Below are 69117 nucleotides of genomic sequence, written 5' to 3' on the forward strand. Positions count from 1 at the left end.
TGAATATAGAAGATGGTTGCTAAATATACGAGGATTACTAATTTACAGTGAATTACCCATTATCTTGAATCAAATGGATTGAATACAAATTTCCAGTCTAAGTTCATGGGCATGCAACTACCGAACTTAATTGTGACAATATGCAAGATTTTTTTTTCCTTTTTTTTTTTGAGTAATGATATTATTTTGAAACTTGATGCATATAACTTTTTGTAACAGTTTTAACTTCACATATTATCATATCCTGGAACATTAAATTTATTAGCTCAGCAAAGAGACGCAAAAACAAGAAGTGGATGATTTAGGGGATGGATTTATTGAATTTTCTTATGATCGAAATTGCATCGAGTGAGTTGAATAAGGCTGACTGGCTGTATAGCTATGAATTTGTAAGAAGTTATGCTGCAAAAACAATGGACCTGTAAAGCTATTTTTAAGTTCTTAGTCAACTAGCAGTATATCCAAATAAAATTGTGGTTGGAGTGATGTGGCTTTTCTTTCAATGACAAGATCAGTTTGACTGATTTTAACAGGAAGCTGGAATAGAAGTCAATCCTTTTGGGGACTTAAGTACGGAGGCAGAGAAAAAATTGGGTCAGCTTGTTCGTGAGAAGTGAGTTTATAATATTGCTATTAACTTTTTCATTCTCCTTTCTTACAAGAGCTGTTGACTAAGCTCATGATCTTCTTACATGCCAACACAGATATGACACTGATTTTTATATTCTTTATCGGTATCCTTTGGCCGTGAGACCATTCTACACCATGCCCTGTTATGATGATCCAGCATATAGTAATTCATTTGATGTCTTCATTCGAGGTGAGAAGTAAATTCTTTTTGTTGATTACTGAAAATTATTGATGGTAGTTTATAGTCTCAGTGATTTTTTATGGTGACAAGCTAATGAAAATTGTATACTCTGATAACATTTTAAGTTCTAGTGGTACCATATACATATGATGAATTTCTTCAAATTACAAAGTCTTCTTTTATGTGACATGCATGCCTTTTTTCCTGCCTAAAATGAGGTCAACCAGGCATGTGATTACAAGTATTGTTGTAATTCAATTTTTGGACATTATATAGAAAATCATGCAACTCTTCCATGCTCTGATTCGATAACGTGAGTCAAAAGTGTTAATTAAATTGCACATGGATTTTATGTTGTCTGTAGTGTTCTTTGCCATTAAATATGTAGTCTGACACACGGTTGTTGGATGGTATGAAGAGCATGTATTCGACTAGTCATAGGGTACAGCGCGACCTGTGCAAAGCTAATTATAAGTGTATGATATATTGCAGGCTTACATGGGTTCTTTATTTAGTCAGATTGTACATATGTATGACCAGATCTACTTGTGTTTAATATTGTAATCTAATGATTTTAGTGTCTTAATTTGTTCCTTCCAAACTGCTATAATTTTTTTTGGGCTTCTTCGTACATATTTTTAAGACCTACATATGAGAAGCAAGAAAGACATGTCTTAGTATATTTTTCATGAAAAAAATTGGTTTAGGTTGGTCAAGAATCACGTTTGAACGATCAGAGCATGCCTACCATCCACTAGAAAGCAATTAAGAGTAGCCTACTCATAGAAAGCTAAAATGAAGGTTCTACTGTATCTTCACCGGCTTTTTTATCAGTCCTTATTGGTGTATATCCAATGCAGGTGTATTGCCGTACATATGCAACGTTAGCCAAGCGTGTTCTAGCCATTTGCCTGCACATCAGCAGCATGTTATTTCTTATTTTTGCTGTGATGATGTTGAAATGCCATACCTTGTCAGTGCCAATTCTATATTTCAAAATTCTCCTTAGGAATCTTGACATAATTTTCATTTTTTCCTTTTATGTTTTTTTGACCTTAGTCTAGTCTATTCATCGTCAACTATGGAGCAGGCAAATTTATAATGCATTTAAATTGGTATCTAAGAACAGTTTTAATGATAATTCCTATGTTTATCCTTTAATCGTAATTCTTTTGGCAAAGGATGGTCACATTCAGGAGTTAGAGCTGAGAATGAGTCAATCTTCTCCTCAGACAAGGCTTCTCTAATCTATATATAGTTTCTGATTCTGAGGTTTTATCAGGTGCTTAGTTCCGATAAATTTTGTAAGTTAGTAGCTTTTTGCATCCCTTAAACTTTGCTGATTAGTGGCTTGTATATGTTGGAGAACAACATATTCAAATGTAGCAAATGCCCTTGGCAGGACTGAACGCCATTAATTGGTTAATATTTTAAGTCAAGTCAAAAATACCATGTTTACATGGCTTCCTAAAGCTCTCTGTTTTCAGATTAGGCCATGTACAATCAGAACAAATAATATCTGAATAAATAATAACACATAAATGTTGTACATCCATTAGTATCATACTTTTTCTGGAATATACAAGAACCATGCTCTTCGGTTTCCTACCATCATATCTGGACTATATATGATGATTATAGAATCTGAGAATTTGCTAAAAGAAAATGACATTACCACTTATATTTGAAAAAATATAATTTATTCAAGAGATGCTGTGCCAAGTATTAGATGCCCATCCATGTCTGAGTCCTGTTACTTTAGTTGTCATGATTTTGAGTCACATAGGATAGTTTAGAACTTGGGTATGTGTAGAAAGTTGATTCCAATAACATTGTAAAATATGCTGGAAATATACAATTTCTACTGTGCTCTAATCGGTTTTGACATTTCTTCCAGGCGAGGAGATAATTTCAGGGGCTCAAAGAATACACTTACCTGAGTTATTGACTAAACGTGCAGAGGCATGTGGAATTGATGTCAAGACTATATCAACGTATATTGACTCTTTCCGGTATGAAGTCACATTTTTTATTTATTTTTCTTCCACATTTTTGTGCATTTTCTTTTCTTTTCGTGTTTTTCCAGTAAAAGTGACAGTTTTTTTTGTGAATATGCATGCATCAATATGAAAAGCTGAAACCCTGTGTTGTCTGTGGTGCTCGTGTCAGAGGAATGGTTTGGTAGCTGAAGCTTCATAATTGTTAACCCATGTAAACTTGTACTAAAATTGGTTAGAAATGGTAAAATGTTGTCAGATTTAGAAATTTTAATGATTGGCTTCCAATTAGGTGTTATAATTTCTCACCTTCACCATAGAAAACCTAAAAACAGGCTGGCTCTCTCATGCTTTATCTTTCTCGTCTCATGCATCGTTTGGTTGCCATATTGATAGCTGCATCCCAACGGACTAATAGGGTCTGTTTGTTCCAGTTGCATGCGTGTAGGATCTTTCTTAGTTGTCAGCAGAAGACCTGTATTAATACCCAGGATGCCAATTTCTCCCAATTTGCAACTTGAAGGTCATAGCCAATGTGCATCTTGTAATCTATTCTTCTGTGGGTTTTTCATCTGTGGTCCACCTGGTCATGTATGACTGTAGCACTTTTGATAATTTATTTAACTAGCTTATTCATTGTAAAAATCAGGAAAAACAGGGGAGAAAAAAAAAAAGAAGAAAGAAAAGCAATTTTACGGGAATGAAGTGTTAGTGCCTTAAAGTTGCTTATTTCTGAAGTTGTCAGTGTTGATTAGCACAGCTCCTCCTTGGTCCTTGCACTGTATCGAGAGGAATGGTGTCGTAAATGATCATTTTTATGCCATGCTTGATTTTAAAATGGATGCTTGGTTCATATGTGAATCATGAATTTTGCTTTATGGTGATCTGCTTCACTTTATTGCAGGTATGGTGCACCTCCGCATGGTGGGTTTGGTGTGGGCCTGGAGCGAGTTGTTATGCTTTTCTGTGCGCTCAACAACATACGCAAAACATCACTGTTCCCTCGTGATCCACAGCGGCTGGTTCCGTGACAGTATTGTTCTTCAATAATTCCACTTTAATAAAGTATTATTGGCTATGTTGACGCAAAATCACACAAGCTTTTTGACATATCCAACAAATGGAATGCATTCTGTTGACATCTATGTTAATTGAATTAAAAGCATAACATTTTGGCCTTTTGATTGTTAAGTTACCTGGCCTTTATTTCCTTGTGCACCTGTTGGAGGGGATTTTTTTTCCTTTGTTATGCTTCCGATGGGCTTTCTATGACAACACTAAAAATCCATGGTGTTTTTTCCTGCTGTTCAACTATGTTGAATCTCATCCTGTGCAGCAGACAATTTAGAGACATCTTCTTTGCTGGAAGAATTGTCATCATTTTATGAAGTAATAATTCAGGAAACCATATATCAAGGTGGAAGGAAACCATAAATTGGGAGCCGAAGGTGACAAAAATGCTTCTCTCATCTATTTGGGTTCTGCTTCACAGATTCGTGTGTCCTACATTTTCTTTCAGCATTTGCTTCGCAGGTTTGTATTTTGCACATATTCTGTTGGTGCCTGCAACTTGGATTTCTTATGCTGCATTCTGTTGTTATCCATTGTTGGTTTTCTGCTTGAGGTGGAGTAATGAGTCCATTGTTTTTCTGGTTCTCTTCGAGCAAAGGAAAGGAAATCATCGTTTTTCATTTTGTACCTTGCGTTCTCAATTTCTCGTGCTGGTTCGTTGCTTGCACTTTAGGATAGATGCATGGTTAACCAAACCAGGTTGACCATAATCGTCCATGGAAGGGGGGCTGTGACATGTTATGCTACTGCTACCCTGCTAGCGTACAAGTGATTAGATGTTGAATAAAGCTTCAGTAAGTACTAAATTTGGAGACACACAGCAGGGGGACCTGAAAGCATACACTCTGTGTCTCATCAGGCTGTGGAGAGTCGTGAAAGCATACAGGTATCAAACCAGACGAGACATGAAATGGAAGACTGGATGCTGTCAAACCAGGGGAGAAGAGAAAAAAAGAATTAGCATTTGAAAATGTCACGATTTTTGATTCAAACGTGTATCATATATGATACATGGGGAACTTTGCTTTTTGGAGTTATAGCGAAGAAGACCTACAAAATTATCATAACACATACAAAGTCCCATGCAACCACTGGAGCCCTGCTTGCTACCTCCCTCCCATTGACCTACCGTTTTTGCAGGCTACGCCTACAGCCACAGGGAGGCCAAACCGGTGAGTACCATCATGGTTCACCCTCAATGACCAACTCGTGCTTGTTTGGTTATGCCAGGGGATAGGGTAAACATAGGACGATATAACCTTGATCTACCAAGAGTTTAGAAGACGGAAGAAGTCGCTATCTTACGTCCTCGCTGTTTAAACTGGTGGAACAACGATGCTTTTGGCTTTGGAGGAATGGTAACAACAGAAGCATTTTGCAAAATGCCAACTACAAGATGCAAACACTTTGGACTCCTCTTTCACCTAGCATAGATAAGGAAAACCAGCTCGAAGAGAGGACTAATGCTCTAGAAATGATCGAGATACAATGTGGGTTGTTACCGGCAGAAATTTTGGAGAAAATGTGAATGGCAAAAATTCTGGAGAAAATGTGAAAGGCAAAAAAAAAAAAAAAATCTTATACTCTGCGTTTTTAATTCTTCCATACCCAGTAAACAAATTACAAATCTATTTTGAATAATGAAGAGAAGTGGGATAATGTGACTCCACATGCAGAGGATATATTCTGAAATGGAACGTTAGATGAGTTGTTTGAGCCTAGCAAAATGCGGCTGCCGCAAAAGAATTGTGCTAAAGTTTGACGGAAAATATATCAAAGGATGCAACGAGTAAGTTCCTTATTAGGAAATTTAATACTTTGGCTGTTGATAAATCTGTTATAGAACACCTGCATGAGATGATATGTATTTTTAATAGTTATAAACTACACAACATGTATATGAATGAAACCAAAATTATATCCTTTACTATTGATAAACTTGCTCGATCATGGAAAGATTTTAAAAGCTTGAAACATGAGATGATATTCCTTTTAAGGATTCGATTAACCTTTTCATATTAAGGAGCAATACTGTTGGGGATACCCACCGACCGACCGACCGTCTGTCGGAGGGCCCGACCGTCTGGCAGCCCGACCGACCGCTGTCGGAGGGCCCGACCTGGCAGCCCGGCCGACTAACCGACGACCCGACGGACGACTCTGCCTGGCCGATCATAAGTCGGGCGACAGGCCGACGGACGCCATCAGCGGCTAACTGCGGCCATTCCACGGTCCATTCCCGACCGACTAAACCCAGAGGTCCGTTAGCCGACCCACATGAAGCTCGCCGACCGACGGAGGAGTCCGACGCCACTCTGCTGGCCACCGACCCTGGGTCGGCCGACTCCACCAACCGCCGTACGGCCGCCAGACGTTGTCAGCTCTGACACGGACATGCGGCACGGTCACCTAGGGGCGTTGTCCCGCCGAGACCGGGTCAACCCTGGTGATTAGACGGCTACACGGCGACGTGACAGCCTACAGTGAGTTGACAGTTCCTCACTTGTCCGCGCCATTAATGATGGCGCCATACCGTGCTCCACTATATATACCGGGGAAGGCAACAGTGCAAGGGATCGATCCGCCCTCTCTCCCACATACGCAGGCTCGCCCCTCTCTCTCTCTCTCTCTCTCCCTCTCAGAGCTCTCTGTCTGCATTTCACTGTTGCCCAGTCACCTCTCTGACTTGACCGTCGGAGGGTCCCCACCGGAGCCGCCTCCGGTCAGTGCGGACTTCCTTTTGCAGGTGCACGCTTCCCGGCGATCGGGCGACGAGGCGATTGGCCGCAACAGATTGGCGCGCCAGGTAGGGGACAGCAATGACAAAGACAAGAGCTCAACGATCGAGAATCACTGGGTCGGCAAGGCGTTCTTCCCGCCGGGAAGAAGCCTCCCCGCCCCCACTGGCGGCGGAGCCTAGCTCTCCGCACCCCGCAGTAACCACGGAGGCCCAGATTGCGGCCATCGTGCGGCAGATACCGTGCTGACCGACGCAGTCAAAAGCCTCCAGCAACAACCGGCGGCCCGACCTATGCCTTCCAGGAGTAGCCGCCGACGGTCGCGCCGACCCCCTGCCGCCTCCAGGCGAGCACTTCCAACAGCGCTCCCACGGGGAGGAGGAGGGTCGACCTCGGCGGCGACGAACCGACGGTCCCAGCGGCCCTCTCCTTCCCCGTTGGAACGGGCGAGGAAGGAAAAGCGGCCGCGCACACCGTCGGCCTCTCCTTCAGAGTCTTCCGGAGGCTCCACACCTGGGGTCTCCCAGCATCGACGAGCGGACGACTACGAGCGACGGTTCGAGGAGATCGACCGCCGACTCGCCAATTGCAGATGGACGGCCAGAAGTCTTCGAATGACGTCGACTTCCAGACCGCCCAACCTCTCTCCCGACTGGTCCTCGACGAGCCGATTCCCAGTCGGTTCAAGATGCCGCACGTGGAGCCCTACGACGGCTCCACCGACCCAGTCGACCACCTCGAGAGCTATAAAGCTCTCATGACAATTCAAGGGGCAACCGACGCTCTTTTTGCATCGGTTTCCCCGCCACACTTCGCAAGCTGCCAGGGCTTGGTACTCCGGTCTTCGATCGGGCAGTATCCATTCCTTCGCGCAGCTCGAGCACTCGTTCGTGGCCCATTTCAGCACCAGCCGAAAGCCGCCGCGAACGTCGGATAGCCTTTTCTCCCTCAAGCAGGGGGAAAACGAGACGCTCCGACACTTCGTGGCGCGATTCAACGCTGCCACGCTCGAGGTCCGGGACCTCAACGAAGACATGGCGGTTTCAGCCATGAAGAGGGGCCTGAGGTCGTCCCGATTTACCTATTCTCTGGACAAGACCCTCCCCCGAACATACGCCGAGCTATTGGAGCGCGCATACAAGTATATGCGCGCGGACGAAGGAGCGTCCGACCGACGCTTGGTCGAGCCCAGGGGTCCGAAGGAGAAACGAAGAAAAGGTCGGGAGCCCGCCGAACCAAGCCGGCCCCCGGCCGGTAGTCGGCTTTCTCCACCCCGACAGATCCAAAAATCACCCCGCCGACAGACTCCAAGGTCGGTGCGTCCCAGGTATGACTCCTACACTCCTCTCTCCGCTCCCCGTGCGCAGATCTTGATGGAGATCGAGGGGAAGGAATACCTGCGACGGCCTCCGCCTCTGAAGGCAAAGGGCCTCGACCATCGGAAGTACTGCCGGTTCCATCGGAGCCACGGCCACGACACCGAGCGATGCATCCAGTTGAAGGACGAGATCGAAAATCTCATCCGCCGAGGGTATCTCGGCAAGTTTCGAAAGGGTCCGCCGACCCGACCGACTGCCGATCGATGCCCCAGCCGACTGAAGAGGCACCGACTAACCAGCCGACGGCCGGAGTCATCAACATGATTTCCAAGCGGCTGGGATCGGGGACGTCTACAGGGGGGAGCCGACCAAAAAGCCACGACCGAACGACGTAATCACCTTCGCGGAAGACGACGTTCGGGGCATCCAGACTCCCCACGACGATGCTGTTGTTGTGTCGGCGACAATAGCCAATTACGATGTAAAACGAATTTTTGTTGATAATGGAAGTTCGACAAATGTTTTGTTTTACTCGACCTTCTCCCGAATGCGACTGCCGACGGATCGACTTAGTGGGGTCTCCACGCCCTTGATCGGCTTTGCCGGAGACACCGTCACGACAGAAGGAGAAATCACCCTGCCCGTGACGGTCGGTACCGAACCACGGCAAAGCACGGTCTCCCTCATCTTCGCGGTCGTCCAAGTCCCTTCGGCCTACAATGCCATACTCGGGCGACCCGGACTGAACGCTCTCAGGGCGATCGTCTCGACGTACCATCTCCTTGTTCGATTCCCGACCAGAAACGGAGTCGGGGAGATGCGCGGAGATCAACAGCTCGCCCGACGATGCTTTCAAATCTCCGCCCAAAGCAACGAGACAAAGGATCCCCTGACAATCGACAAACTGGATCAACGGGAGGAGGAAGAGCGGGGTTCGCCGGCCGAGCAGCTCGAGGCGATCCCGATAGGAGAAAATCCCGACAGAAAAGTTTGGGTCGGGTCTCAATTGCCCGACGCCGAACGCCACCGACTGGCGGAGCTCCTGACGGCCAACGCCGACATATTCGCATGGTCGGCAGCTGATATGTCGGGCATCCCTCCGGAAACAATGACTCACCGACTCAACATCGATCCGACGATGAAACCGGTGAGGCAGAAGAAAAGGTCCTTCGCCCCAGAAAGGCAGAAGGCCATCGACGAGGAAGTGGACAAGCTGCTCGAAGCGGGCTTCATTCGCGAATCCACGTATCCCGATTGGCTCGCCAATGTCGTCATGGTCAAGAAAGCCAACGGGAAGTGGAGGATCTGTATCGACTACACCGACCTCAACCGAGCATGCCCGAAGGATAGCTTTCCACTCCCAAAGATCGACCAGCTGGTGGATGCGACGTCCGGATTTCGACTGCTCAGCTTCATGGACGCCTTCGCCGGGTACAATCAGATCCGGATGGCGCCTGAAGACGAGGAGCACACCGCGTTCGTGACCCCCAAGGGCCTCTACTGCTACAGGGTGATGCCCTTCGGATTGAAGAACGCCGGTGCCACCTACCAGCGACTCGTCAATAAGGTCTTCAAAGACCAGATCGGCCGCAACATGGAAGTGTATGTGGACGACATGCTGGTGAAGAGCACGCAGATCCCGGACCATGTTCAGGATCTCGACGAGACCTTCCGCACCCTTCGACGACACCGAATGAAGCTCAACCCGACCAAATGTGCCTTCGGGGTGACCTCGGGGAAGTTCCTCGGATTCCTCGTTTCTCAGAGAGGGATCGAGGCCAACCCTGAGAAGATAAAGGCGATCCTCGACATGCGTCATCCGAACACCAAGAAGGAGGTCCAGCAGCTGAACGGGAGAATCGTCGCTCTTAGCCGATTCATTTCCCGATCAGCTGAAAGGTGCCTCCCGTTCTTCAAGACCCTGCGCCAGGCGAACGGTTTTTCTTGGTCGGATGAGTGCGAACAGGCCTTTGAAGACCTGAAGAGGTACTTGGCTTCCCCGCCGCTGCTCGTAAAGCCGCAGATCGGGGAGACCTTGTATCTCTACTTGGCTACATCTTCTGAGGCGATCAGTTCGGTGCTCGTTCGGGAAAACGAATGCCGAACCCATCAGCCCATCTACTACATCAGCAAAGTGCTCCACGGCGCCGAAGCCAGATACTCGGAGACGGAAAAGATGGTCTTCGCCCTGACCGTCTCCGCGCAACGGCTCCGCCCATACTTCCAGGCCCACGCCATCGTGGTACTCACCAACCAGCCCCTGAGGGCCGTACTGCGCCGACCCGACACATCCGGACGACTCGCTAAGTGGGCAATGAAGCTCAGCGAGTTCGACATTCAGTACCGACCGAGGCCTGCCTTGAAGGCTCAGGTCTTGGCCGACTTCATCGCCGAATGCCCGACGACCGACAAAAGGTCGGGAGCGGAAGGCCCGGGACGAGATTCGGTCTCTGAGCGGGACCCGATCTCCACCTGGGTACTTCACATCGACGGAGCCTCCAACGCTCAGGGAAGCGGGGCCGGGCTCCTGCTCACGAACTCGGACGGGGTAGTCACCGAATACGCCCTCCGGTTCGACTTCAAGGCCTCCAACAATCAAGCCGAATACGAGGCACTCCTCGCGGGCTTGAGGATGGCGAAGGAATTGGGCGTCGACAGCCTCCGGGCATTCTCCGACTCTCAGCTGATCGTGGGGCAGGTCAAGGGCGACTTCGAGGCGCGAGATCCGACCATGATCCAGTATCTTCAGAAGGTAAAGGATCTCGTGGCCCGCCTCGGGTATTTCGAGATCTCCCACATCCCCAGGACGGAGAACGCTCGTGCCGATGCTCTCTCCAGATTGGCAACGTCGGCCTATGATTCTTTAGGTCGGACGTTTGGCGAAAACCTCCAACAGCCGAGCATTGATCGGGTCGAAGAAGTGCAGCAGCTAACGTCCGAACCAAGTTGGATGGACCCGATCGTCCGGTACTTGTCCGACGGGACCAGTCCCAAAGATCCCGCGGAGGCCAAGCGACTCCGATGGTCGGCGTCACAATATGTGATCATGGACGGCCGACTCTCAAGAGGTCGTTCTCCCTCCCTCTGCTCAGGTGTTTGGGACCGACCGACGCCGACTACGCTCTCCGAGAGGTTCACGAAGGAATTTGTGAGAATCACTTGGGGGGCAAGTCCTTAGCCTTCAAGGTCTTGCGACGGGGCTACTACTGGCCGACCATGCGAAAGGATGCGGCAGAGTTGGTCCGAAGGTGCGAGCCATGCCAGAAGTATGCCAATATTCAGCGCCAACCGGCCAGCCAAATCGCTCCCCTTGTCGCTCCGTGGCCCTTCGCTCAGTGGGGAGTCGATATTCTCGGCCCCTTCCCACCGGCGTCGGGCCAAAGGAAGTTCATCGTTGTCGCCATCGACTACTTCACGAAGTGGGTCGAGGCTGAGCCCTTGGCGCAGATCACCGAGCGGAAGATGGAGGACTTCGTCCAAAAGTCCATCATCTTCAGGTTCGGATTGCCGCACACCATCATCACCGACAACGGGCGGCAATTCGACAACCAAGACTTCAAGGACTTTTGCGCCAGGTTCCACATCCATCATCGACTAACTTCAGTCGGGCACCCACAGTCCAATGGCGAGGTCGAGGTGACGAACCGAACCTTGCTCCATGGACTCAAGACCCGACTGAACGAAGCCAAAGGTCTCTGGGTCGACGAGCTGGGCTCCGTCCTATGGGCTTACCGAACGACCCCCCGTATCCCGACCGGGGAGTCGCCGTTCAGTTTGGCCTACGGGACAGAAGCTATGATCCCGTTCGAGATTGGCCTGCCATCTTCAAGGGTCGAGCAGTACCGCGAGCCGGACAACTCCGAAAGCCGGAGGGCCGACCTAGACCTCCTCCCGAACTGCGAGATGAGGCTCAAATCCGAATGGCCTCATACCGACAGAGGGTCGTCCGGTACTACAACGCCAAGGTCAGACCAAAGCTCTTTAAACCTGGCGACCTAGTCTTGAGGAAGGCGGAGGTGTCGAAGCCCTTGGACCAAGGGAAGATGGCTCCCAACTGGGAAGGACCCTACAAGGTTGCTGACACCTTCGGGCCGAGAGCCTATCGGCTGGAAACCCTTGAGGGAAAAACCATTCCCCGGACTTGGAACGCCGACAACTTGAAGCTGTATTACCAGTGAATTCTGTAATTCAATCATCGGAATACAAGTTCAGTTTGAAAAATCGGAGTTCTAACTCTTCGACTACTGATCGGCGCTCAGCCCCGACGCATCGACGCGGACCTGGAACCGACGACACATCGGCCCCTTACTCGGACCGATGCATCTACGATGACGGGAGTTTGTACTCCTTCTACGGTCGAATTTTCGGGCAGAATCCATCGGCCGACTGATCGATCGGGCCCCGACCGAAGAAAGGCTAAAAGCCCACGCGGCTGTTGCCGCGACATTCCGACCGGACTACGGCCGGTCGAGGGATATTCGGCTTACCACCGTCTATCACATGACACGACCTGCGGCCGGCTGAACGACACTCGGTCCGCCACCGTCTGTCGAAGGACATGAGAACCCGACGCAAGTGCTTGGGGATCCGACTTACTATCGCTCCCCCGACACTGCGCCGGTCGATGTTCGAGTGAACGCATCTACGGAAGTCCGACTACCGAACCTTACCAGGTTCGATCGGATCCCGACTTAACAGATGCGCCCGAATAGCGACTACAATTATTGAAAACCGACCTAAAGTCGGGACACAAGCTACTTCGGAGCTGTGCAAGCCGGTTGAGTCCTACCGACTTACCCGAGTTGGCGACTTCTCTAAGTTGGCGACTAGGGTTCGACATTACAGCGATAAGAAACATTACAAACAAGAAGCAAAAGAGAATACAATTTCATTCATTGATTAAAAGAAATTACAAAGTCGGGCCGAAGCCGATTACATGTGTTCTCAAAAAGAAACAAAAGGAAGACAGTCGGCTGGACCGATCATTCGTCCTGGATAATCTCTTCGACCGACGGAGGATCGGGAAGAATCGGCGTCTCGACCATAAGCGGCGCTGGGTCGGCGGCGGAAGGATGTCCTTCAGTCGGCAAGGGACCTCCGGTCGGCTCCTGCTCCGGGACGGCTTCCTCCGTTGGGATGATGTCTCCCGACTGATGGTCGGCCTCCTCTTCGGTTCCGTCCTCTTCGGCGAGTAGCGGCGCGACTCGGCTGACGTCCACCTCCGGGTACAAGGCATGGACGGCATCCCGACCATCTTCGAACCCGACCCGGTAGGAGGCGAAGCCCGATTCGAGCATCTCCTCCTTGAACCGGTCGGAGGCCCGGAAGTCCTCAACCGCACGATCAGCCGACTCCCTCGCCGACCGTGCCTCGTCCTCAACGTGGGCCAGCTCCTCCTTCGCCAACTCCGCCTCGGCCCTGGCAATTTCGGCGTCGATTTGGGCGATGGACAAGTCCTCTTCGGTTTCCGCGAGCTTCCCCAGGCTGACCCGAAGTTGCTCGCGTTCCCCTTGGAGTTCGGAGGTGGCACTGTCCCGTTCGCGTCGAAGACGACGCACGACCCGACCTTTGTGCTTGGCCTCCTTCTTGGCCGACTTCAGTTCGGCCATAAGCCGGGAGACCTCGTCCGTCAACTTGGCCTCCCGGTCGACCGACTCCTGTAGCTGGTCGACTAGCATCGTTCTTTCGGCCTCGGCCGCCGCCGACCTTTCCTTGAAGGCTGCCCGAACGTCGCCGAACCTTCGGTATCCGGCCTCCAACTCGGACATGGTGAAGATCAGCTGCCGACGGAAAAAAGCTTTGTCAGAATTATGTGGCAAGCAAAAATTTTTAAGGGAAAAGGGGACGCGAAGCTTACCTCCACCATCGACGGGTAGAACCGCGACAGCATCTCGGTCACCTGCCGAGATCGCAACGACTGAACGTCGGTAGGGAGGAGGATCCCCTGGCACAACCTCCTCGCAAGGTTGTGATCGGCCAAGGCCGATGCACCCTCGGGGTAGTATGCGCTTTGGGGCATTGATCTCTCCTCCTCCGAGGGCTCCATCGGGGCTTTCCCCCGATCAGCTGCCCCGACCGACGGGGCTGGCAGCGATGGGACGCTGGAGTTCGACCCGGCGCCCCCCGTTGCGCCAGCGGACGCCTCCGGACGATGTTCGGCTTCCCGAACGACATCCGGCTCCACCCGCGGCGGCGAAACCGCCGACACCCCTTCGGCCACTCCCTCGGTCGGCCTCTCCTCGACTCGGACGGTCGGAGCCGCAAGGGCTATGATTGGCTCCGACCCCTCGGTCGCCGACGCTTCCACGGTTGGCGGGACTGGGGCTGGTCTCTTGGAAGAACGCGAAGGGCCTGCCCCCGACGCTGGCCTCTTCCTCGCGGTGGCAAACTGACGAATTTCGGCGTCGGTCGGCCTCATCCTCGACGGTGTCCCTGCAAAACCGACCACTGTTAAAAACCGGACCGGAACTACCCTAAAGCCGAACAAAAAGAAAAATCTGGGGAATCGGACGATACCTATTCGGGGGACCAGACTCAGGCCGGCATCATAGAGAGCTTGCTCGGTAACAAGCTCCCTCTGCTTCGGGACCAACATGTCTTTGAGTCGGTGGAAGTCCTCCCGGTCGTCCACGTCGACCCGACTGTTGTCGTTGGCCTCAGTTCGGGGTACACCCCAGCGAGAAGGAAAGCCCCAAGAGGAGGAAGAGGAAACAAAGAAAAACTGGTTCTTCCATCCATGAATGGACGATGGAAGACCGGTTATGAAGGCAAGACCCTTCCGGGGGTTGAAGAGCCACCACCCTCGGGCCTTAGGGTGGGGTCGGAGCACGAAGAAGGCCCGGAAGAGGGAAACGCGGGGGTTGGTCGGCAAGAGCTGACACAACAGCGCGAAAGAAATGATTAGCCGGACAGAGTTCGGCGCCAGTTGCGCCGGACAGAGTCCGTAGTAATCAAGCAGATTCCGGACGAACTCCGGAATCGGAAGTCGAAGACCCGCACGAAGGTCCTCAACGTACAGCCCCAGGTCGCCGGGCGGAGGGTTGTTGACCCGACCGCCGGCCCCTGGAGCATAGAGCCGAAACTGCTCCGGGATGCGATAGTGCTCCCGAAGCTGATCGACGTTCGGCCCCGAAAGCGAGGAGGCCTCATCTTCCGGAGCCGATCGGGTGTCGTCGGTCGGGTTCCCCGACCGAGCTCCCTGAGTCGGTTTCCTGGTCATTGTGCAGGAACCGAAAGAAAGGAAAGGAGGGAAGAAAGCAAGAAGGGGAAGGAGGACCACGAACCCGATGGACCCTCCGGAAGTAGAGAAGAGCTCTGCCCGCGACGACCGAAAAATCGCCCGGACAGAGTTTCCCCAGCAAATGGCAAATGTGGGTCAGGGTCCGGGAGGTCCTATATATATAGGGCCGACCGACGGCCGAGATGCTCCCGCGCCGACCAAGGTCCCCCAGATGCGCGACGCGTGGCGCCCGCCGGTTGGCTAAGGATTCGGCGCGCTTCGCCCCGGGACGCCCGCACCGCCTGCATTAAATGCCGGAGCGGGCGCCGGCCAACCACCTTGACACGCGGCGCGCGGGGGTTGGCTCCGCCGTCGGCCGCCCGCGCCGGTCCGCGTTCCCGATGGGACGCCTCATCCACGATCGGCGTCGAATATCCGATCGGCTGATGCGGTATCGTCCGGCACCCGATCTTCTGGCACCGACGTGACGGCTGACAACGACAAGACGTGGCGTCTGACACCTGACGCCGGCGCGACTTCCGGCATCGACTAGACGTTCGGATCACTGGGATTCGTGAGATGTCTGACAACGGATCAGCCGGCGGTACGGTCGGATCTGCACATGCGACAAATCCACTCCCAGTCGTCCGGCCTTGCTACCCGAATGAAGGCATCGACCAGCTCTCCACCCGACTTGGGAGTGAAGGGGGGCAACTGTTGGGAGATACCCACCGACCGACCGACCGTCTGTCGGAGGGCCCGACCGTCTGGCAGCCCGACCGACCGACTATCGGAGGGCCCGACCTGGCAGCCCGGCCGACTAACCGACGACCCGACGGACGACTCTGCCTGGCCGATCATAAGTCGGGCGACAGGCCGACGGACGCCATCGACGGCTAACTGCGGCCATTCCACGGTCCATTCCCGACCGACTAAACCCAGAGGTCCGTTAGCCGACCCACATGAAGCTCGCCGACCGACGGAGGAGTCCGACGCCACTCTGCTGGCCACCGACCCTGGGTCGGCCGACTCCACCAACCGCCGTACGGCCGCCAGACGTTGTCAGCTCTGACACGGACATGCGGCACGGTCACCTAGGGGCGTTGTCCCGCCGAGAACTGGGTCAACCCTGGTGATTAGACGGCTACACGGCGACGTGACATTTTCACGGCGGCTCTGACAGTCTACAGTGAGTTGACAGTTCCTCACTTGTCCGCGCCATTAATGATGGCGCCATACCGTGCTCCACTATATATACCGGGGAAGGCAACAGTGCAAGGGATCGATCCGCCCGTCTCTCCCACATACGCAGACTCGCCCCTCTCTCTCTCTCTCTCTCCCTCTCAGAGCTCTCTGTCTGCATTTCACTGTTGCCCAGTCACCTCTCTGACTTGACCGTCGGAGGGTCCCCACCGGAGCCGCCTCCGGTCAGTGCGGACTTCCTTTTGCAGGTGCACGCTTCCCGGCGATCGGGCGACGAGGCGATTGGCCGCAACACATATATATATATATATATATATATATATATATATATATATATATATATATATATATATATATATATATATATATATATATATATATATATATATATATATATATATATATAGATTTTAATTTATATAGTTCAGCATCGATCTAGTCAAGGTATAAATTAGCGTACGCACCAGGATATATTCATATTTTTTTTCACTTGCCGTCCAAACGCGTACCTAGCCATATTTTCGCCGTGATCATGATGAGACTCGGAAATTCCCGGGCCCCTGCGGGCAATCGAAGTTTAAATTGGGACATGGTGGTGCGAGGCAAGGACCCCGGGTTCCCGGTCACCGGCACTGGCTGCCGCACGTAAACCGCGTGGCGAGGGCCGTCAGCGACTGAGAGGTGTGCGTTGGTGGAGTTGGACCGGGTTGCCGACACGGACCGACAGGGTTCACATGCGTGTCCTTCTGGGGACCAACAAACCCCCGTCCTGGAAAGTTGACCTCTTCCGCACGCATCGCAGACACCTGGGCCCCATCCACCCTCGTTTCTTTTCCCTCCTCCACCCCGCCTTCCCCTTCCTCCGGCAAACCAGTAACCACCGGCTGGCTGCCATTATCATCAAGGCCAGAAACACGTTCTCCTCTCGTAGACGTCTCCTCGAACCATTCGCCGAAGGACGGCTCTTGCGCTATTTTGATTTCTAGAGAAAGGACACTGTGAACATTGTCAGCACGCTTAACCACATAGCGACAATAATAAGGTATTCTCCATGTTTCCTCTACGCACATAAATTATATAAACGATAACACAAGTGACAAATTATTTGCCCCATGGCTATCGTGCAACAATATACAACAGACATCGCATTTGTCCTTTTTCCATATATACACATAATATATTATTTTTATACCATGTAAAGCATGTGTTTTCTTTTGGTGTAATAATATGTAAGGTCGGTACTCGGGTTTGGCTGGTTGGAATCCATACTCTTCAATTTCTTAACTCAAAGATCTTCTATCTATTATTTATTTCTTATTATATATATATATATATATATATATATATATATATATATATATATATATCTTTTAATGTCAGATAAGAAAGGATTAGGATGCTATCTAAATTATTCATCTCTGGTTGAGAATCATTGCATGTCACTTTTTTTTTTATATGTATATCCTATTTGAAATAAATTTTATTTTTAATATCATCCTATTTAATTAAAATTTGTATTTTAATAAATTTTATTTTTTAATTTATGTAAACGTTAAACTCCCACCCATATAATCATTAGCATCTTCTTTAGAATATAGAAAGAAAGAGAGAAGAGAGATTATTTATGTATGTAGAGATTTTTTTGTGAAGTATTTTTATGAGATTTTGATCTTTATTTTTTTAAAATAAATTATTTTTTTTCTTAATTTTTTTTCATAATTTTTTTGATTCTCTACAAATATTTTTTTGTTTAAATTTTTTTTAACATCTTGGACCAATATAATAGATCTACTATATATAGCATATAAAAATCATTACGTGTCCAACTATAATTTTTTTTTTTTATATATATATATATATTATATAATATATAAAATATAATATATATATATATGTTGGGTATAAAATACTCGGCGAAGTTCGTGAAAGGCCGATCCTTCCAGGCTCTTCCAGCTCCCGATCTTATGTGTGGCATCTCTCCGAACCCCCTCGATGTCCGGACTTCTCCGACAATGAACTTCTGCACTCATCCACTGGGCCACCCCAAAGGCCCTCCGGCCCCACTATTAGCCGACCTTCTACAGCAACCAATTATTTTTCGAATTTCTTCCGGACTTCGTTTGCATCCGAGCTTCCCGACAGCAAGATTTCTACGGTAACCAGACTCCATCCAAGTTTCCACGGCGGTCGACCGCCTTCCGGATTCCAATCGAGCTCCCGCGAGAGCCGAATTTCTACTACGAACGGTCTACTCCGAACTCCCACAGCAGGCTGTTTATCCCAGACATCTACTATAAGTAAATTCATTCAAGCCTCTACTGTAAACGAATCTCCTCCGAACTTCTATTACAAGTAGACTTCAGTTGAGCTACTTCGCGGATGGATTCCAGACGAGCTCCAGCAACTGGGTCCCTGCGATGCCAATTGCCTCCAAGTTTGCCGAGCCTCCCAGCGCTATCGAAGTCCATCGCCGGCCGACCTCCTACCAGGCTTCCCATAAAATCGAACTTCCCCGCGGACGATCTTCGGATGAGCTTCCACATCAGATAAATTCCAGACGGACTTCTATAGCGATCGAACTTTTTCGGACTTCGCCAACAGAAAATCTCCGAGCTCCTACAGCAGGTAACTCCCGCCTGAGATGTCAGCACCCGAAGTGTCCGACAACATAGATTCGTCAGCGACCTTGAACATCCGAGCCTCTCCTAGAACGATGATGTAAAGGACGTTCTGCTCCATCAGGCATCCCAGCCGAGCTTCAGCCGACGGATCCAAGCTCTCTGGCAAGCACAACAAGGGCCACTACCTTGCTCCACTCGCTGCAACGGATTCCATGCGGCTCCACACTCTCTGACAAGCCACGACAAGAACCGCCATCCTGCTCACTCTCTGCAACGATTTCACGCAGCTCCACACTCTCTGGTAAGTCACGACAACGGACACCACTCCACTCTCCGCAACAAGCTCCACGTGCCCTGAATGACCTCTGACGCCACTACTCTCCGTAACAAACTCCGCACGGCTCTGAACGGCCCACTTTCAGACGGTTACAGACGTCACTGTCAGTCAGTTACGCTTCCTCTATAAATAAGGATCTCCAGATACGTTCTTTTCTAAGCTCAAAAAACTATATCTCGAAACTCTACAAAATTTTCGCTCGAGTACTTATTTCTGTTGAAGCAGATACTGACTTAAGCGTCGGAGGGTCTTGCCGGAGCACCCCCAACTTCGATTTAGACTTCCCTTGCAGGTCTCACGGTGGCCACGATCTTCTCGACTCCAGCAACTCCGGCCTCATGGAATTCTGCACCAACAATATATATATATGATATTTAAAATATGATTTTATCTTTAGTATTACTTTATTTACTAAGAGTTTATATTTTAACAGATTTTATTTTCTAAGTTCAGATAAAAATTAAACTCCCATCTATATAACGTATATTTAAAGAGACTTTGACATCGCCATTATGTTGTGTATGAAGAAAGAAAGATAAGAAATTATTATGCATGTGAAGATTCTTTCGAGATATCTTTGTAAAATTTGGATTTCTATTCTTCTTTGAATAAATATTTTTTTTAATTTTTATTTTTTTATAATTTTTTCATGATTGTTTATATATATTTTTTTATTTAATATTTATTTTAGATCTTGCATCGATCGAGTTAATTTATTATGTGTAGTATGTCATTCTCATCTCTCTTGCTGGTTAGAGCATATGGCATTAACCAAGAGATGGAAGATTCAAATCCAATCCTTGATCTAGCTTTTCTTATTATTTACTTAAATATTTTTTTATTTAAAAATAAATATTATATATATTGTATAAATTATGTTTTAATATCATACAATAGAAGAAATCATTCGCATGAAAGACATAGTGTAGAAAATGAAAATCTCAGCTCTTGAAAACTTTTACTTGAGAATGTATGTTTTTTGGCCTTGTACCGGCAATCTTAATTCTAATAAATCTATTCATTTATATTAGTGTTTTGGAAGAAAAACAGATACATGAATTTAAATGGTAGCACATATATAATAAATTTATTTTAAACAATATTGATTGATTTGGATAGCAAATGCTTTCATTTCTTTAAATACACCCTCTCTAAGCAAGAAACTTAAAAAAAAAAAAAAAAAAACGAAGCATGCATTTTTTAAAATCATAATGCATTCGGCGATGCGCATGCCATAAATTATGTCATGTATGGTGACATTGATATATTTTAAATGATAATACCTATGGATATTCAAAATTTTATATGGATTGTTTGAGAAAGTTGTCGCTTGATTTAGAGTACGTTCGTTATTTAGAAATCTAAGAAAAGAAAATGATTTGTTTTACATAATCGAAGCTTAAAGTATCCTTGTATTCAAACATTTACATCATGAGCATAAAATATTTTTTTTCTGAAAAAAATAGTTTCCATGGCTTTGCTTGCCACGCTTCCTTGCATTCGTTTGCACGGGAATTTGCGCGTCTCAAATCCAAAACTCAGCCGTGAAATTCCCGTGTCTTAAGTACGGATCACAGCATTGCAGTTTTTTGCCGATGATCAGACGGTCAAGAAACACTGCAGCCGCAGAAACCTCCTTTCGCGCTGCTGTACAGGGTGGAAATCGAATGAGTCCGAGAGAGCCAAGCCGGGGAGCCGAAGGGACGGGGGAACAGCTCGACCGACAGGGGCGGGCCCACAGGCAATTAAAGCCCGTCCAGATTCCCCTGGGCGCACGCTCCTTCTGTCTGCTTCCTTTCCCTTCTTCTGCCCCACGTGTCGCCATCTCCCTGACCGTCGCCCCATTTTCCATTCGTCCTCATCCATCCATCTATAAGGGATCGGAAGAACCAGGCAAAGGAGAGAAAGGAAGACACGGCCATATACATCGGAAGGAAAGAAGGAAGGAAGAAAAGACCCTAACCCACTTAGAGATTGGAGACGAAACCCTTCACCCGTCGGCGGTGGTGGAGATGTCGACGGACACGGGAAAGAGCTCGACGGAGTCGGAAGTTTCGGGGCTAGATTACGAGGAGACGAAGCTGAAGCTGGGCCTGCCCGGGCGTTGCAGGAGCGGCGGATCGGAGCCGGAGAGGAAGCGGGGTTTCGCGGAGACCGTGGATCTCAGACTCGGGGGCGAACCGTGCGCCAGAGATCTCGGCGATCGCTCCACTGACTCCTCCGATGGCCCCGTCTCCGGCGCCGGCCGGCCCCCAGCTGCCAAGTAAGTATTTAACGGCCTCTCTTTTTTCTCCTTTTTTTTTTTTTTTTTTTTTTGGGATAAGGTATGACCTTCTCCCTTCGGCTAAAAATTTTTGCTCCGTTGTAAATATCTTTGTTTCCCAAAAATGCCTGAGTTCCATCGGCAGCACAAAAAAAAAAAAAAATGGTGGAAGACCGCAGAAGCATCCCCTTCTGACGTTTTTACCCCTGACTGAAATGGAACTCCAATGCGCAACAGTTCAACACCACTGTCCATGTGTTATTTGTGAAGGGTAATTTCGTCAATTAGCGGTGCAACGTCTATGAAGTGACGAGAATACCCTTCCTTTTTGAGATGGGTTGGCATAAACAATAACTAGTTACCTGGTCGCAAGGGTGATATTGGTCATTTTGCATGAAATCTAATTTTTTGCAAATTTTTCTCAACTGCCAAAAAAAAAAAAAATGAAAACAGAGCCCGGGTGGTGGGGTGGCCGCCGGTGAGGTCGTTCCGGAAGAACGCGTTGAAGAGCTGCACATACGTGAAGGTGGCCGTCGACGGCGCTCCCTATCTTCGGAAGGTTGACCTCGAGATGTACGGAGGCTACCACCAGCTCTTGATCGCCCTCGAGGAGATGTTCTCATGCTTCACCGTCCGTACGTCCCCTCTTCCTCCTCCCATCTCTGTCGATCTATGCTTCCTTCATGGCCGAATCCTGCCCTTTTCTTTCCTTGTTTGGACGAATCTTCCCCTGGTGCGCTCGTTTTCTGACGAGGGTAGCTTGGTCATTTTCGATGGCAGGTAACGAGAGGCTAGTGGATCCCGTGAACGGGACGGAGTACGTGCCAACCTACGAGGACAAGGACGGCGACTGGATGCTCGTGGGGGACGTCCCCTGGAAGTAAGCGCTCACACCTCTTTTGCTCGAATCTGCTTTATAGTAATAGTGAGATGGACAATAATGTTCTGAGTGGCCACTTGCCCTTTTCTGCTGCCCAACGTCTTTAAATTGTTAGAAAAAGTTGATCAGAAAGAGACATGATTTCTGGATGCAAGAACCAGGGCGATGCTATCGACTTGCAATCTCGAATTAATTGATACTTAAATGATCTAAAATATCAAGAAATAAAATAATTATCACCAGTGCACAGCACGTGATCATCAAAATATCCAATCTGTTGTGATTGTTTTTTGCTTCTGTAGCTTATGATTGTTCAGAAGTTTTAGAATTTGGTCGGCCGAGAAAAAAAAAGTACGTACATGGAATCCTACTGTAGTAGAGGATGAGTCCGAATCCAGTTGAGGGACTGGTGATTCTTGGAATGAATTGCTCTTATTGGTACTTTAGATCCATATTACACGAGAGTGCCACCTCGACATAGAGAGTTCAAGCAGGGGAGGTGAAATGGACATGCTTCTCTTAGAATCTAGAATATCTTTGTATTATTTGTAGGACTACAGCTTGTAAAAGATTATCTGAAACTTATGTGATCCAACTCCATGCCAAGGGACAAGATTCTTGGATGGAAAGTAGGGTCAATAAGTGTAACTTGAGCACAACGTAGATGTTTTAGCATAAATATGCAAGGCTTCTGGAGAAAGCCTCTTGGGTCCTGTGGATTTTCAACAAATCAAACTGGTATATGATCCAAAGTGAGCCTTGCAGGTAGATTGAAGGGTTATTTCAAGGATGTCATACAAATTGATTTGGTGACACAATTTTGAGGGCTTGGATGAGAACCAGTAACAGACTAGGACTTGTAAACCTACCTCAGGCGGATAGGATAAGGGTTTTTGACTTGTCTTTATCAGTGGTTATGTGCTGACTTGAAGTTCTTTCTTTTTTGAGTTACTATCACCTTGGTAGTCAACTTACCAGAGCAGAAGGGTCTTGGTGTTGATCCATCTTTTCCAACTAGAGTTTTTCAGCGACATGGTAGGATTGTTTCCCTAGATCGGTCGTTCATATAAATGATGTAATAATTCAATAAATCATCACCATCTACACGGCTAGACCGCCTCAACTTACCACTTATATTTTGCTTTTTGAAGCTGCACCTGTTTAATTTCCTTGTTTCAAGATTTTAAACTGTCATAGACCTCTTTTAAACAATACGATGGGTTTCTGATTGGATGTTTAAATGCCAGAATTTAGTGGAATTCTCTTATTCAACACCTGATTCATTGGCCAATATTGACATTGTAGACGATATATGGTGATATGCAAATATGTTATCTGATTATTGCATGCAATTTATGTATTTAAGGTGATACATGGCTGTTTTATGAGTTGCTCTAGGAGATGAATCATATATGGCTGTCTATCTATGTACCTCTGGTTAAAAAATTTTTAGAGGATATAGTAGATTAAATAAATATAGAGAACATGGTAGAGCATGAATGATTTTGGATTCCAGTTCTCGTAAACTCTTGTTGCATGAACAAATGTGAAAAACAACACAATACTGTTGATCCTACCTGGTTTTAACAATCATCTATATGTGAGGCTTTCACAGTTGAACTGTGCAAGTCGCAGCCCTTTTTTTGGTTTATCTGAAATCTAAAATGTTTCTTGAAATAATAAAGGTATATGTTGCACAAAAATTGTGAATGCATCCTTCGCTGATCTTTAGGTAATGTAGTTTCTAGAGTTCAGCTTGGATGTAAAGGCCACTCTTTTCAAAAGAAACAAAGTGCTCTCAGCGACTAGTATGCATAAAGTTATTAACTTCAAAGCATCATGGTCTGTTAGGGTGTTAATGTTGCATAGTTGAGGATTCTGACTCATGTTTCTTAATTACAGAATGTTTGTTGCATCATGCAAGCGTCTTCGGTTGATGAGAAGCTCGGAAGCTGTTGATTTAGGTAATGCTGTTGTTCTGTTAAATCCATACTTTTTCTGTGCTTTCTCGTTTAAAATCTTCATTGTTGTAAAATTGCTGGTTAGCTTGTCTCTTTTGAACTTAGATTTTATGTTTGTTTTGCAGCAAGTAGTCCATATTACTATCAATTTATTGTTATTGACTACAATGCCAGGAACACAAATTCTCTTTGATGCAGTTTTACGATAATCTTGGTTTCCTTGTATTAAACACATTGTAGTGAGATGTGATTTCATAATTTGGCCGTGTACTTAGTTCATTGATTTGCTTGTGACGAATGCAGCTCCAGGGACGCCTCAGGGATCCACAAACACTAGGTGAATGGGAGCTGTAGCATCTTCTGATGGTATGATGTGTACAGGGATTGTTTATTGTCCTCTTGTTTTTTCTCAAGTCCTGTGTCATGGGGAGTAGAAATAAGAGCTGCTGTACGTTCTGTAATTTTTTTTGGCTTTAAGAAAATACGAATATATACGTTACAATTTGCTTCGTGATCAATAAGAGCAAACTTTATGAATGTGGTCCAGCCAGGTCTTTCCTTCTGCAATTCTTAATACTGGAGAATTTTGTAATATATTCCTAGGGATGAATCCATATACAATGTTAATGCTCCGGGAACTGTTATCGAACCAATCTTGAGGTCTCGCTTGAGGACTGTTATTTGGTTTCGGTGGCTTAATACCGTTCGGAGCTCTCTGCAATCCTGAACAAAATGAGTGCCTGAATTACTTACAAATGTGAGCTGTAACTTGCCTTATTGCTCAAGTGTTTTGGTGATCGCAAACTAGTGTTTGACATCCCTCGTCAATTGCATGGAGTGGCTTCCACTTGTTTCCATCATAAAGGTTAAGGATGTTTTGTGAATTTAATTTGTTCTGGGGCTCTATGATCTCCCAGATCTTAATCATTGTATGCATGGTGTCGGCAAGCAATAATTACAAGGCCTTTTTTGGGGGACCCTGCGCACAGCCCTCTGTCGAACCACATGGGCAGGACCCCTTGTGTTTTTTCGAGTAAGAGTGGAAAACTCCAACGCAAGATGGCAGGACACCGTGTCAGGGAAGGCAATTGGGTTGGAGAAGGATACTGCGTTTGGAGAAATAAGATTCCTGTGATTCTTATGTCAGGCGGTCGGTTTTAAGACAATAATGTTTAGAAATATTAGATGTTGATGAGACGTGAGTTGCCAAGGAAACAGTGTTAACAATCATGGTTATTGTAAGTTAAGCAACTATTCCACAATCATGCATCAAGCACAAGCATACCAGGCTGCCAATCTAAGCGAGCAACCTCTCAACAACTTTCGGATATTGTTTATTCTTTCTAAAAGTCCAAAACTCTAAATGATTTTTACCTTTCTTTTCGAAACATGCATTCAGGTACGAGTCCTCCAACTTTAATTTACTTTGGATCTTTGAAGTGAAAAGATGCTTGTATGTTTACCAACACACAAGGATTTGCCAACTCATTAATTTGGTTGGATATTAATATTTCGTTTCCAAACTTCTTTTGATAGGTCTATCTCTATTCCAAGTTTTTCAAAGTGGGATTTGATTTTCCTAGATCCATATGGGAACTCCTAAAAGCTCTGGTCTTAATTTGTGGCTACTAGGTTCTATTATTTATACGTCAAAGTTTGACTTCTGGATGATATTTTCGATCATTATATTTTTAAACATCCAAAACCTCAACTTCGTGCATATTGCCATAGTTATTATACATTGTTTTAGAATTGTTCTCTGGTAAAATATATTGTTATTAAAAAAAAAAAAAAAAAAAAAAGGACACAAAGCAACTCAAACAAAATATTCGGTTGTTCTTTTTGGGTTAATATTGGCAGAGGTTCCATCATCCATGGATTCACCAAATTAGTTTGTTTTTAATATCAAAAAAATATTAAAAATTTTTTACACGTATATTCTTCTGAATATTTAAATTTATGTAAATATTCTTTCAAAATTAATATTTACATATATACCCTTATAAAATACTTATTTTGCATATATGTCCTTCTTTTTCTTTATTTTTTTGCATATATACCCACATTATCTAACGTCATAAAAAAATTAATGATTTAAAATTTAAAGTACTGAAATATCCTTACAAGTAGATGTACAATATATATATATATATATATATATATATATATATATATATATATACAAATAATAATTTTTGAAGATATTCATGCAAATTTGAATATTTAAAAAGATATATATATTGTTGGTGCGAAAATCTGCTTGCGCCGGAGAAGCTGGAGTCGGGGAAGCCGCGGTCGCCGTCGGGACCTGCAAAGGAAGTCTAAACCGGAGGTGGGGTTGCTCCGGCAAGACCCTCCGACGCTCAAGTCAGTTCTCTGCCTCAACAAGAATGGAGTGCTCGAACGGAGAATTTAGCAGAGTTTTGAGATAAGAAATGAACTTAGAGAATAACGTATCTGGATCCCCTTTTTATAGGCGGAGGAGGTAACGGATTGATGGCGACGTCTGTAACCGTCTGGTCGTGGGCCGCCCATAGTCAGGGAGAATTTATTGCGAAGGGTAGTGGAGCGGAATCGTGGCTAACACCGCAGCTCGCCACGTGGAATCAGTTGCGAGGAGTGGAGCAGCGTCCGTTGTCGTGACTTGCCAGCGGATAGAAGAATCGTCCAGTATCCGTCGCAGGAGGTGGAGCAGGTTCGTGACCGTTATTGTGGCCTGCCAGGGGGTAGTGGAGCTGTGCGGAATCCGCCACAGGAAGTGGAGCAGAGCTGCGATGGTTACTGCGGCCTGTCAGGGAATGATGGAGCTGCGCGGAATCCGCCACAGAAAGTGGAGCAGGATCGTGGCCGTTATGGTGGCCTGCCAGGGGGTGCAGATCCATCGGCTGAAGTTCGGCAGCGGTCGGAGTCCGGCCCCCGTAGGAGTCCGGGCGTGGTCTTCCTGTAATTAAAGTTAAAGGCGAAATCCGGCTCCCGTAGGAGTCCGGACGGGGCTTACCAGCAGTCGTTGATGAGGACGGAGCCCGGCTCCCGTAGGAGTCCGGGCGGAGTCTGCTTGCGGCTGCAGTTGTTGGCGTCGAGGATGAAGCCCGGCTCCCATAAGAGTACGGGCGAAGTCTCCCTGCAATTAAAGTCAAAGGCGAAGTCCGGCTCCCGTAGGAGTCCGGACGAGACTTACCAGCGATCGACGCTGAGGACGGAGCCCGGCTCCCGTAGGAGTCCGGGCGGAGCTGTCCTGTTGTCGATGTCGGCGGCGGAGCCCGGCTCCCGTAGGAGTCCGGACGGAGCTGTCCTGCTCGTAACCGTTGGAGTTGTCGGTGACGGAGCCCGGCTCCCGTAGGAGTCCGGGCGGAGCTATTCTGTAGTCGATGTCGGCGGCGGAGCCCGGCTCCCGTGGGAGTCTGGGCGGAGCTGTCCTGCTCATAACTGTTGGAGTTGTCGGTGACGGAGCCCGACTCCCGTAGGAGTCCGGACGGAGCCGTCCTATAGTCGATGTCGGCGGCGGAGCCCGGCTCCCGTAGGAGTCCGGGCGGAGCCGTCCTGTTGTCGATGTCGGCGGCGGAGCCCGGCTCCCGTAGGAGTCCGGGCGGAGCCGTCCTGTTGTCGATGTCGGCGGTGGAGCCCGGCTCCCGTAGGAGTCCGGGCGGAGCCGTCCTGTTGTCGATGTCGGCGGCGGAGCCCGGCTCCCGTAGGAGTCCGGGCGGAGCTGTCCTGCTCGTAACTGTTGGAGTTGTCGGTGACGGAGCCCGGCTCCCGTAGGAGTCCGGGCGGAGCTGTCCTGTAATCGATTCCGCTGAGGGTTTCGGCTGTGGGTATTTTATACCCAACACCAGTCTCCCTACTTCCGAGTTTGGATTTCAAACGAAGAAAGTACAGAGAGAGATGGGCACAGCCGGAACCGTCCCTTCGAATCCTGCGCACTGCCGCCTCCAGATATTTTGGCATTAAATGAGTGCGTGCCGGAGTCTTTTCGAATTGGAGCGGTACGAGGGGACGCTTCGAAAATCCCGCAGGTACTCTGGCCTAGGTACGGCGCAATTATGATCCTGCCAACCGTCGGTCGCTTTTAGCCGTCTGCCAGGGGGAGTGGGACACGTGTTGGATGCGGACTGGCCTGGGGGATTCGCGATCATTATGGCGCCGGATCCCAGGATCTATTTAAACCCGTCCTCCCTCCTTTAGGTGTCCTACTCCATTCCTGAGTTTTCGCTGGTGTCTGTCTTCTCTTCGAGAGCCCTGCTTTAGTGAGCATCTTCTCGAGCCGTAGGCGCCTCCTGTTTCTCGTCCCCCAGGTCCCTCAGAGTAATATAGGTTAGTGCCAACCTTCCTCTCACCGCCTAGGGGCTTCTCCTCTCACCATTACTTTTGTGCCTCCCTCCGAGTTAGCCTTCGGCCTCTCGTTCCCCTTTCGGTCCGTCTTTTTAGGGTCCTTTAGATCCTCCCTTCGAAACTACTCAGAATGTCCTCTGGCTCTTCTGCTCCCGGCAGTTCCGAGAGTTCTTCTGCTTCAAACCCCCAGGTCCATGTCTCTGCGGACGAACCCGCATCCGGGGCTGGGCCTCGTCCGATTTTTGCACCGGACGTTATTCCATGTTCGACGACTTCGGAGGAACTCCTTCTGATAAGGGTTCGGTATGGGGTTCCTCCGGAGTACGATCTGGAGCTACCTGGCCCCTCTGACCGGGCCAGCACTCCTCCTCCCGGTCGCTTCTGGTTGTATCAGGAAGCGTTCCGTGCCGGACTCCGGCTTCCGCTTCCTGCCTTTGTCGCTGCCTTCTTCCGCTTCTTGGACATCTCTCTCGCTTCCGTGGCCCCGAACTCCTTTAGGTTTCTGATAGAGTTTCTCTCCCTCTGCCACATAGTCGAGGTTCAGCCGTCCCTCTCCTTGTTTAGGCATTTTTATACCTTCAAACGCCATCCTTCGGCGAAGGACTGGTGGTACTTCTCCCCCCAGTTCGGTAAGAAGGGGTTGCTGAAGGGCGCCCCTTCTTCGATTCACAATTGGAAGGAGAAATACCTCTTCGTCCACTGCCCGACCTTGGAACTGGGCCTGCCCCCTTGGGGTTCTCTGAGGGATTCCGTCCGTCGGGCTCCCAGCCTGGGGGAGGACGACCTCCAGGCCGCCCAGAAGCTTCTAACTTATCCCGCTCCTTCCCTTCCTAATCTTCTAAGGGAGCAGCTTCTTTTCAACATCGGCCTGAACCCTCAGGATCCAGCGAGTATTCATCTTATCTTTTCTTTTCTTGCCTTCCTCTTCTTCTTCTTTTACCTCTTTTTCCTTCCCACTCTCTTCTTTTTCTTTCTTTCTTCTTTTTTTTTTTTGACTCTTGATTGATCGGTGTTGCTTCTTTTTCCCTTTTTTCTTCTTCCTTCTCCTTTTTTCTTTTCTCATCATTTTTTTTTTTTTAGCAATGGACGCCGAAGCAACGCGGATGCTTGCCAGGGGCATGAGAGCTCAGAAGAGAAAGGGCGCGGTGGCCTCCGGATCGATGAAGAGGGCCAGGGCGGAGGAGACGAGCTTGGCTGCGCCCGTCCAGGCAGCCCCGGCCATCGACATTCCTTCAGATGCCGAGCCAGTGGCTCCCCGGGCTTCCTCGAGGAGCCCGCCGACTGGGGCCCCCGCTCCGGGGGTTCGCCCCACGGAGGCGCCCGCCGCGGAGAGGAGGAGAAAATCGGTGGCTCGCAGGGCGAGTAGCCACCGAGCTGCTGCAGACGAGTCCGTCTGCTCCGAGGAGGGATCGGAGAACCCCTTCAACGATAGGGACTTGATCAGGCGGCTGCTCGACGGCTGCATCCTGTCCGACGTCGTGGAGAGGATCGACCGCGCCGATCCTGAGCAGCGGGCTTGGGACTCTTTGGGGTCCTTCCTCGAGGTAAGCAGATATTTATTTACACGGTCACTCGGCCTTTGTCGTAATTCTCTATCCGTCCTTGCAGATTGGGCACCAGCTCTTCGCCTATGTCGAGGTGACGAGCCGCATGAGGAGGGACCTCCTTCAGGCGGAGGAACGCTGCCAAGCTGAGGTTGCTCGCCTCCAAGCGAAGACGGCCGAAGTAGTCGCCCTCCAGGAGGCCCTGGAAAGAGAAAGGCAAGCCCGGGAAGAGGAGAGACGGATCTTGGAGTCGGCGAGGAAGGCGGAGGCCGAGGTCGCCCATTTGGTCGAGCAAACTCCGATCCTGGTCTCGGAGGCCAGGGCCCTTGCGGTGGAGGAATTCAAGGCCTCCGCGGAGATGAGGGACCTGAATGTCCAGTTCGACCAGGAGGCGTTCACCAAGGGTTCGAGCTCTGCCAAGAGAAGGTGGCCAGCAAATACCCCGAACTCGATCTCGGCTTTCTTGAGGAGTCTGAAGACGAGGCCGGTCCCTCGTCCGTCGCCACCGCGATCGCACCCCCCGTGCCGAGTTCTCCACCTCCTGCCCCTGAGGTCTGAGACCTCTGATCTTGTGCCCTTATTTTGTCGCCATATTTTCTTTCTGTTTGTCTTCAAAATTATTCAATCAATAAAGTCGAATTTCTTGTTGTGGATGGCTTCTCCTTCCCCCTCCTCCTTCTTTCTGCTTTTCTTCTTGTAATGAGTCGATCTTTGATGCTTGCATCTTCCGATGGCAGTGCCCTGCTGAAGCACTCCCCTTGCCCCTGGGGGTCTCGCTGAAATCAACAATCCAGCGGTTGAAAAAGGAGGTCCTTCACCTGACGAAGAAGTTAAAGAAGACGGAAGGCGAGCTCCGCAAATCAAGAGAAGGCCATTCTGAAGCCGCCGCTGAGGCCGCCCACTTTTGGAGTCTCCATGTGAAGGTGATCATGGATTACAGCCGGAGGAAGGCGAACTTCACGAAGGAGCTCGAGAAATGCAAGAAGAGCACCAGCGACCGAATTTGGGCTCAAGAAGCCAGGATCAGCGCCCTTAAGGTGGAACTGTCAACTGCGAAGAGAAAGATCGGCCAGCTGGAAGGAAACTCATCCCGGCCCTTGGCCCGGGTCGATGATGGACAGAAGTGGTCGCAGAAGGTCTCCGACCTTCAAAAGCAGCTCCAAGACGTCGAGATGAGCCACGACGTGCAGCGGGCCAGCTGGCGCCGGCAAGTGGAAGAGTATAAAGGGAGATTCCGGACGGCGGCTGACGAGGTCGTCCGTCTCCAAAGGCAGCTGGCTAATAGGGCGCAGCTTACTTCCGCCCAAGATTCCGAAGAGCTCCAAGCCCTGAGAGGCACTGTTGAAGAGATTTCTGTCTCCCTCGGGGAGAAGACAGCCGAGCTGCAACAAGTGAAGATCCAACTGGCACTTGAGCGGCAGGCCGTCGCAGACGCGGAGGCGGAGTCCGAAGTTTTGCGGAAGTAGCGTCGAGAAGCGGAGGCTGAGAGCCAGCAACTTCGTCGGGCGCTCCAGGATGCGTTGCGGAAGAGGGAAGAACTAGAAGATGCAATAGAGAACCTGAGGCAGTCCTGGTTGAGGGATGGAGTAGATAACCCTAGGTCGGAGGGAGCAGGGCCTCCTTAGAGCTCTTTTGTCTTTATGTCTTATCATGTAGTTACTTCCTTTTTGTCGTTTTGTCCTTCTTTCCTTGGCCGTCCCGGCCTTGTAGTGTGTATATCGAAAATGGAAAGAAAAGCGTTTTGTGTTACCTTGTCCACGCGTCGCACTGATATTGTTGTCTGCTGAACCTTTCTTGTCGTTTGACTTGTTTGATGTAGACGTCGTCGGGGGGTGGGGGCTTTTTCTCTTCATCCGATCTTGTTAGGCGGCCGGGTTTCGCCACCATTAACCCCCGCTGCAGAAGTCGTGGATGGAGCCCGGCTCCCGTAGGAGTCCGGACGAAGTCTTCCTTGTAGGCGAAACCCGGCTCCCGTAGGAGTCCGGGTGGAGTCTTCCTTGTAGGCGGAATCCGGCTCCCGTAGGAGTCCGGGTGAAGTCCTCCTTGTAGGCGGAACCCGGCTCCCGTAGGAGTCCGGGTGAAGTCCTCCTTGTAGGCGGAACCCGGCTCCCGTAGGAGTCCAGGTGAAGTCCTCCTTGTAGGCGGAACCCGGCTCCCGTAGGAGTCTGGGTGAAGTCTTCCTTGTAGGCGGAACCGACTTCCTTGTAGGCGGAACCCGGCTCCCGTAGGAGCCCGGGTGAAGTCTTCCTTGTAGGCGGATCCCGGCTCCCGTAGGAGTCCGGATGAAGTCTTCCTTGTAGGCGGAGCCCGGCTCCCGTAGGAGCCCGGGTGAAGTCTTCCTTGTAGGCGGAGCCCGGCTCCCGTAGGAGTCCGGGTGAAGTCTTCCTTGTAGGCGGAACCCAGCTCCCGTAGGAGTCCGGGTGAAGTCTTCTTTGTAGGCGGAACCCGGCTCCCGTAGGAGTCCGGGTGAAGTCTTCTTTGTAGGCGGAACCCGACTCCCGTAGGAGTCCGGGTGAAGTCTTCCCTGGCGTTGGGACCCGGCTCCCGTAGGAGTACGGATGAAGTCTTCCTTGACGTTGGAACCCGGCTCCCGTAGGAGTCCGGGTGAAGTCTTCCTTGTAGGCGGAACCCGGCTCCCGTAGGAGTCCGGGTGAAGTCTTCTTTATAGGCGGAACCCGGCTCCCGTAGGAGTCCGGGTGAAGTCTTCCCTGGCGTTGGGATCCGGCTCCCGTAGGAGTACGGGTGAAGTCTTGCTTGGCGTTGGGACCCGGCTCCCGTAGGAGTCCGGGTGAAGTCTTCCTTGGCGTCGGAATCCGGCTCCCGTAGGAGTCCGGGCCTTCCATTTTGCTCGAGCCGGCGTGAGGTTCTCCTCTCGTTACCAGCCTGGCTTGTGGGGGCGCGTTAGGGCGCTGTAAGGCCTCTCCCCCATCCGGTCTAAAAGAACCGGGCCTTCGACTTTGCTCATGTCAGGACGAGGCTCTCTTCCTGTTCCTGACATGGCTGTGGGGGCACATTAGGGCGTTGTAAGGCCTCTCCCCCCATCCGGTCTAAAAGAACCGGGCCTTTGACTTTGCTCAAGTTAGGGCGAGGTTTTCCTCCTGTCCCTAACAGGGCTGTGGGGGCACATTAGGGCGTTGTAAGGCCTCTCCCCCCATCCGATCTAAAAGAACCGGGCCTTTGACTTTGCTCAAGTTAGGGCGAGGTTCTCCTCCTGTCCCTAACAGGGCTGTGGGGGCACATTAGGGCGTTGTAAGGCCTCTCCCCCCATCCGGTCTAAAAGAATCGGGCCTTTGACTTCGCTCATGTCAGGACGAGGTTCTCCTCCTGTTCCTGACATGGCTGTGGCTTTTGGAGGGGTCGTATCCAGTCGTAACAAATCCATGTCAGGTGGGAAGAGCACGTTAGGTAGAAAGAAAATTAGATTCAAGGCGAAATCGTAAGTGATACATTTACAGTTTTTTCGCTCCTCCTTGAGGCCCTCCGGTGATGGAGTCGATGGTCCCGATGGGAGGCCGATCCCTGGGTTGCTCCTCCCTTTTCTGCGGTTCAGGCTGTGGGAGGGCTCTTGGCCGGTCTCCTCTACCCTCAGGTCTGCGGCGGATGAATCTGTCGAGTCGACCTCGCCGAATGAGCTCCTCGATCTCGTCCTGGAGCTGGATGCATTCTTCGGTGTCGTGGCCGTGGTCGCAGTGATAGAGGCAGAACTTGTTGGGGTTGCGCTTCCCGGGATGTGTGCGCATCCTCTCCGGCCTAGGGAGCTGCTCCCTGACCTCCATTAATACCTGGGCCTTCGAGGCATTGAGGGGGGCGTAGTTGCGAAATCTCCCTGGTGGGGAGCCCCGCCGAACCCCGCGGTCCGGGCTTCTCTGCCTGCGTGCCCGGGGTGGAGTATGGGCGCGCTTATGCCCAGGAGGGGATCGGGAACGCGGCCGGGCTTCCTTTGGCCTTTTCTCAGCTGCGGGCTTACTCGAATCTCCCGCTTGACGCTCCCTTGCTGTCTCTTCGTCCTTCATTTTGAAGGCTTCTTCCGCTCGGACATATCCTTCAGCCCGAGCCAGTAAATCGACAAAATCCCTGGGGTACTTCTTCTCCAGGGAGTACAAAAGATCATTCTTCTGAAGGCCACCTTTCAGGGCGGCCATGGCAACTGATTGGTCCAAGTTCCGAACCTCCAACGCCGCGATGTTAAAGCGGTTGACGTAGGCCCGTATGGACTCCCCTTCCCTCTGCTTGATGTTGATGAGGGACTCCGAACCCTTCCGGGGACGCCGGCTGCTGACAAAATGGGCCACAAATTGGTGGCTCATTTGATCGAAGGAAAAGATGGTACCCGGCTTCAAAGCCGAGTACCAGTTCCTCGCTGCTCCCTTCAAAGTAGACGAGAAAGCCCGACATAAGATGGCGTCAGGAGCGCCGTGAAGCAGCATCATCGTTCGGAAGGCCTTCAGATGATCAACCGGGTCCGAAGTCCCGTCGTAGCTTTCGAACTGGGGAAGCTTGAAGTTTGGCGGGATCGGTTCCTGCATAATCATTTGGGAGAAGGGAGGGTCAGTGCAAATATCCTCACCATAAGCGGGGGGCGCGTGGTGGAGTTCTTCAATCCGTCGGTTCATCTCCTGGAGCCTCCGGTCCAGGAAATCCTCTCGACTTCGAGTCTCGAGGGTCCTTTGGCAGAACGGGGGCAGGGATCTTCCAGGGGTGGAGTCGTGGTCCGATTGAGGGCTCTCTACCCTCGGATTTATTTTTTCGGGAAGGACGGGGCGGCTGGCCCAGGTGGCCCGCCCCGCCGTCAGGTTCTGGCATTCTGGCGATGCCCTTTCTGGGTGCGCTGACGCCTGCGGTTGCTGCTGCTGCATTGCTTGCACAGCTTCGACGAGGCCTCTGACCTGCTGTGCCAGCAAGTCAAATTGCTCCGCGCCGACCGCCGCCGCCGGAGGGGGAGGAGGAGGAGGCTGAGAAACAGGAGGGGAGGCCGGAGCCTGAGATCTGGCCACGGAGGCCGTGGATCGTCGGGTGGACGCCTTGCGCGGAGGCATCGAGTGTCGATCTCGCGGGGGAAGATTAGGAGTGGGTGACGGAGAGACGGTCGGAGACGGCTCCGTTGAACACTCCTTTAAGAACAAGGGTGCTGCGAAGACACAGCCCTTCCTCTAGCGCCAATCCTGTTGGTGCGAAAATCTGCTTGCGCCGGAGAAGCTGGAGTCGGGGAAGCCGCGGTCACCGCCGGAACCTGCAAAGGAAGTCTAAATCGGAGGTGGGGTTGCTCCGGCAAGACCCTCCGACGCTCAAGTCAGTTCTCTGCCTCAACAAGAATGGAGTGCTCGAACGGAGAATTTAGCAGAGTTTTGAGATAAGAAATGAGCTTAGAGAATAACGTATCTGGATCCCCCTTTTTATAGGCGGAGGAGGTAACGGATTGATGGCGACGTCTGTAACCGTCTGGTCGTGGGCCGCCCATAGTCAGGGGGAATTTATTGCGAAGGGTAGTGGAGCGGAATCGTGGCTAACACCGCAGCTCGCCACGTGGAATCAGTTGCGAGGAGTGGAGCAGCGTCCATTGTCGTGACTTGCCAGCGGATGGGAGAATCGCCCGGTATCCGTCGCAGGAGGTGGAGCAGGTTCGTGGCCGTTATTGTGGCCTGCGAGGGGGTAGTGGAGCTGTGCGGAATCCGCCACAGAAAGTGGAGCAGAGCTGCGATGGTTACTGCGGCCTGTCAGGGAATGATGGAGCTGCGCGGAATCCGCCACAGGAAGTGGAGCAGGATCGTGGCCGTTATGGTGGCCTGCCAGGGGGTGCAGATCCATCGGCTGAAGTTCGGCAGCAGTCGGAGTCCGGCCCCCGTAGGAGTCCGGACGTGGTCTTCCTGTAATTAAAGTTAAAGGCGAAGTCTGGCTCCCGTAGGAGTCCGGACGGGGCTTACTAGCAGTCGTTGTTGAGGATGGAGCCCGGCTCCCGTAGGAGTCCGGGCGGAGTCTGCTTGCGGCTGCAGTTGTTGGCGTCGAGGATGAAGTCCGGCTCCCATAAGAGTACGGGCGAAGTCTCCCTGCAATTAAAGTCAAAGGCGAAGTCCGGCTCCCGTAGGAGTCCGGACGAGACTTACCAGCGGTCGACGCTGAGGACGGAGCCCGGCTCCCGTAGGAGTCCGGGCGGAGCTGTCCTGTTGTCGATGTCGGCGGCGGAGCCCGGCTCTCGTAGGAGTCCGGGCGGAGCTGTCCTGCTCGTAACCGTTGGAGTTGTCGGTGATGGAGCCCGGCTCCCGTAGGAGTCCGGGCGGAGCTGTCCTGTAGTCGATGTCGGCGGCGGAGCCCGGCTCCCGTGGGAGTCCTGGCGGAGCTATCCTGCTCGTAACTGTTGGAGTTGTCGGTGACGGAGCCCGGCTCCCGTAGGAGTCCAGGCGGAGCTGTCCTGTAGTCGATGTCGGCGGCGGAGCCCGACTCCCGTAGGAGTCCGGGCGGAGCCGTCCTGTTGTCGATGTCGGCGGCGGAGCCCGGCTCCCGTAGGAGTCCGGGCGGAGCCGTCCTGTTGTCGATGTCGGCGGCAGAGCCCGGCTCCCGTAGGAGTCCGGGCGGAGCCGTCCTGTTGTCAATGTCGGCGGCGAAGCCCGGCTCCCGTAGGAGTCCGGGCGGAGCCGTCCTGTTGTCGATGTCGGCGGTGGAGCCCGGCTCCCGTAGGAGTCCGGGCGGAGCCATCCTGTTGTCGATGTCGGCGGCGGAGCCCGGCTCTCGTAGGAGTCCGGACGGAGCTGTCCTGCTCGTAACTGTTGGAGTTGTCGGTGACGGAGCCCGGCTCCCGTAGGAGTCCGGGCGGAGCTGTCCTGTAGTCGATTCCGCTGAGGGTTTCGACTGTGGGCATTTTATACCCAACATATATAAAAAATTATAATTTAATTTTTATCTATTTCATATAGATAGATTCGGATCCTCTTACTCTACAATATAATAACATATTACATAATATAACAATATGATAGTGATATTATATAATATTTTATATATTAGAATACTATATTATATTTTATTTTTAGGAAAGATAAGATAATTATGTCTATCTTATAACAACATGATATATCTTATACATTTCACAAAGACATTTTTAATAAAAAATTTTAAAATAAAATATAATAAAATTATAAATTCTTATTGTTATGTCATATCCAAATACACAACTATATTTAATATCCAAGTTATCCATCTAATATTAGGTTTAGACATTTTTCTCAAAAATATATTATTATATATTAGAGAAAATATGGATGGTTACGATCTGTCTATTTTCTAGATAAAATAATTTTGATATATTATTTGATAAAAAAATATTTTATTTATGTAAGTCAATAAATTAAATATATTCATTATTTTAGTTATGCATGTTAATTTTTTTTTTAAAATAAAAAAGAAATTAATAAATCAAAAAAATGTATTATGTACAAAAAATTTTAATTTTAATTTTTTGTATGTTTATTGTTCTAAACATTCAAATTTACATAAATATCCTCATAAAATTACTATTTATATATATACTTATAAATTTTTCTTTTATACATATATCTATAAAGATATTTTAATCATATTAATTTTAAACTGTTAATTTTTAACGGATGCGAATATATATATATATAAAATATTTTATTAAAATATATATAGATATTAATTTTTAAAAAATATTTATATAAATTGAAATATTTGAGAGTGTATATATGTATAATCTTAAATATTATTTTTTAAACCACTTCAGCGGAACCGTCCAATCAAACCAAACAGCATGTTGGTGATCCATCAATCAATCACTAAAAAAAAAAACAAAAGTGTGATTAAAACTCCATTTATTTCCAACCATCCTCTTGAACGGTCTAACACCATCCACCGACTTCACCGTTCCAAGCACCAAAATGCTACGCAACCAATTCATCTTTTGTCGTACTTGCAGCTACATATAACTAAGCGAACACCCCCACCTCCCAAAGCTTCCGGTGGACCCAAATCTCCCGTGTTCGAGATCGACGGTCCAGTTTCTCTCATCCGTAACACCAGATGAACTGCGACGGTACACGCTAGTTAAAACCGTTGGCGTCTGGTAGCAGTATCACGCCCTGATCGTGGACGTCCCAACGGTCCAGATCTTCCACGTCTGCGCCGGCGGGCATTAGAGCCCAGCGTCGCTATCTGAACTTTAATTTGAGATTCGCTGAAAACTATTTCTATTTAGTTTAAGCCAAAATCTGGGCCGCTCTCTTGCTCTCCTCTCTCCATCTTCAAGGAGCCCTCGAGATCTAGTGCCATGGCAGTGGGCGGGAGCGACCGCAACGAGCTCCGATTCCTCGAAACCGCGCCGGAATCCATCGCTGCCTCCTGAATCCGTCGCTGCCGATCGGGATTTCGTTCCCGAATTCTTAAATTTCGAACTCCAAAGCCTCGGTTCCGTCTCTTCCGACGATTTCTAGGGCTTGTGGAGGGTACTTTGAGTTCTCTCGGTTTCCCGCAATAGATCTTGGGTTTCTTTTATTTTTGTCTTCTTGCTTACGCGGCTTGGCATTACAGCCATCGCTGGAATCTAGTGTTTCTTGCGTCGATCCTGGATTCTTGGTTGCAGTTCTTGGGTTTCTGTGGACACTCTTGTTCAAAAGGTAAAAGTTGTTTCGTTTCTCCTCTCTGATCTCGCCACCATTATCAAGATCTTGGCGTTTATTTCTATTTCTATTTTTTACGGTAAAAGTCTCATCTTTTTTCCTTGAATGGAATACTAGACTAGGCTTTTTCCCTCATCGATCTGCCTTCCACTACCGGACTCTAGGTTTCCCCGTTTTTTTTTTTTTTTTTTTTTTTGTGGGGGGGGGGAGGTTTCATTTCCTCAAAATTTCTTCCTCCATCTGAATGTAAGTTCGAGCTTTGTTGTCGCGGTCATTGGCTTTTTTCCTATTATGTCGCCTTATTAAACAGGATCTGGCTGGACCGGAATCTTGGATTCAAGCTCGGTGCTTGCAAGCTTGTACATGCCCGTGAACTGGATCTGAGCGGTCTCCTCCCAATCCTGCCACTATGTGGAAGCAATTCCTTAGTAAATTACCCCGGAGGTCTTCCAAATCTGATTCTGCTTGCGATTCTGCACATAACCACCCCGGCAGCAATGCCTCCCCTTCTGGCAACTCAATCCAGCGGGCGAGCAGTGGGAATGCCGGCCCGGGCCGATCAACCACTGTTAAGCGGATGTCTTCTGCCGTCTTTCCATCTAGTGTCGTTGCCGGGATTGAGCCTCTCCTGTCATTCAAAGATGTCCCAAACGCCGAAAAGCAGAACCTTGTCATCAGTAAGCTGAATCTCTGCTCTGCTGTTTTTGATTTCTCTGATCCAAACAAGAACTCTGCTGAGAAAGATATGAAGCGGCAGACCCTATTAGATCTTGTCTATTTCTTCAATTCTGGGACCCCTCGGTTCACTGAGCCAATGATCTCTGCCAGTTGTAGGATGTTTGCCATTAATTTATTTAGGGTCTTTCCTCCAAATTACCGAACCAACTCCTCGAGTGGTGGGGAGACTGAAGAAGAGGAGCCGATATTCGATCCTGCTTGGTCCCATCTGCAACTTGTGTATGAATTGCTTCTAAAATTCATTGCGTCCTCCTCCCTCGATGCAAAGTTGGGGAAAAAGTATATAGATCATTCGTTTATCTTGAGATTGCTTGAACTCTTTGATTCAGAGGATCCAAGGGAAAGGGATTGCTTGAAAACAATATTGCATAGGATTTATGGCAAATTCATGGTCCATCGTCCTTTCATCCGTAAGGCAGTAAGCAATATATTCTATAGGTTTGTGTTCGAGACAGACCGGCATAATGGGATTGCTGAGTTGCTGGAAGTTTTTGGGAGTGTGATCACTGGATTTGCGTTGCCTCTGAAGGAGGAACACAAAATTTTTCTCTGGAAAGTTCTAATTCCTTTGCACAAACCAAAATCAGTAGGTGTTTATCTTCAACAGTTGACATACTGTGTGACACAGTTCATGGAGAAAGAGCCAAAGCTGGCGAGTTCGGTGATAAGGGGGTTGTTGAAGTATTGGCCTGTGACGAATAGTCAGAAAGAGGTAATGTTTTTGAGCGAGTTGGAAGAGGTTCTGGAAGCAACCAATACGGTGGAATTCCAAAAGTGTATGGTCCCATTGTTCCGGAGGATTGGCTATTGTGTCAACAGTTCGCACTTCCAGGTAATTCTTTTGTCTTCTTTGTTTTTGGTCTTTATGTTGTCTTTCAATATGTAGATGCTCTTAGATGGAAAAGGAAAAGGATGGGCAATTTGAATTTTTAAACATATTTGAACTTTTAAATTTGTTTTTGGGTACTTTCAGTTGCTGGTAATACCTTTTATCACCCCCTGTCATCATGCTGGCTGCCTTTGTAGAACTGCTGTTCTGCTGTGTGCATGGGAATTTGATATTCTGTCCATTATAATCATACTCTAAACTATTGAAGGAGTAGCTATTAGTAAAAGATAACATCTTTATTCTTCCCAAATACCTCCACTTCAAAGATGTCAATTGCATAACTGAATTTGGATTTCCCATTATGGATCCTTTTCTCTCCCTTGAGTAATTTGCTCTGTAATGGTAGTGCTTTTTTTCAAGCATTTCTCTAAGCGATTATGCTTATGGAAATAACTAAATACTGCTTTGCTTGCTATTAGTTTACTGTCATTATGGTTGTTGAACTTGAACAAATTAGATCAGTGGAATTTGGAGATTTTTTTCTTCCCTGAGTTTTTCTTAGTTACATGATTTCTGTATCATAGTTGTATTGGTGCTTTGCTACATTTATATTCTCTATTGTCTGGCTCCTTGTTTTCTATCTGCAGACAGAGGTCTGGACTGACTGTGGCTCTTACATTACGTCTATTTTCTATATGGTGATTATGTAGTTTTTATAATGCACATGATGGAACATATTTTAAACAAAGGATATCTAATTAGCAAGCCTTAAAAATTCCATAGGAAAGAAAAATTCATTGGATATATTTAGTATTTCTCCTTAATGTGAGTCTTGATGCAGTGGTAGGGTTGCTTTAATTGTGACTTGAGTGTCACAAATTTGATATATGAAAGCAGTCTCTCAGCATGCGAGGGTGAGGTTGCATAAATTTGACTCTCCCCATAGCTCATAGTAGCAGGAGCCTAATGCACTGGGCCACCCTTTATGCTTTTAGCATTTTTCCTGGTTGCCTCATGTTCTTTTTTCTTTTCTATGGAAGTGCTTGTGGTTGCTATCAATTGCTATTTGTGATACAAGTAACATGGATGCCTGTCATGTCTATATTTTTTTTGTTATGCAAAAATGATGGGTCTGCAGTTTTTCAGTAGTTATTGTTGAAGAAGGGAAGGTGGCCAAGCAAGATAAAAAAGATGACATAATCAAGATGTCATTTAAATATTTCTATTTGCATATTGCATTTGGTTTGGTTCATGTTGATATAGTACATCACAGTGCAAACTATAGAAACATAAATATTATTTGAGATGGTATGGTCATGACTCATGCATAGTTGGGTTCATATTATTGAGATGGTATGGTCATATTACATATTATACATTGAAGGTTCGAGTTAAACCAAGGTAAATAGATGGTCATAGAAAAAGTTATCAAAGCTATCTGTGTAAATTTGGTTTTATCACTTGCTGCAAGATTGACCGGTTGAGTTGGTAAGGAATAATCTCTGTAATGCTAAATTTAGGAAATGTAGAAACTTCACCATCAAGGGGAAAGTCATGGAGAACCAATTAAAATCTGTACAACTATGGTGGAGTTCTAGAGAGTGGTCTTCATAGTGAGAGAAGCTCAGATTTGGTTTGAAGGTTCAAGAAAGAGGAAGACACTTAACCTTATGCAAAAAAAGTAGAACAAAAATAGAACAAGCAGAAAATGAAATATGGTGTAGGCTGTAACAGGAGCGATTAGCAAAGCAGTTTTCACGAGGCCAACCAAAATAACAAGGATAAGGCTTTTGATGGTTTGCTTATGGCTATGGATGTGGCAGAGCTCCCTATTCCTTTCTAATGAACATGTAGACAATCACAACACATGCACATCCGCACATTTAAGCATTCTCGCTCTCATGCACCAAAAAAATTTTAACAATGAAATCATATTTGTCTAATGTGCGATGCTTCTCAAGCTATTATTTTAGAGTAAACAAAATTTTACCCATTGTGGAATCATTAATAATGAATTGATGATAGCCAGTTGCTGTTCCCATGTAAAGTCCTTGTTTTGATGTTTGAAGAATGTATTGTCAGAACGAGAATAATAATAATGGATTCCTTTTCGCTTGGTGGTCATGGTGTTTCTTTCTTATATTAGGAATTTAAGTTGTTTGCAATATCTTTGATGATTTAAGCTCTTGGAAGAAGTTTTTGACTTGTAATACTCATTTGAAAGCCTGAGAATGTTAGATCTCTATGAAATCTGGGACTAGTAAGATCTGGGCACTGCAGCTTCTTCTCACATGGTAAGAGTTGTATGTTATAGAGCTTTGAGTTCTTATTGTACAAAGCACAGTGCTTCCTGATTATGCACAATTGCACTCTGTAATGAAGTGGGTTGCATGACAGTTAAGTTCACAGTTTTTTTTTTTTTTTTTAATAAATACTTTCTGGCATGAAATGAGTTATAAAGTCTCTTTTTGACTGTTCAATATTTTGCAACAGTGCCTTATGTATGGTAATTATACTATTTGGTGAAACTAACCAATTTAAGCAGTTATTCCAAAAAGTTTACCTAGTTGACCAAAATAATCTGGTTCAAGCAATGAGCCAAGCAAGTTATTTTAGATTGATTAGTTTGACTTGGTAAAGATGGTTGAACTCATTGTGTAAGCATGTCTAGTCACTTGGGTCAACTCACCTGGTCTATTACCCAAGAGTCTGGGTGGGTTGGATCACCTCAGAACCTGGACTATGACCCGGGTGGTCTCCTATATCAACCTGTCGGCCAAAAAAGAAAAATGACCAGAAAACAGAAAACAGAAAACTTGATGGAATTCAAATTTGAACATGTGACCCTTTAAATAATCACTAACGTCTCAACCACTAGAACACCATGAGCCAGTTTTTTTTTTTTTTTCCTTTTTCTGAATGTCAAATCATTACCTCTAGCGGAATCTTTCCTGAATGCCGAACTTGTGACTATGGTTGTCAGGTGTCACCAGAGCCTGGACATGTAGACTAATCTGATCAGTTGTTGCCTATCAAAGTCATGCCAATTTGTCGTGAGGATTCAACATGCTGTTCAATACCATCATTATGCAATCATCATTGTTCATGTTCATTTTCTATCAATTGCTTACTTGCTTTAAAAGAATAAAAAATATGTTGCAGGTTGCTGAAAGGGCTCTATTCTTTTGGAACAACGACCATGTGATTAGTCTGGTAGCACAAAACCGGCAAGCTATTGTGCCCCTTATCTTCCCAGCTTTAGAGAAGAACAGCCGGAGTCACTGGAATCAAGCAGTCCTGAATCTAACAATGAATGTTAGGAAGATGCTCTCTGAAATGGATGAGGAGCTATTTTTGGCTTGCCAAAGGAAGCTCGAGGAGGAGGAAGAGAGGAGAGAGGCAGTGGAGGAGAAAAGAAAGATGACCTGGGAGCGTCTGGAGAGTGCTGCCGCCTTTCAGCCAGTGACTGGAAACACAGCCGTCCTGGTGAGACCTGTTATGACCCCTCCAATGGCTGCCACTCTTACATAGTTATGATGTGGCACTGGCAAGGAGAGATTAGGGTAGTTTATAATGCATTCAAAGTGTTCGAGTAAGTTTTCCTTATATATTTTTTGTATTATGGTGTTTTATTGTAACTACGTGGGAATCTTTTGCTGCTTTGAAAGCAAGGCATGTTGTAATAGTGTGGGCGCTTATTATCAGTATTGATGCATGTTTGGCCATTAGTATGGTGCCAGATGCGCATATTCCCAGCTTGTTGAGTTCTTTGATCACCACTACTAAGATCTGCTCAATTCATACGGGGGCCTTTCCCTATATTCGAATGTCATATGGAAAGAGATTCCTAGTTTTAGGGTTCTGTTCATTTTGGTAAAGGTTGGTCATGAGCAGCAGGCGCTCCCGTGGTTTGGTAATTTTTTTTATTTTTCTGTTACTGTGACCTGCATTCATGTCTCTCTGTCATTCACTTAGTCTCTCTGTCATTCACTCGATATATAGAGTAACGCAGCAAATGTTTCGTCATCTTGACCCATCTAAAGCTAATATGTAGGTCATCCTCGTTGCTGCATGACTGGCGAACGTGCGTGCTGTGAGTGGTTAATGTGTTTTATCTCAACAAAGCAAGCTTTTGTTTATAAGTAACATGTGTGGACTTCCTTTTGACCAGCCATTCAATAACTAGCTGTTTTAGAATTAGGTAGGCTCACTTGCACCTTAAGCTTCCAATTTAATGTTCTGTCCTTGTTGTTTGAGCACTATTTATAGGTACGCTAAGGGAACCAAAGTCCCCGTTACGTTGTCAGAAAGGAACTGCGGGATGCATAAAGAAAACAAGGTGACGCAACCCAGCAGGAAAAGCCGATGTGTCGATAATTTCACTTGTTATCGATCAAGCCAGTCCTGCGTTTCCTTCACTCATAATGTGGAAAGCTTCAAGTGCATAATGAGGAAACATGTAGATGCTTGATAGCATAAATATTGTTTGAACAATGTTCCAGCTGCCAACTCTAATGATAAACTTCGTACCGGAGTTACCCTCATTAACAACACCATGAAATTAATTTCCAAGACCCTGGTTTTAGGGGGCTATAAACTAGCAAGTTGTGTGACGGAAGGACGGGAAGGTGCGTCCCGTATGCCCGAATGTCCTGAAGCTAGATGATACTTGGTGGTGTGAAAAGCATGAAGGCCATTCTGAGGTCATTGCATGGTTGCTGCTTAATTCCAAATCACCCATAGCATGCAAGCTAATTGGCTTAAGGATTTGCTGCTGCACCGGTCAAGATAGCTTCCCATCCAAAAGTGTAGAAGGATCAGAAGCTGTGGTTTCAGAAAACACATTCTAAATGTGCCTGGCAATGGGACGAGAAAAAATGTATGTGAGATTGTCTCTCATGCTGGACCACAACTGGAACAATCGCCATGTCCTAGTCCTCTCGTAGCAAGAACACTAGAATAATGAAGTCAGTTCCAACTCAACTCAATTGAATATATATATATATATATGAATCCTTTTCCTCCATACCCATTGGTTTAGGAAGGAGGTTCCAACTCAACTTCTATAAGATAATGCTCATCATACCCATTGGTTTAGGAAGGAGGTTCCAACTCAACTTCTATAAGATAATGCTCATTATAATGTCGTCATGTAAAAAGTATGGTCATTATACGTTCATTTTGTAAACTACGATAGCTGGAAAATTTTCAATAATGCTTCTAGAAATAACCATCTTTAGAAAATGTAACAAAAATAACGACTCTAACTTTCCTCGTAAAGCTTAGATCGGATGTTTCTAGAAGTAATAGATGATGACAAAAACTAGCAGCAGCAATAATAATGCTGCTAATAAGAGTTCAAGTCAATGATCGGGGTTCGTGGTTGCCATCTCCTCCATCCTGATTTCCTTTCTCTCTATATGTATACATATATAAAATATTGAAAAATGATCAAGAAAGAAAAGATGGCCGGCGCAGCCACTGGCACCGGCGGTGAGAAAATTAACGAGAGAACTCGGGAGAAGGAGATCAGCGGATAGACATCAAAATTAGTCCAACAAGAAGCAGGCACCACTCTGCTGCCTGGTCATCTTCCCTGGAGGAGAGACATAACACCCTATTAAAAACGTTGGCCATATCATACGGCATCATCCATCCAGTTATCATGGATTTATTTATTTATATATAAAACCATCCTGGGGCCTCCCTCAGAATCCGGGGGTCTGCAAAAACTTGGACCCGACCCAACGCCCACTTAAGAGACACGACCCGGAGTATACCACATACATGCGCTCATCTCCGAGTCTCCAAACTCTAGCCCTACGCTCTTCCGCGGCGAAAACCCACGCCCGCTTGATAAAATCCGGAGCCGCCACCGACCCGTACACCTGGAACAACGTCCTTTCTGCCTACTCCCAACGCAACGGCCTCGCGGACGCCCGCAAGCTGTTCGACGAAATTCCGCAGCGAGATACCGTCTCCTGGAACGCCCTGATCGCCGCCCACGTCTCATCCGGCGCGTACCACCGATCATGGGATCTACTCAGAAATATGATGGCGAAGGGCCTCTCCTTCGACCAGTACACCCTCGGGAGCATCCTCAAGTCGGTTGCCTCCGCTGGCCAACTCGAATTTGCCCGCCAGTTGCATTCCCTCATCGTAAAGTCGGGCCTCGATGGCAATGTGTTCTCGGGGAGCGCACTCGTCGACGTGTACGCGAAATGTGGAAGGATGGCAGAAGCTTATTCGGTTTTCCAGTTTATGCCGGAGCCGAACACGGTGTCATGGAATGCCTTGATTGCGGGGCATGCCGGAGTAGGCGAGGCAGACCATGCCGTCCAGATGTTCGACCGTATGGAGAGAGCGGGTCTGATGCCCGACGAGGCCACATTTGCTAGCCTACTAACCTTTCTCGACCGAGCTCCTTATTATCAGCTGATGCTTCAATTGCATGCTAAGATCATAAAGTATGGCCGAGCGATAGATGCAGTCGTCTACAATGCAGCGATTACGGCATACTCGCAATGTGGGTCGATAGCAGATTCCAGAAAGGTTTTTGACAGGATGGATGATAGTAAAGACTTGGTGACATGGAATTCTATGCTTGCAGCCTACGCCAGCTATGGCTTCACAGAGTATGCGATCGAGCTCCTTGTTAGGATGCAGGAGGCTGGGGTTGTTCAAGATACGTACACTTTCACCAGTGCGATCGGTGCTTGTTTCGAGCATGGCCTACAAGGGAGGGTATTGCATGGCTTGGTGATCAAGAGGGGACTGGAAAGTACAACCCCGGTTTCTAATGCATTGATTGCCATGTACATTAGATCTTGCAAGAATGGCTTGATGGAGGATGCCATGAGATGCTTCAATTTGATGGAGTTAAGAGATAGTGTCTCGTGGAATTCAATTCTTACTGGATTTTCTCAGAATGGTTTAAGCGAGGAAGCATTGAAGTTCTTCGGTCATATCCGATCAGCAAGTCTCGAGATCGATCACTATGCATTCTCTGCTGCACTACGATCGTGCTCGGACTTGGCGGTCCTTCAACCGGGTCGGCAAATCCATGGCCTAGTTTTCAGGTCTGGTTTGGATCAAATGATTTTGTGGCTAGCTCATTGATTTATATGTATTCCAAGTGCGGGGTCATCGATGATGCAAGAAGGTCCTTTGATGAGTCGCATAAAGATAACTCAGTGACATGGAACTCGATCATCTTTGGGTATTCTCAGCATGGACGAGGGCGCACGGCCCTCGATCTCTTCTTCGAGATGCAAGAACTAGAGGTGGCGCCAGATCACATCACTTTTGTGGCTGTAATTTCAGCATGCAGTCACATTGGGTTAGTGGAAGCAGGATCCAATTTTCTGTCATCAATGGAACCAATCTATGGAATCCCATTGCGGATGGAGCATTATGCATGTGGTGTCGATCTCTTTGGTAGGAATGGGCAGCTTGATGAAGCAAAGAAGCTAATCGAATCGATGCCCTTTGAACCAGATGCCATGGTGTGGATGACTCTATTGGGCGCATGTAGAATTCATGGTGATATGGAACTGGCGAGCTATGTAGCTAAGCGTTGATGGCGTTAGATCCTAGAGAGCATTCAACTTATGTCCTCCTTTCAAACATGTTTTCTGGCTTTGGGATGTGGGATGACAGAGCGACCATTCAGAGGGTGATGAGGAGCAGAGGGTTGACCAAGGTACCTGGTTGGAGCTGGATCGAGGTCAAGAATCGGGTGCACTCATTCAACGCTGAAGATAGGTCCCACCCTCAAGCTGAAGAGATGTATGAGAGGCTGAGAGAGTTGATGGAGCAGATAGAGATGGCTTCCTCTACCGAATCTGACATATATCCTCTTGAATTTGGTTACTGAAGAATCCATTCATATTGTTCAGCAAGTTTGCTGGATGATTTTGGTTATACCAATGACAAATTCTTTTGCTTGAATGCTCTCTTCTATCTAATCACCTGTCACTCAATGGCAGATCAATTTTTATTCATCTCCACATGCATCAGAATTCTGAGTTAGAGCTTACTAAGATATTGGAGAATTACAATGATTTTTTTTAGTAGAAGACCTAAGTTTTATATTGAGGGGTCTGTAACTTGAAGTCGAATGAATTGATGAAAAATATGACTATTGAGATAAGAGATCTTAATCCTTTTCTCAAAACAAGAACTATAAGATATATTATGGCCTATAGATGAGAATTTGCCGTAACATTTTGTTTTATATTTGGAGCAAATTGAGGAGTCAATCTTTAGCTTGAAGTTCGTGAGGTTGTATAAGTATTTTCTTACGTATGCAAAAAGAAGTTTTTCTATGAAAATACAATATTTTACAACTCTCTGGAAAAGAGACAAACAAGTGGTTTGAACAAGTATTGTAAAAACAAACAAACAATGCAACATAATATTTGAATAAGTATTGTAAAGACAAAAAAACAATGCAACATGATAAGATCACGCATGCATGCACCAAGCAAATACCAAAATAGGACTTCAAATATCACTTACCATATCAAAAACATACAGATGCATTAGCTGTTTTCAATTCGATATATATGAATATCATCTTACATATGCTCCTTGTTGTCTCTCTCCAAACAATTTAAGAGACAATAGAGATATAAAAAATACATTAAAAAACCCGTTGTGGTGCATATATTAATCACCTTTTTCCCCTCTTCTCATAGAGAGGGTTTGAAGATAAATTTGAGGGTAGAAAAGTGATAAGAAACTATATGAGGTGATCTATGGGTTATAAGGGCAAGTATATACTAGCACAAATTTATACTACTCCTAAAAGTAAATAGAATAGGTTTTGGTTGTCCATGGCAAAATATATACTTTAATCTCTTATATATTAATTAGATTTAAATTCTTCTTAGCTAACCAAAAAGAAGTCTCAAAAAATCGATAATATTTCAATTACAATATTACTCCTAAAAAGCAAGTAGAATAGATTCTGGTCATCCATTGCAAAATGTCTAAATCAATTTCTTTTAAATCAGTTAGATTTAAATTCTTCTTAGCTAACCCAAATAAAGGTCTTAAAAGTTTGATAATATTTTAATTATGATATATGGTAACCTTTTCTCGCTTTGATTACAGAACCCCATTAGCCATATGCCTCCTCGTCCCTTTTCTACTCTCTTTTTTAATTTAAGACTTCATACCATACTACTCTCTCTATCCTCATCCAGCCATTTCTTCTCTCCAACTTAATTCCTTATATTAAATTTGCATGGTAGCCCACGTCACCTATTTGATAAATTTTCTGTTTAATTTTTTTCCCTTTTTAATTAAAAAGATTAAATGATAGTTTATTTTTCTAATGTTACTTGATTTGTTAAGTAGATAAATGATGCAATGAAAATGTGTTGAGTTTTGGTCTCTGCATTTTATAATACTTGTGTTGATCATTGTTTGGACACTACGCAATTTCTATAGATGGATTATTTTCTTTTAGCTAATATTTTACTATAATTTTTTGAACCATTATTTATTTTTAAATATTTTTTCATATGAGCTTCCCCTTTCTTTTGAGAATTTAAAATCTTTGTCTTTCTTCCCATTTCTGTATAATTGAATATATTATAGTCAATTGATTATTTTTTATAATTCTCATTTAATTTTATTTTTGGTGCCAGACGTAGAACTAACTTTTTCTTCTTATTTTCCTACAATATTTTTGATCTTAGTTTCATCTCCGAATTCATCATTTAGATAATTGTTTAAAAATTCATACCAGTGAAAAGATAAGCTTTTATTTTTTTAACCTATAATTAATTATCATATATTTCATCCATGTCTTTCATGGATGCCTGGCATTGTATAAATCTATTAGGTGCTGTTTGATAGGGAATGATATTTCACATCATCCAGTGATGTGAGTTAGGTAATGTGATCATCTTGTTTGGTATTATAAAATCTCATCTAGTGACGAAGGATCTAATAATAAATTCGGTGATAAATTCCAGTGATGCTATCACCACAAATATCCCAGGTAATAGCACATCACTGAATACTGGTGATGTGCTCAAATTATTTTGGGACAAAAATATTTCTAGTCAGTAAATTGAAAAAATAAAAATCTTCTCGTTTTTTTTATAGATGCCTATCTACTAGATGTATTTTTTATTTTTATTGACAGATTTAGTTAAATGATATAGATATCTTTTATTTATTTATTAGATATTTATTTTTTTTTATAGAAAGATATGGTTCATTGATATGGATGGATCATGCTAAATCCTTCATGCTTTTCTTTTTTTCAATTTATTTTGATGGGCTAAATCATTCCTAATAGACAATCCTAATGTTGATGGTCAAAATTGGTTGAACCTAGTCAAGTTTGATTATATATAATATTATTGTAATATCATTTTAATAGATTTATCAAAATAAATATCTATAATAATAAATAAATAAATAAATATTATTATTATTACTACTGCTATATGTTTTTGTGAGGAGTTATAAATGAAGAATGTTTCATCAAGTTGTAGAGTAATTATTATGTACAAATGTATAAGGCTATTTATGGTATTTTATATATTATCACTATCATTATTTGATGATATACCAAACATAGTGAAGTTTTATTTTCAGTGATATTCCAATGATATATTAAATACCATGATTAATATCACTTTAGTATTTGTACATCACCTCAGTGTTCATATCACCTCAGTGACTCTATCACATCAGTGATTACATCACCAATGATATACCAAATAGTATCTTAAAATATTTTTTTTAAATATAATATTTTATCAGCTTCTAATTAATCATGCTCGAATGAGACAACTAGAACACTCATAGTAATTTTTTTGTTGCTAGAATATAAAAGTCTATTTAAAAGACCTAGGGTGGGGGTTAATCTTGCCCTTTTAAAAAGGGGTCAAAAAAAAAAAAAAAAAAAAAAAAAAAAAAAAGAAAAAAAAAAAAAAAAAAAAAAAGGGGACAATAATGAGGTTATTTCGAACATTTTAGGGGCATTTTCGTAATCAAACATTCTTAGTTCCACCGGGCGTTTAAACGTCGCCGTTGTCCCACGGTGCGAGCCGGAGCGACGAAGATCCATCTCGAGACAATTCAAGGGCTAAACTTATAAAAGTCTTTATATAAAGGTAGAAAGAGAGAAAAAACCTTCTAGGATTCTTGGAGACCTAGCTCCCTCTCCCATACCGTAGATCTCGGCGACGATGGTCGGAACCCTAGCGGGCCTCCAAGATCACCTGAAGCTTGCGAGGGAGTACGCGTTGGAAGGTCTCTATGAGACCTCCATCATCTTTTTCGACGGTGTCATCGCTCAGATCAACAAGTAATTCCTTCCACCCCACTCGCTCCCATCTCCTTGTATTCGATTCAAGAACGCAATCCTCCGTTCTTCTATTCCTGCCGCGATCAAACATTCGAAAAATTGTTAATTTTCTCTCGTCACTCTTTTTATAAGTTTCAAATCGGTTGGATCTAGTTTCTTACCAAATTTAGTTGAAATGTAGCAAAGCTACCCAAGAAAATGTAGCTTTTTTCCTCCAAATTCCGGCATCAGCTTCTTCTGTTTTCTTTTATGAATAGGATTTTTCCACGGTCTTTGCTGTTGCCCGTGGTACCCGAGAAGGATGTGGTTGTAAGACTCTAGTCTCTTGGGGCAGTTAATAATATGTGTCACCATTGGCGACTGGTCCAGAAATATTTCGTGAAGAATGGCCTCCAGCTTGATTTTCTCATTCGAGCACCTTGAATATATTTGTTTTGAAAATTGAAATTGCAAATCTTGGGGGTGGAGTGCCATGCAAACAAGGGAAGAAGAGCATCATTGCTGACAATGTCGATACTATTGCTATTTGCATTTCTAGATACTGAGATTGAGAACCTTAATTATGACGTGGTAAGGGTGCTCTGCCTCATATAAGGTGGGAGTCCCTCCTTCCCTCAAGAGGCATCTTTTGGGTTCAAACCCAGAAACAAAGCCGTAAGACCCGGCAGCCAAGGGTGTACTAGCCGAGCTCAAGGCCCGGCATATAAGTTGGAGTATGCTTGAGCATCAAAGAGGACCATACTTCTTGTTGGGATGGAGCGCGGACAATACCACTATATCCTCGTATAGGATGGGAGACCCTCCTTTTCTCAAGAGGCGCGTTTTGGGCCCAAGCCCAGGGACAAAGCTTCACTGTTCAGACATGTCTCATCTTTTCCTCTTTTCTCTTCTCTTTTTCTTTGCTTTCTTGGATAGTTAGTTAGAAACGCTGCCATGTAGTTTAACAGATGGAATTTGATATAAATCACTGCAGCCCCGAAGATGTGTTGAGTTCTTTCCCTCCTCCCCTTGTATCTACATGTTTTTGGATATTTTTGTATTTTAGTTTTCGTTTTTTCTTTCTTTGTTTCTTGTTTTTTTTTTTTTTTAGAGGGGGGAGAGAGGGTTGTGTATTTTGAGAGATCACTAGATAGATCATAATGATGAAATTGTAGAATTTTTATTAGTATTACTATTTTTCTGTTTTTGATGGCTTTAAATTGGACATGGAAGGGTGGTCTTACACCTTTAAGGTGAATAGATGAGATGCTGAGGGGTTGATTTTAGTCAGTTTCAATTTATTCTTTCTCACTTTAGAAGTGCTTGAATACTGTTGGAAGAAGTGGGCCAGGCATCTAAAAGTTTCCACGTTTAAATTTCTGTATTTGGGCTTTTTTTCTTTTCCTTTTTTTTTTTTTTGTACATTGGGCTATTGTTATTTGGTAGGATCAGGATTCAACTGATGTATACCTTTTTTTTTTGGTCATGTAGAGGATGAAATAATAGCTCATTTGCTACTCAGTTGTCTCTTTCCTGGACCAATTTGGCAGGGACTATCAAGTTTCATCCTCTGATGGTGAGAAATATGGTAACCAAAGACTGCTTTATGAAAATAAGTTGTCTGGGAGGATGATGCGTGCCAAGATCTTCATGTTGCGAGGGGCAGTTTTTGTATAGCTTGTATCAACCCTAATAGAACGTTCAGTGTGCATTTTTGGGTTGAGTGCATTGTCAGTAACAACAGAACTGTCTAATGGGGGAACCCTATTGTATCTCTTTCCTATCATTGATCTGAATAAAAGATTACTGCCTAAAAAAGATAAAAAGCTACTAGTTCTTAGCACTTAAATATAATTCTATCTCTGCTTACAGGCATCTTAGCACTCTAGATGATGCCATCATTCGTTCAAAATGGATGAACTGCAAGAAAGCTATTTCTGAGGAAATAGACATTGTCAAACAGTTGGATGCTGAGTTAAGGTCTTTCAAGGAAATTCCAGGGTCCAGGCGGTCCTCTTCGCCTCCTATAACTACAAAGTCTTTTGTTTTCCAACCATTAGATGAATATCCAACTTCCTCGTGTGCCCCCATGGACGATCCTGATGTTTGGAGACCACCTAGCCGAGATCCGCAGACAAGAAGATCCATGAGAGCTGGGCAAGCAGGTATGAGAAAATCCTCCCAGGATGCAACAGGGGCACGTGGTTCATCTAGGGCTGGAACAGTCGGACGTGGGGCAAAGTCAAATGCAGGCAAAAGTAGTTCGGGTGTCAGATCATCAACATCATCTGCACTGTCAGGGAAGAAAAGCAAATCAAGCTCTAGCAAGGCAGATTCACAGGTAAATTTTGTAATTTAATCAGTTAATGCCACCTTTCTTGCATTGCTGTCCTTACTGGTTGAAGTGAAGCAGCCTTTTTTCAACTGTTCTGAACCACAAATTGCAAATTGCAAACTGCAAATCCATGATCATTCACATACATAGTATTCTTAATAAAATGTTTTGCTTGTTCAACTGCTTTCCTCTACTGCTTGTCATTTTCTGTTATCGATGTAAAGTATGTCATATAACAGCTGCCATTTTCTAAAAAACACCAGGTTTGATGCTCATAACTTGTTTTGCATTTCCCATATGATTTTTTATAGATAATTTTGTTTGGACTCTTCTGGTTTAAGCAGTAAATCAATAGCTCACTGTCAAAATGAGAAATGGAGGTATCTGCAATCAACTCTAAACCTAGGCTCATACATGCAATTTTCATAAGGTTTATCATGAGATACACAAGCAACTAAAAATCTATGTTTATAAAGGAACTGCGAACAAGGTCCTGTTGTACTAATTGTTCATCATTGCACACAATTGAGAAGAAGAAGTAGCTTATCGATTTGATCCATTATATTAATCTTGTTCAACGGAAAAGAAATGACTCGGAAAAGCCTGCAACATTTTATATACTGATCAAATTTCCAAATGGTTTTAGGCATAAAGAGATAATAGAAGCAATAAGAAGATTTGTTAATGCCTGCAGTCATTGTTTAGAGAATCAGTCTTATTAGAACCTTTTGCAGTGATGTACAAATTGTTCTTTTGTTTCATGATGCTGTCATTCTTCATTATTAATTTCAAAATCTATGCATGATTGTGTCATTTATAACTGCTATTAATTTTCATTGAAATTACCCATTTCACCATTAGGATTTTTGTTAATGATATTGCTGTCATGAATTTAGTGCTGATAATATGTTTAGGCTTTCATGGTTATTGATATGCTTGTGGCATTCTAGAGTGGTGATGCAGAGGAAGGAAAGTTGAAGAGGGGACAGTACGAGGGACCTGATGCAGACTTGGCTGCAATGCTAGAAAGGGATGTCTTGGAGACTAGCCCTGGTGTAAGGTGGGATGATGTTGCAGGGCTCAGTGAAGCCAAAAGACTTTTAGAGGAAGCTGTCGTTCTTCCGTTATGGATGCCCGAGTATTTTCAGGTTCTTCTTAATGTTTTTTTTTTTTTTTTTGTTTTTTATCATAAATGGATTATTGCATTCTCTTAACTAGCTAAGGGTTTATGCTGGCCCTATATCCTAAGAGGCTTAGTTATCATAGGCAGAATAGTCCAATAGAAAATAATCTGATATTAAAGAAGCTTAGAAGGTTAGTTGGCATGAAGGCTCCGTTTTCCACTTCACAGTTTAAGCTCATAGTTTGGAAATCTATTTCTAAACAATACCAAATACAAGTTTTCAGGTGAGAATCTGGCTAAACAATGAGAAGCTGGCTAAGCAATTATTCAATTTCACTAAGGATCAGCCTTTTTGTATTATCTATACTTGGATGTTAGGTAGTGGGAAACTGAATGAAGTCTTAAACAAATCATTATGTTCGAGGCTATCTGTTTTCCAGGGCATTCGCCGACCATGGAAAGGCGTTCTTATGTTTGGTCCACCTGGTACTGGAAAGACACTTTTGGCTAAGGCTGTGGCTACCGAATGTGGAACAACATTTTTCAATGTTTCTTCTGCTACATTGGCTTCCAAATGGCGTGGAGAGAGTGAGCGCATGGTTCGCTGCCTGTTTGATCTTGCTAGAGCTTATGCTCCAAGTACAATTTTCATTGATGAAATCGATTCTCTTTGCACTTCTCGAGGGTATGCCTACCTGGAAGTTTGTTTCCTATTAATTTTACTATCTGGTGCTTGAATAATTTTCTCTTGCCAGGTCATTCCTTTTAAATTCCAATGATTTATCTGGAGTGTTTTTATTGCATTATTGTTATCAAATGTTTGTGATAGGTTAAGCATACCAGCGGGCATGTGTTTTATCAAAAAATATTTAGTATACCATAGATCACTGAGTTTATGAGGCAAGTTTCATTTAATCCAGTCTTTATTTATTCCATGAGCATAGCTATCTTTGAATTGGTTAATTATTAGATTCATGGAACAAAATGTGTAAGAGATCATATTCATTGCCCCTTGATTCCCTTTTTTGTTTATAACCCTCCAATATGGTATTTCTCAAGTTTGACCTGGTGCTGACATACATTCATGAATTTCATCAATTTGATTTCGCTTTCACCAATACATGGCTGTTTGCTGATTGTCAAATGTGTGATTTTGTCCAGAGCTTCAGGTGAGCATGAATCATCCAGAAGGGTGAAATCTGAACTTCTAGTGCAAGTGGATGGTGTCAACAACAGCTCTACTGGTGAAGATGGTCAGCGCAAAATAGTGATGGTCCTGGCTGCTACTAACTTTCCATGGGACATAGATGAGGCACTTAGGTTAGAATTAATTTAACTCTAACAATATCAGTTTGCTGCTGTGGTGTTTAGCATTTGATTTTCTTTTTTTTTTAGCCAGATCTTTTTACAGGTTCTCTTTTTGGGCTGTTTCAGATGGCGATCTTTTAGATCCCCAACCTTTCCTTTGTTCTGATGTTTTGCTGTTTATGCATTGTGATACAGGAGGCGGCTGGAAAAAAGGATATACATACCTCTTCCCAATTTTGAGAGTCGAAAAGAGCTTATCAAGATTAATCTAAGAACCGTTGAGGTATGATCCACAGCAGTATAATACTTCAAGCTCTCAAATGTTTCTCTTACCACATCATTTGGAATTTTGACAGGAAAATTATAGAACTTGTGCTAAATCCTTGTTGTCTCCTTATAGTTATTCTTGCTTGTGTATCTTTGATTCACATGTGTACTATCAACAGGTAGCTGCAGATGTAGACATCGACGTAGTGGCTCGCCGAACGGAGGGTTATAGTGGAGACGATCTCACAAATGTCTGCCGCGATGCTTCATTGAATGGCATGAGGCGAAAAATTGCAGGCAAGACAAGGGATGAGATCAAGAACATGTCCAAGGATGAGATCTCAAATGACCCTGTGGCCATGTGTGACTTTGAGGAAGCTCTGAGCAAGGTCCAGAGAAGTGTTTCTGCTGCTGATATTGAGCGCCATGAGAAGTGGTTTGCAGAGTTTGGATCAGCATAAAACTCCTGAATTTATGAGGCAGGTTGATTCATTTATCAAAATCGATGGGTTTCTTGGCACGACTATATTTTTCTTAGAGTGTATTTATTTGTATGTTGCTATCCATGTTTGTAAAAATAGCGTGTCATTGTTTGGCCTTTTTATTGTTGGGACTATTTTTTGTGCTAATGTAAATTATTAATACTGTTATGTTGAATGCTTCTTGCACTTGTTGTAATCCAAAGTGACTGAAGGTGCTTAAAACTATTCCTGGAAGTCTTGGCGTATTATTGTCTGTGTGAAGCTATAAACATCTTATCTACTAAATAACTCCTAGGCTCCTAGCAGCTTTCCTTGATGAGGAAATGGAAAATCAACACGCATGTTATTATTGTTGCAAATATCTAACAACTTCATTGTAGACAGCTATGCCAATACGGGATTGAGCAGATCCAGGAGGGGGTTGTATCTTTCGCGAGAAAGGATTCACCATACTTTGCATGGATCTGCTGACATTTTGAGATCTATGCCGGTGAAGGGATAACATAGTTCAGAGTGCTTTGAGTTCTGTGTGGTGGTTGATCGAACGGTGGATTCATGCGAAGGAAGGTGAATCTTTTTTTTTACGCCAAAGATACAACCCCTATATGAGCAGACCTCTTTGCAATCCCCACAATTCCCACACTTAGTCATCAGCCGTCAAGCATCAGCACATGTCTTCTAGCATCTTATTTATCAGCACCACTTAGCTCTTTAAGGTCTCTAAAAGTGAAAGCATATTTGATTGTTGTGTCCCTGATATTTGTCAGCCTATGTATTAAATATTGTTATTCTTGAACTTTCAAGAATTTTCTTTAATTTTTACAGGTTCCTGAAAATTACTGGCTCAATGAGTAAAATTTTGAAGTTTTCCTAAATTTAGATTCCAGTATTTTTCAAGTTTTTGCTTATGTTCTTTAATTGGTTTTGAGGTCATGCTTTGTTTCATGAATGGGCATTGTACACTTATATTTTATCTGTTTTATATAGATAATATGATACACCAGCCTAGTTCTTAGGAAAGATCACCCAGATATCCAGAGGGTTCGCTCTACTCTCCATATTCCAACCAGTATCCCATCAAAAGGAATCCAACGAGTAGATCCAAGAACTGTTCTTCGAAAGGTAAATAAACCCATAGAACCCATAAGACGGTGACAATCCCCCCCATAAAACCCATTAATTACACATTCCCTCGCTCAAACGGCCAGGAGAGAACACAAATAAAGTGTTTTTTTTTTTTTTTTTTTTTTTGGTACAAACGAACATCCACATAATTTTAATATGAATATATTTCAAAAAAATCAAAATATAAAATATTTCTTAAGATTCGAGAGCAGGCATCGTCTTGGCACCGGATCCAATCTTCGACATGCTCGACAACAAAGGAAGCAATCCAATTCGCGGCACTATTAGTCTTCCAATGAATATGTCGGACAATCATCTCAATGGAGTGACGAAGGGATCTTCAGATATCATGAAAAAATGGATGAACATCCAGATACTTCATCTCATCCCGAATCTAGCCGATGACTATAACGGAGTCATTCTTAATAAAAATCCTCTCAGTCTGTAACTCCTATGTTAGGATTTGATACCTCGAGATTCGATCCACATGGAGTCCACAGCGAGGTCCGCGATGAAAAATAAAGTCCAACGAGATCAAGATCACCTCAAACGGAGTTCGGATGGAAGAGATATGCGTGATTGAAGTCGACACGAAATCTGGAGCGAAGGAGGACTGCCGGTGGCCGGCGACAGGCCGATAGAGCAGCGGCGGTATGTGGCCCGGTGCATGAGCACCCGGGCTAGCCTAGGCCTACGAGCGGGCGCGATCCAGGCCCAGCGCGCTCGTTGGGAGCCCGCAACCCAGTCCACGATCGATCGGACGGTGCACAGGAAGCTGCATGGACCGCATGGGCATTTTCCATGCATTTTTCAAGGTCCACGATACTGTTCTATGGATCGGTGTGTGATTTAACAGTGTGGGTTGATTTCGATTTCGATCCAATGGTTCCATGAGCTTTTTCAGGTGATCTAAGGACTCCTTATGCTAATTTAATAGGTTTTTTAGCCTTTAAAAGGCCTGTGTGTGGAACAGAGAAGCTATGTGGTGCGGCGTTGATCCGAGAAAAGCTTAGAAAAATTAAGAACCATGGAGGAAGAGAGAGAGATGCGAGGACACTATGAGAAGAAGGAGCAGGGCTCTTGGACAGCAGACAGTGATCTCTTCAGGGATTTAGAGGATCTTCCTAGAGAGAGCTTTTGTGAGGGAGAACTTCCTATGAGGGAGAAATTGGGTATACGAGGATTGACGGTGAGATATCTTCTTGTAATATTTTTTTTTCTCATAGTGAAGTTTGCATGTCCCGTGGAGGCGAGCTTTTTTTTTGATTGATCCATGTAATTGATTGTTTTTGTTTTATTTTTTCTTTCTTCCTGCTGCAACGCGCGGTACCGGAAAGGTCCTGGAAGGTGGTGTCCTGGCCAAACATCCATCCAACAAATGGTATCAGAGCGAGGCGGTACAAAGACACAGATTGCAGCGGTGGTGAGCAAGACTGATGGAGAAGACAGGATCAATCAAATTGGAGATCAACAAGTTTGATGAAAAAAATAATTTCTCCTTGTGGCAAGCAAGAGTGAAGGATGTGCTCATCCAACAAGAATTGATCGATGCTCTTTTGTGCGAGGAGAAGCCAACCACCATGGAGGTGCAGGATTGGAGACGGCTACAGATACAGGCGGTGAGTACCATCCGCATGTATCTAGTGGATAAGGTGGTGATCCATATACTTAGCGAGACTTCTCCGATAATGCTGTGGTCGAAGCTCGAGTTGTTCTTGATGAAATCTCTCACCAACACTCTTTTCCTTTGGAGATAGTTTTATCAGCTGTGATGACTGAGGGACAGAGCGTGCAGGAGCATCTTAGCCACTTTCAAAAAATCCTCACTGACCTCCTCAACATTGGTGAGAATATTGAGGAGAAGACCAGGACGCTGGTTTTGCTAGCATTATTTTTCTCTTCGTATGAGTTCTTAGTGACTGCTCTTCTAGTGGAGAAGAGCACCATCAAGATGGATGAGGTCACCACAGCGATACTCTAGAATGAAGTTCTTAGAAGGGAGAACCCAGCTTCGAGCTCAGGTGGTGGCAGCTCAGTTTGGTGGTTTCTGGAGGAGCAAAAAGCGGTAGATGGAGCGACAAGAGATCGCGACGAGGGTGGTCCAAGTCCAAGAGGGACTTGAGCAAGACCAAGTGTTATCGATGTGAAGAGTTGGGGCATCTAGCCAGAGATTACCCTCAACTCAGGGATCGGATGATGGCTACTATAGCGACGGCCAGTAGCTATTTAGAGGAAGATGTCCTGGAGATATCTGACGAGGTATCTACTTTTTTCCAGCAGTAGATTTTAGATTCTGCATATACCTATCATGTATGTTACAAAGAGGAGCAGTTTGACTCCCTAGAGAATAGTGAGGGTATTGTTTATCTGCCGGATGGATCGAGTTGTGCGATCAGAAGCATCGGAATGGTCAGCTGGAGGATACATGATGGTGCAGTGAGGATATTGGGGGAGGTCCGATACATATCCAATTTCAGACGAAATTTTATCTCACTGAGCAGACTAGATTCGAAAGGCTATATGACGGTAGCTGGTGGAGGAATCCTGAAAGTGCTACGCGGTGATAAGATTGTTCTGGAGGGAAAGAAGGGGAGGAGAGGACATTATTACCTGGCAGGGAGTCCAGTGCAAGGTGGAGCCCAGAGCGAGGTGGAGCTCCAGATGGAGGTGGATCGGACATGAGACAGGAGATTCGGGAGGACGAGAAGCGACATCATAAGGTGAAATTTCTATTGCCGCAAGATGATATCCCGAGCAGATCTCAGGTCAGGAGAAGCACAGCATACGACAGAGATGGGATCGAGCGGTTTGGCTCGACTTCTATATTTGCCCATCCATGATTAGCAGGCGATTGCCCCAGGGCATAGGAGTGAGGAGATCCAGAAGCTCTCGGAGTTAGGAGGAGACCGAATATCAAGTCAAAGTGGAGATTGTTAGAATTTGATATCTCAAAATTCAGTCCATATTGAGCCCACAACAAGGTCTGTGATGAATAATGGAGTCCAACGAGACTAAGATCACCTCAAACGGAGTTCGGACGGAGGAGATACGCGTGATTGAAGTCGGCATGAAATTCGAAATGGCGGAAGACCGCCAGCAACCGATGACGGGCCGACGGAGCTATGGCGATGCGACTGCATGCGGTGGTGCACGGCCCAGGCCCAGGCACGTGAGCGCACGGGCCGGCCTAGGCCCGGGCACATGGCCTAGGCCCAAGCACACATGCGGGCGCGGCCCAGGCCCATTGCGCTCGCTAGGAGCCCACAGCCCTGTCCACGGTGGATCAGACGATGTACAGGAAGCTGCGTGGACCGCATGGGCATTTCTCATGCATTTCTTACGATCCACGATACTGTTTTGTGGACTGGTGCGTGATCTGATGGTGTGGGTTGATTCTGATTTCGATTTAACGGTTCCACGGGGGCTTTTTCGAATGATTTAAGGACTCCTTATGCTAATCTAATCAGTTTTTTAGCCTTTAAAAGGCATGTGTGTGGAATAGAGAAGCTGTGTGGTGCAGCATTGATCCAAGAAAAGTTCAGAAAAATTGAGAACCCATGGAGGAAGAGAGAGAGACACAAGGACACTGTGAAAAGGAGCAGGGCTCCTGGACAGCAGACAACGATCTCTTCAGGGGTTCAGGGGGTCTTCCTAGAGAGAGAGCTTTTATGAAGGAAAACTTCTGATGAAGAAAAAATTGAGTGTATGAGGATTGAGGGTGAGATCTTCTCTTGTAATATTTCTTTTTCTCATAGTGAAATTTGCATGCCTTGTAGAGGCGAATCCTTTTTTTGGCTGATTCACGTAATTGATTGTTTTTATTTTATTTCTTCTTTCTTCCTACTGCAATGCGTGGTACCGAAAAGATCTTAGAAGGTGGTATCCTAGCCAGACATCCACCCAACATCCTACTTCTCACAGATAATATCCGTCCAAGTGGCACGAAGCTTTGCACTAGAGACGGCCGGCTTAAAGAGCTGTAAGCCCTCCACCGGCAAGAGCCTAGCATCTGAGCCCTAGACTATATAGTCCGAACCACCTCTGTTATCTTTGGCATTTTTATCGAAGTTGATCTTAATAAATTCCAAGGGAGTGGGCTTTTAAAAAAATGAACAGAATTTTCTGGATCATTATAGGCACAGCAAGGGAGTCCTAAAAACTCGAGGCGGCACAATTCGGATCAGTAGTATCAAAGTGGCAATACTCTATAGTTAAGCAACAGACTCTCTCAAGTACTCACCATATAGGTACCATCTCAGCATCGAACATAAAGCTATTTCTGGACAGCCAAATCTGATAGGTGACATATGTCACCCTACTACCCCTAGGGGGTCTCTCAACTATGGTCTGATGGATCGCATTTAGGAAGGGAGGAAGCCAAAGGCCACTGATTGCCCCCCATAGCTGGCCATTTGTCATCCTCCAAATCAAATTCGTCCTCGGACAGTGGAGGAGTGTCTGCTCCGTCGACTTCTCCTCCACCCTGCAGATTGAGTAGATAGTTGAAACCTCCATACCTCTATCCTATAACAGAAATGTTCAAGTTGGGAGCCGATTCTAGGCAACCTTCCAGAGAAAGAGCCCGATCCTGGAATGGACAGCCACTCTCCAAATCTAAGCCGCATCGATCCTCCTGTCTAGCACCGGTCTGCTCATGTCAACAAGATCCCTAGTAGGAACCTTAGTGCAACAAGACCGCTCCCGCACCCTCAAGTCCTAGCTCCAGCGGACAGGAATCGAGATGATAAAAATCCTGTCAACAAACTGTCCACCAAACAAACGGGTGATCTCCTGAATCCTCTAACCTCTGTTGTCTACAATGATCAAATTATAGACCCATAGATGGTCGTCCATCTCTGTGCTGCCATAGGTCGACCAATGAGAGAGGCAGGATGGAGATCCAAGCATCCTAACTCACATCAATCGAAGTCCTATCTTCAATCAGTCACCTAATCTAGACCACCACTATAGAGGCACAAGTATAAATCTCTCTCCAAATGAATGAGCAACCATTCTATCTATTAAAAACCTCATCCTCCTTTGTCTCACTACAAATAGAGTGCCCAAAGAATAAAAAATTAAAGGGGCATTTGGTATGGAGTGATCCATCCAGAATCAAGGGTGATATAAATGGAGATGATGAAATCAACATATTTGGTTGCACCATGGTGATACTATGTGATGGTGATTTCAAATCACCCCCATTCCTCAAATCACCATCCAATGCAGTGATAGAAAATCCGTTCTTGAAGATGAGTATCCAACATCATTCCATCATGATTATCTTATATTAAAATATGTTCACTAAAATATCTTTACGAGTAAAAGACTTCTAGGAAGAAAAAATTATTTTTTTATCGTGATATTTTTTCTTGCATATGGAGTAGATGGTTGAGGCATGTTCTCCACATGGAAGAGAAGAAATACGTGTGAGAACTTGGACGTCATCTTCGTGGAAGAAAAAAAAAATCCTTTCTTCTTTCGAGAAAAATTTTATTTAATTTTATTTTAAAATTTTTTCTATCCCAATCTTCAATCCCAACTTTCAAATAAGTTGTCAAGATATTTTTGGTATTACATGATCGGTAATTTTAAATTTTTATAATATTAATTTATATATATTTAAAATTTTTAATTACTTATCATACCGTAGCAAATCGAATATAATATTTTTAAATTATTAAAAATTAAAACGTTTTAGGATTTGGATCACCTAGATCACCGTAGTAATCCAAGTTGGGCCACCAGAGTTGGGCCACCAGAGACCTTCTAAAAAAAAATAATAATAATAGAGAGAGAAGGAGAACCAGATCCCCCAACTTTCTCTGTCTTCGACGCGTTCAAGTAAACACTCGACTCTGATCTCCATCCAAAAAATCGCCAAACTGTTTCTCCTCTCTCTCTGTCTGCAGAACAGAGAAACCCATGGAACAATAAAAAGAAAAGAAAAAAAAATAATAATAAGACAGGAGAATCAGAGCACTGAGCTTTTCTCTCTTTAACGCCTTCGAGTCTCTCTCTGAGCCAAAGCCCTCTTCTTTCTTTCTTTGCTCGCTTCGTGGTTCGCTTTATCTTTGTGGGAATTCGAACTCGTTTTCGGGTCGCGGTGGCAGCGGCATGACGACTTTTCCTCCTGAGGAAATGGGGGGAAAGAGGAAGGATAATGGCGGTTGCGATACCTTTCACGACTTCTTGGGCATGAACCGCGGGGATCCCGTCCAGCTCGCTGCTGCGTGGGCGCAGGGCGGGGGTAAGCGGGCCGCTGCGGAGGCGGCGCCAGAGGGTGAGGCGGAGGCATTGGCGTCCATGGGACTCTCGTCCGGCGGGCATGACCTTGTTTTGGGAAATTCCAATCTGGGTTCAGGTTAGCTGGGCTTGGTTCTTCTCTGTATTCTTGCTGTCCTTCTATTTCTTTTGTTTTAGGGTTTTATGCCTGCTGTGGTTTATTGTTGCTATTCTTTGAGTTCGTTGTTTCGTTCTTTTTGAGTGTCTTGGATTTTTTTTCCCCCTAAATATATCCTTTCATCTTTGGATTTGGGCTTCTGTTGTTTTTTATTCCTCCTGTGGTTTCTTGTTGCTTTCATGGGAATGGAATTCACTTGGGGATTCAGTTCTTCTATCAAGACTCGTCCGGAGGCCTCCGGTGAGCCGGTGAGGTCTCCCACTCTCTCTCCTTACCTTCCTCCGCGCGTACCGACACTCGGCAAGATCTCCCTCTCTTCCTCTCCTTCTCCCCCTCTCTTTCTTCTGCCTCTCCCTTCTCTGCCCTGTCGGTTCGCGCCGGTCCTGTCCGGTACCGAGCCGTACCGCCAGCCGACCGGCACGGGCTCCGTTACCGAGTCCGCGAACCTACTTCAGACAGCTTTCAGAGAGTTGGCTACCCCAAGTGCAGCCGTGCTTCCCCATGCTTTGACTATCAGTCGCATGTGGATATGCAAAATGTTGTTATAAAGAGGTTATGTAAGCTGCCCATCAATTGAAACATTTAATTAACGCTAAGAGATCTTCTTGTTATCTCTTAATGAATTGGTTGGATTTGACCTAATATTTTTCTTGGAAAAAAAAAAAAAATAGAAACCTTCTTGTTATTTCTTCTCAAAATTCTTTACAAATTCTAATTTGATTCTTCTCTTTCCATCTAGTTAATCATCTATTATCTTATTGAAGTCATTCTCTAATATAAATGATGCATCTCTCCTATGTGATCCTCCAGGGAGGTGGTAGCTTCTTATAAGATTGCCGCGTATTTTTTGTTATGTTAACTTTGCCACTTTCTCTTATTTGCTGTCTTCTGCATGAACTTTGGATCATTATCTCCCTCTCTAAATCATATAATGCTGTACCATATCTTCAAAAGATCCCTTTGCCAATCATTCTTTTTCATCCTTGTTCATCAATCTTATTGGCCTGCTTACTCCAGTTTTCCCTTTCTGCATGCTCTCTTTTAACTCAGATTTGCATCCTGCTTCTAGGTTTAGTTCTAAGCAACTGAATTTCATTAGAAGCTATACACCAACAGAACCAGCAATGCTGCATGATGATGGTTCCTATGCAATCATCTTAATATGCACCTTGAGAGGTCTGCTCTGCATCCTTTTACTCCAGTGAAAATTTGTGTGCCCCAAATTGTATCATTTATTGCCTAAAAGGGACCAGTGAATATTGACCCCAAACAACCAACATTGGAAACCTATCTATCCTTGTTGACCAAAGTTAGCTCTTTTGTTCGCCCAAAGAGGTGGCAAGGACTAGTCGGTGAGATAATTTCACATATGATGTTTAAAAAGTTTCTTATTATCAATGAAAACTGGTTCAAATGCATGTTCAGGAAAAGAATTTGTTAGGATAGTGAGCACTTCTATACTAAATTTGATAAGGGTCAAAGTGCAGACACAAATTATCAATCTTCCTTTGAAATTTTCCAGTTGATTTATCCACTTTTTAAGAAAAATTCAGTGACTACTGAGGAAAGCTTTGTTATTTCCTATTCTAACGTCACTCTTATTTTGAGCATAATGTTAGATCAGTAGTTTCTTGAACAATCGTAATGCCCTATGTGATGGCTTTGGGCCTTTCTAATGCTATGGCCATTACATGGTTCTTATGTATTCTGCATAACAAGCATTATCAAACTTTTATTGGTTTTTAATTTATCAACATTATTCATATTAATTATTTTAATAGCATATGTTAGATTCTTAATGGCTTTGCATCTATGTTTTGAGGAACTATAATGACCATTTTAAATATACATCATCTAACTTTTAATCTTTTTTTTTTTTTTTTTTGTAACATTATTAGTATTAATGGTAGACTGTTGTATAACCATCATTTGCTGTGTCAGGTTATGGTATCATAAAATTCTTAGATGAGGGACCTGAAGACAGTGCAAAAACCAAAATTGGATCCAATATTTGCTTTTCTTTTCTTCATCCTTTACTTTCTAATTTTAATTCTTGGCCGCTAAACAAGAAAATACAGTGACTAGATATATCAGCATAGGCCTAAAAATGGGGTACCCTAAACCTCCTTTGCTGATCTTCAATGAAGATTATGAGTGATTCTGAAGCTCTTTTTACTGAGTGGTACCAAAGATAGTGGAGCATTCTTAAAAGAGTACCTATGTATTTAAAGAGATGAAGGTGCATCTTCCTTTTACAGGGTGTATATACATCTGCCTTTTCCTGGCCATTCTCCGCATTTATGGCTTTGTCAAGAAACTTATCTTTAATTTAACCCAGTTTCTTCTAGGACTTTCCATTTTTCTTGTGAAGTGATATTCCACTTTTCTTTCCTCTTGATATTAACTAAATATCTTTTGTGCTTACCGGAACCTTTTTCAACTTCATAGCCTAGATTTATTGCATTACCAGTTATAACCAGTTGTGTCCCATGGAAGACATGGTAGTATTAGTTAGTGCGTAGTAGTGACTTTTGTTTCGGTAATTCCCATGAGAATTGAGGTCAACTACGCTTATAATTTAACAATGAGAGTAGGCATATTGGTTGAGGAGAGAGGGTGTTGGCCGTAAGGATAGCTACAGGGTTGGGTTAGAGGCTTATTTACTATAAGCCGTGAGGGCATGGTGAAATAGGTGTGTTAAAAATTTTTAATGAGGAAGGTACTGCAGGAATGAGTTTTCAAAAGATTCCAAAACAGGTTTGGCACCCTAAGCATAAGTCACAGATGAAAGATGAGGGGGTAGATGGTGGAAGTGGAAAAATTCTTATGGTTGATGATAATTTTGTTGGAGAGGCAATAGGGGTGGAGGGCATTGGCAAGGTCAAGGTGGGGGATGATGTTACTATGGTCTTGGAAGGGGGATGAGGAGGACGTGAGGAGTTCAGCAGTTAGTCATTCTCTCTCTCTCTCTCTCTCTCTAGACTGCTATACAGCCATCCTCTGCTTTGCCCACTGACCATCCGCCCCATTACCCCATTGGCTGTCCTAACCAATTAAGCCAGAAGAAAACTCAATTATTGTGTTTGCTCACACCGACTAAAATTTAATGTGAAAAATAAAATCCAATAGTTTAATATTTACCAAAGCAAGATCTAACTATATACTATTATACAAAAAGAGCTCTTATGGTTGGGCATGTGATCCAGCCCCTAGAAGTAAAGCCTCCATCTGCACGACTTATGTCTAAATATGCATGGGCATGTAAAGGGTTACTCCAGAAGCACACAAAGGCAGACTGCTCGCTCACTCTTTTTTCCCTTAAAAACACAACTCCAAGAGCCTATCTTTTCCCACTCTTCCCCCATCTTAATAGGCACATGCATAGCACCTGCAATATACTTGTTCCTGCGAATCTGTGAATTTCTCATAGTTGAACAAAGCATGGAAGGAAGTTATATAGATGGCACTGTTATGGCTATTTGTTTTCTAGCATCAATTTGGGACTACAATTTTCAATTTCTTGGTTAAAGTTTATAAAGCTCCCCCCTTTGGTTCTTGTCTATTTGGTTGGGCTCAGCTTCATTTATACACTACGGGAGCATGTGTTTGTATGTGCTATTTTGCTTTTTAAATAAGAAAAGCTTAACTTGGATGACTGCTTAATTTATCAGGTAATTTAACTATGGGTTTGATACTTAGTTTAACAATGATCGTGTATCTGTTATCGCATCTTCAACCTTACAAGACATTCTTCCCTGTTTAAGTTCATGATCCTTGGGTTTTGACTACTTTGCATAGAATGCTATATTTGTATGACATAAAATTCTACTTACATATATTCCTCTCCTGTGAGAGTGCTGCAATTAACATTCGGTCCTGTTTGCCATTGTCAGCTTAACCAGCATGCAGTTTCATGAGTAAGATGTCAAATGATAATGTTATGTGGAATAACGGGCAGATCTGATAATGGCTTTGGCTGGATCAAATGGAGGATCATGGTCAACCACTTCCCCAAGGCTATCGTCCGTCCACTCTCTAGCGAAGCTAAAGCACGTATTGGAGAGAATGAAATGAGAACCAACAACATAATATTATCTGTGCATGAAGATTTAGATCATGGGCGTAGCCAGGTTGCATGGATCCCAGTTACTAGTGTTCTTTCGAGCCTTACATGCTGGGTACATGTCTGGGTCTTTTGAAATCACTTACCGTTTACAATGCACTTTGATAACCAGATGCAATGCTCACTTAGTAAACGGTAAGTGATTTCAAAGTA

At 45.3% G+C, this 69117-nt stretch overlaps 6 protein-coding genes and 1 long non-coding RNA gene across 10 annotated transcripts in view; 6 read left to right on the top strand and 1 right to left on the bottom strand.

Moving 5' to 3' along the window:
• LOC105049264 (aspartate--tRNA ligase 1, cytoplasmic) overlaps window positions 1–3986 on the top strand; it is a gene marked incomplete at its 5' end in the record, with an annotated part of 5883 nt that extends 1897 nt beyond the window's left edge. Inside the window, 4 exon segments of the mRNA XM_073258816.1 lie at window positions 534–613; window positions 705–820; window positions 2709–2823; window positions 3713–3986. Coding sequence (XP_073114917.1) covers window positions 534–613; window positions 705–820; window positions 2709–2823; window positions 3713–3839 — 438 coding nt within the window.
• Window positions 3987–4169: 183 nt separating this feature from the next.
• Window positions 4170–5882, bottom strand: LOC140858392 (uncharacterized). Its single transcript, XR_012141954.1, has 3 exons — window positions 5009–5882; window positions 4710–4804; window positions 4170–4633 (listed from the first exon to the last, which is right to left on the bottom strand). It is a non-coding gene; the product is annotated as an uncharacterized lncRNA (long non-coding RNA).
• A 15270-nt stretch (window positions 5883–21152) lies between these two features.
• LOC105047748 (auxin-responsive protein IAA1) lies at window positions 21153–24957 on the top strand. Its single transcript, XM_010926810.4, has 5 exons — window positions 21153–21579; window positions 22033–22214; window positions 22360–22459; window positions 24362–24423; window positions 24724–24957. The coding sequence occupies exons 1-5, from the start codon at window positions 21329–21331 to the stop codon at window positions 24759–24761; spliced, it is 633 nt and encodes a 210-aa protein (XP_010925112.2). The 5' UTR covers window positions 21153–21328; the 3' UTR covers window positions 24762–24957.
• A 13559-nt stretch (window positions 24958–38516) lies between these two features.
• On the top strand, window positions 38517–44233 carry LOC105047749 (serine/threonine protein phosphatase 2A 57 kDa regulatory subunit B' kappa isoform). Of its 2 annotated transcripts, XM_010926814.4 has the most exons (3): window positions 38544–38917; window positions 39231–40490; window positions 43650–44201. In XM_010926814.4, the coding sequence occupies exons 2-3, from the start codon at window positions 39330–39332 to the stop codon at window positions 44016–44018; spliced, it is 1530 nt and encodes a 509-aa protein (XP_010925116.1). In that variant the 5' UTR covers window positions 38544–38917; window positions 39231–39329; the 3' UTR covers window positions 44019–44201. The 2 variants fall into 2 exon arrangements, with proteins under 2 accessions (XP_010925115.1, XP_010925116.1); XM_010926813.4 differs by having other exon boundaries at window positions 38517–40490; window positions 43650–44233.
• A 1913-nt stretch (window positions 44234–46146) lies between these two features.
• On the top strand, window positions 46147–48410 carry LOC105047750 (putative pentatricopeptide repeat-containing protein At3g25970). Its single transcript, XM_010926815.4, is given in 3 exon segments — window positions 46147–47568; window positions 47571–48059; window positions 48062–48410. Coding segments are annotated over 3 exon segments (2085 nt in total). The 5' UTR covers window positions 46147–46274; the 3' UTR covers window positions 48364–48410.
• A 3156-nt stretch (window positions 48411–51566) lies between these two features.
• LOC105047751 (katanin p60 ATPase-containing subunit A1) lies at window positions 51567–57547 on the top strand. The gene is made up of 7 exons (XM_010926816.4): window positions 51567–51819; window positions 53671–54139; window positions 55084–55281; window positions 55697–55941; window positions 56418–56576; window positions 56760–56847; window positions 57011–57547. Exons 1-7 carry the CDS (start codon window positions 51701–51703, stop codon window positions 57290–57292), a joined length of 1560 nt encoding a protein of 519 aa, XP_010925118.1. The 5' UTR covers window positions 51567–51700; the 3' UTR covers window positions 57293–57547.
• Window positions 57548–64289: 6742 nt separating this feature from the next.
• On the top strand, window positions 64290–69088 carry LOC140858393 (uncharacterized). 3 transcript variants are annotated; one of them, XM_073258817.1, is made up of 2 exons: window positions 64290–64802; window positions 66783–68727. In XM_073258817.1, the coding sequence occupies exons 1-2, from the start codon at window positions 64556–64558 to the stop codon at window positions 66920–66922; spliced, it is 387 nt and encodes a 128-aa protein (XP_073114918.1). In that variant the 5' UTR covers window positions 64290–64555; the 3' UTR covers window positions 66923–68727. The 3 variants fall into 3 exon arrangements, with proteins under 3 accessions (XP_073114918.1, XP_073114919.1, XP_073114920.1); XM_073258818.1 differs by lacking the exon at window positions 66783–68727 and adding an exon at window positions 65050–65437 and having other exon boundaries at window positions 64295–64802; XM_073258819.1 differs by lacking the exon at window positions 66783–68727 and adding an exon at window positions 68735–69088 and having other exon boundaries at window positions 64299–64802.
• The last annotated feature ends 29 nt before the right edge of the window (window positions 69089–69117 follow it).

Source organism: Elaeis guineensis, chromosome 6, assembly GCF_000442705.2.
Source record: "Elaeis guineensis isolate ETL-2024a chromosome 6, EG11, whole genome shotgun sequence".
Taxonomy (NCBI): domain Eukaryota; kingdom Viridiplantae; phylum Streptophyta; class Magnoliopsida; order Arecales; family Arecaceae; genus Elaeis; species Elaeis guineensis.

Coding starts and splice junctions, on each gene's coding strand:
- LOC105047749 (XM_010926813.4), top strand. CDS start 39,330: ATGTGGAAGCAATTCCTTAGTAAATTACCCCGGAGGTCTTCCAAATCT. Junction 40,491..43,649: donor TCAACAGTTCGCACTTCCAG/GTAATTCTTTTG, acceptor AATATGTTGCAG/GTTGCTGAAAGGGCTCTATT.
- LOC105047751 (XM_010926816.4), top strand. CDS start 51,701: ATGGTCGGAACCCTAGCGGGCCTCCAAGATCACCTGAAGCTTGCGAGG. Junction 55,282..55,696: donor GGATGCCCGAGTATTTTCAG/GTTCTTCTTAAT, acceptor TCTGTTTTCCAG/GGCATTCGCCGACCATGGAA. Junction 55,942..56,417: donor TCTCTTTGCACTTCTCGAGG/GTATGCCTACCT, acceptor GATTTTGTCCAG/AGCTTCAGGTGAGCATGAAT.
- LOC140858393 (XM_073258817.1), top strand. CDS start 64,556: ATGACGACTTTTCCTCCTGAGGAAATGGGGGGAAAGAGGAAGGATAAT. Junction 64,803..66,782: donor AAATTCCAATCTGGGTTCAG/GTTAGCTGGGCT, acceptor TTGCTGTGTCAG/GTTATGGTATCATAAAATTC.
- LOC105047748 (XM_010926810.4), top strand. CDS start 21,329: ATGTCGACGGACACGGGAAAGAGCTCGACGGAGTCGGAAGTTTCGGGG. Junction 21,580..22,032: donor GGCCGGCCCCCAGCTGCCAA/GTAAGTATTTAA, acceptor AAATGAAAACAG/AGCCCGGGTGGTGGGGTGGC. Junction 22,460..24,361: donor GTGGGGGACGTCCCCTGGAA/GTAAGCGCTCAC, acceptor TCTTAATTACAG/AATGTTTGTTGCATCATGCA.